Source organism: Podarcis muralis, chromosome 9 (assembly GCF_964188315.1).
Source record: "Podarcis muralis chromosome 9, rPodMur119.hap1.1, whole genome shotgun sequence".
In the NCBI taxonomy this organism is placed as follows: domain Eukaryota; kingdom Metazoa; phylum Chordata; class Lepidosauria; order Squamata; family Lacertidae; genus Podarcis; species Podarcis muralis.
The window spans coordinates 11,169,546-11,240,629 of record NC_135663.1 but is presented as its reverse complement, the minus strand read 5'-3'; the positions used below and the strand labels follow the sequence as shown (position 1 = coordinate 11,240,629).

Here is a 71,084-nt window from a genome sequence, read left to right as displayed (position 1 = left end):
GGGGAGAGAAGAGATGAACCTGTGGTCCTCCAGGGGATTTCAACTTCCACCAGCCCCAGCCAACATGGGCAATAGTCAGGGATGATGGGAGCTGTGGTCTAGCAACGTGGGATGGGCCACAAGCTTCCCATCCTTGCAAACGTAACAAGGACAAAAATGTGGGAGCTGCATCCTCTTTAAAACAGGATAATGATAGCACCAGGCCATGCACAACAGCCCTTTCCCATGCTAGTTCTGTTTAGCTGCTGTTTCTCAGATGGACCTACGTTTCTTTCCTTGTTTTTCGCTGCTCCTATATCAATGTCCTTCATGAGACGGTCTCCCAGTGGGGATTCACTTACCCTTCCCATGAAAGCAATGATGCAAATATATCGCTTAAAGTTCAAAGCTTAGCATCAAGGCCAGAAGTCATAACATTCAGAAGCTGACGATAACTTTTTCAATGGCTACAAACAGCAGCAAGAACGTGTTTCTTACACATAAAGTAGTAAGGGTTTGGTCTACTTAATCAGACACGCAACAAACCCGTGTTGGAGACAAATATTTAATGATTTGCCAAGATGGCAATGTAACATATAAGCTTCAATAATACTTAGACAATGCTAGTACAAAAAGAAGGGCATTTATTTTCATTGAAAGCAGGAGGGCTGCTTTTTCTTTGCTTCTGCATAAATGACCACGTTGTTCATGATCGTTTTGCAGCTGAGGCAAATATTTACTTTGTGCACTCTCAGTTCTAGGACAAAAAAAAAAGTGAAGTGGAACGGCCTCTATTTTCTGTCTCATAATGTGTAGCTTGTAGGGAATATTACAGTACATTCCCACTACAACCAGGGACAGCGTTTGCTGAAATCCAAACACAGCAAGTTTCTCCATGTGCAAAGTGCAGCACAATTGGCTAAACAATTTTCAAGACATAACAATATCGTAGCATGTCAAGGTCCTACTCTGGCATGAGCCAAAGAGGCTAAAGCAATTTGTATATATAAATATTTTAAATTCTATTTTTTTGGTTCGCAGGAGGCATCCTCATTATGGAAAAACATCCAACCAAGAAATCAAAAAGCTGAATTGTTTGTTCTAATCTAAACTCTGAAACAGAAAGATGCAACTATTCAGCTGAGAACACAGTTTAATAATTATTTTATTATTATTATTTTATGATTAATACTCTGCCCATTGGCCTGGGGTTTCCCTAGCCACTCTGGGTGGTTTCCAGAACATATAAAAACATGGTAAACAAACGTCAAGCATTAACAACTTCCTAATACAGGGCTTCTAAAAGATATCTTCTAAAGGTTGTATAGTTACAGTGGTACCCCGCAAGACGAACGCCTCGCGAGACGAAAAACTCGCAAAACGAAAGGTTTTTTCGTTTTCGAGTTGCCTCGCAAGACGAATTTCCCTATGGGCTTGCTTCGCAAAACGAAGCTTGCCCAGGGGACAGCGGGTCTTCTCTTTTGAAGCAAGGGGCGGCGGGGAGAAGCAATCTTCTCCCCGCTGCCCCAGGTCCGGGGACAGCGGGAAGCGCTTCCCGCTGCCCCCGGACCTCTTTTGAAGCAAGGGGCTGCGGGGAGATCGCTTCTCCCGGTGCTCCGAAGCCGGGCGGGGGGGAGGGAACACCTGCCCCCACCGCCCGGCTTCGGAACGCTGCTCCGAAGCGGGGCGGGGGGGGCGGGAACACCTGCCCCAGCCGCCCGGCTTCGGAACGCTGCCCCGAAGCGGGGCGGGGGGGCGGGAACACCTGCCCCAGCCGCCCCGCTTCGGAACGCTGCCCCGAAGCGGGGCGGGGGGGGCGGGAACACCTGAAGGCGGTTTCCCTAGGAACGCATTAATTGATTTTCAATGCATTCCTATGGGAAACCGTGCATCGCAAGACGAAAAAACCGCAAGACGAAGAGACTTGCGGAACGAATTAATTTCGTCTTGCGGTTTTTTCGTCTTGCGATGCACGACGAACTGTATTTATCTCTTTGATATCTGCTGGGAGGGCGTTCCACAGGGTGGGTGCCATTGCTGCGTATGTCCTCTGCCTGGTTGCCTTTAACTTCACTCCTCAGAATGCGGGAACCACCAAAAGGCCCTTGGAGGTGGACCTCGGTGTCTGGGCAAATCTTGGGTAACCCGTCCTGACATACATGCATCAATTTGAGCCAATAATTAGAAAATTACAAATATATCTTCTGCTCTGCAACAACTTCAGGAGACCCCTGATGCCACTATATCTCTGCACTTATAAGGAATCTGGAAATATACTTTAGATTCTAACCTTCTGAAGTTGTGGGATCCTGTTTGCCTTCCTAGTAGCTCCAGAATTCAAGCAGCCTTGAGTGGCACCACAAACAATGATAAGAGTTGCTATACTGGGGGGAAATGTGATCCCCCAAAAAGGAGCAGGAAGTAACATAATACATGTATCTCAGTAGGTTCTGGCAGTGGACTCTTTTGGAGGGCTGCAACCAGGCTGCTTGTAATAATAATAATAATAATAATAATAATAATAATAATAATAATAATAATAATTTTACTTATCCTCTGCCCATCTGAATGGGTTTCCCCAGTGCTAGTACTCTCCCGCAAGACAAGACACAAATGATCAAAAGTGAGAAAGATTAAAAGAACTTCTTCTTTAGGTCTTCTCACAGTACTTAATTAACGTCATCTGTTAATTACCGGCTTGATTAATTCAGTCCCTCCTGCAAATGTAGCTCCATTTTCTCTTGCTAGGGCAGCTTGCTCTGCATCCTGTAAGGAAACGAAAGTTCAGAATGTAGACAATAGGAGCACTAGATATTTTCCAATACAGCTGGTGTTTCTTCAAGGCTTTCTTAGGCTGGCGAAGGTGCTGCTAGGTAGGAAATGCAGACCCCCTCCCCTCTGGCCAAGTTATAGGTGTGTTTTGACTGGGCGACCCCAATGAGTGCACCAGAAGTTGGATGGGCACAATGGGGACAGCCATGATCTCTTGAGGTATCAGCTAACCAGTTAGAAATCTTGAGAATGCATTAATGCTTTAAAAAGTGCCTTGGATGTCAAGACAAAGGCCAAGTTAATCGATCATATTTTGCAGGAATCACAGCACCCAACAGAACCAGAATGATCTGCAGGCTATTTGACAGGTCCACCAGCAGGCTGTGGTTTTCCTTCTGCCCAGCCCCACTTAATAGGACCGTTGTAAGGGGTATGGATGGGACGCGGGTGGCGCTGTGGGTTAAACCACAGAGCCTAGGACTTGCTGATCAGAAGGTCAGCGGTTTGAATCCCCACAACAGGGTGAGCTCCTGTTGCTCGGTCCCTGCTCCTGCCAACCTAGCAGTTCAAAAGCATGTCAAAGTGCAAGTAGATAAATAGGTACCGCTTCGGCGGGAAGGTTAACGGCGTTTCCATGCGCTGCTCTGGTTCGCCAGAAGCGGCTTAGTCATGCTGGCCACATGACCCGGAAGCTGTACGCAGGCTCCCTCAGCCAATAAAGCGAGATGAGCGTTGCAACCCCAGAGTCGGTCACGACTGGACCTAATGGTCAGGGGTCCCTTTACCTTTAAGGGGTTATGGATGTGAAGTACTTTGAACATTCTCTGATATCACTTCACCCATTCCAAGATCAAACTCCGGCTCAAGTGCTCTCAGGAACATCATAATCTAGAACACACTGTACCAAACGCACACCACGGAGAATAAAATATACATTTAGAAAACCTTCCGTATATATCCAAAAAGGGTGAGATATCTGCTAGATTCTTCAAGAGTGGCATCGAGGCCACTGCCTCAAAACACTTGCCTGACTAACCTATACATACAGGCTCAAGGAGGCATTGCAGCAACATGCTGTAACTCACCGCTGTGAATACTACGACCTTATGGATGTCATCTGTGAAAAGGTGAGGCAGACGAACCGTACCAACGAATGGTTCCAAAGGTTTCTGAAAGGTGCCAAAGCAAACAAGCAAAATTGAAAAGCCTCACATTATTGAATTCAGCAAAAGAAATTTACTTAATTGACAAAGGCAAGTTGGTCAAAATTTAGCTATGTGCTCTGTATTTCTTTTCACGTGCACAGAAACCACATTAAGATTTTTTTAAACTATTTAAAATATACACAAAATGCATGATAGTCAAGGTCCAAATAACTGTTCAACTAGCTTCTATGAGCCGAAGGAAGCCCCTGAAAATATCCCTATAATCTTCTTCAAAGATCATCACCACAAGCCAAACATTCTGCGGTGTGTTGCAGAAAATATCCTGGATGACTAGAGGCTTCCACCTCGTCTTTGCTTCTCCTTCCGTTAGCATTTTTGCATCGATAATTGCATTGACACAAATTTAGAGAAAGGTCTCCCCAGTGGAATGAAGGCCCAGGGCAGAGAGAGGGCAGAGAACTCGCAATTCAGTGCAAGCTTCTAAAATACAAGTGAAGATATTTCAGCTAAACGTTTTGGGAGCCCTTCTTCAGGCATCATATCTGAATGAGCAACCTCTGAAAAATTGTGCTGAATGTTTTAAAGAACAAACTAACTTTCAAAGTCCCAGAAATAATTTCAGTTATAAAGGAAAGTGGCCACCAATACTTGCAAACTATGGGCCTTTTCCAGCATACCTTCTTCTCCATTGCCATGTCCAGGGTCATATCGATGTAAACGTGCTGCTTGGGGGAAGTGAAGTCCAGTTGCTGAAACGTCTTCAGCATCTCTAAAGCCACTTCTGCCTCATAAACTGGCCTTTGATAGCACCACGTCAAATAAACATCGTCCTTTGGCTCACTTGGCAAGGGAAAGGTGTAAGGGTTCTTTTTTTTCTTGGGCTCTGATTCTGCGGCCTTCTTTTTGGCGTCCCTTCTGGGTTTTTTCTCTTTTCTTTAAGGAAATGGAAGTGATAAATAAAACAGCCCAGCTCAATACTCTTACTATAAAAACACATGTTTCTGATGGCTGGAAGTTGGAACTAAAACAGGAGAGCTGCCTCAATCTGTGGCAAAACATTTCAAGGTGCCCATGGAGGCTGCTTTGTTTTAGAAAACTGCCTACCAGGTTTTGAACTAACTTCTTTCTCTCCCCCTTGGATATTTTTTTTAAAAAAACTTTCCCCAAGATAATAGGTACAGGTTCATTTTACACCTGGAAATAAAACCAATTGTCTAGCACAGGGGTAGGCAACCTAAGGCCCGGGGGCCGGATGCGGCCCAATCGCTTTCTCAATCTGGGCCGCAGATGGTCCGGGAATCAGTGTGTTTTTACATGAGTAGAATGTGTCCTTTTATTTAAAATGCATCTCTGGGTTATTTGTGGGGCATAGGAATTTGTTCCTTTTATTTTTTCAAAATATAGTCTGGCCCACCACATGGTCTGAGGGACGGTGGACCAGCCCACGGCTGAAAAAGGATGCTGACCCCTGGTCTAGCACTAATCTTCAGCTAGCGGATTGGGACCCGCAAATGTGTCACATCATTCTCTTATTTCATTGAGAAGAAAATCTATATCCTACCGTGCTCTGCAATGTAATAAGGACCCTAACTACAATACAAACAAAACAACAATTAAAAAAAACAGATATGAAAACAATTTTAAAAAAAGTATGGGGAGATCTTGGGGACCGAGTCCTGCCCCAGAAACAAGTTGCCTTTCTGAACTCAGCTACCAGCGACATGCTTGCCTGAACCCATTCAATGTTGCTATTTATACTTTGATTTCAAGTGTCTTTTATTAGTAAGTTTAAAAGAAATAAAAGTTATTTACTTACTTTGCAGCATAGCGTCTATTGGAAATCAGCAAACTGGCAAAACTGGGAAGCACTGCAGAATGCTGACCAATTCTGGGGGAAATACGGCCAGGGCATTGAGCTGAAACTGTTTAAAGACCGGGGGGGGGGGGGGGGTAGAGAAAAACCATGCTAATGAGAGCCAGGAATCAGAAAAGCTACAAATGAAGTTATGTGACAGAACTGGCATTAATAGGCCTTTGCATTTAGTGATTCCAAGGATATATGATTTCTTACTCTCCTTCCACCATAAGGTCCCACTGCAGGTTATAACAATATAATTACACAATTATAACAACAAATAAAACAGTTCCAAACAAAAGTACAGTATAGATTAAATGTGACACCAAAAGGCCTATGTAAGGTTCAAGACCGAGCACACTTGAGCTGCCTACGTACTTCTCTCCACCACTAGTTTGGGAAGGAGTGCATACACATTAGTCAGAATTTATATTTATACTGCATCTATCCAGTCATTTCTTACTATATGCTGCATTTTGATGAGCTTTGAAGTAAACTAAGAAAAAGAACAACTTAACTGCATTTTGGGACGCGGGTGGCGCTGTGGGTTAAACCACAGAGCCTAGGACTTGCCGATCAGAAGGTCGGCGGTTCGAATCCCTGCGACGGGGTGAGCTCCCGTTGCTCAGTCCCTGCTCCTGCCAACCTAGCAGTTCGAAAGCATGTCGAAATGGAAGTAGCTAAATAGGTACCAGTCCAGGAGGAAGGTAAACGGCGTCTCCGTGCGCTGCTCTGGTTCGCCAGAAGCAGCTTAGTCATGCTGAACACATGACCCAGAAGCTGTACACCGGCTCCCACAGCCAATAAAGCAAGACGAGCACCGCAACCCCAGAGTCGGCCACGACTGGACCTAACGGTCAGGGGTCCCTTTACCTTTAACTGCATTTTAAGCTGGTAATATGTACACAGCCTTACTTGGAAGTAAAATTTGTTGAAATCAATGGTCTATGTGCTTCGAACTAGAGAGATTTCTGGTACAGTTCTCACTTATTTCTCTGGTCTTCACTGCTCCTGACTGCAGATGGGTGCTCACATATCTGAACGTTCATCCATTAAAACATGCCTCCACACAGAAAACGAAATGTCATGTTTGAGGCTAAGTTAGAACACATTCTTCCCTAGTCTTCTTTCTGAAAGGAACTTTTGTGTAGAGGAGCATTCAGTCTGCTGCCAGACAGAGAGTTAGAATCTTTGGAGAGAATAACTGTTTTTACTCCAGTCATCAAAATCCATTTGGCTGCTTAGATAGAATGAATTGGTCCATCAGTAAGCAAAAATGTGCTATGATATGGGATGTTTTCCAGGTTAAAGAAGTAACTCTAGTGCTAGGGAGCTCAACACAACTACCTGAGGGGTGGTTACACTGAGTACACCTATTAGGAATATGGCATGTAAAATGTGGTATTTAACTCATGCACCCTTCTAACTCATGTTTGTATTTTAATGAAACTTATCAGTCCAAGTTCCTGTGTGGGACCCTTTCAAGTTCAATGGGAGTTATGGGCCACCACACCTAAAAATCATGATTGGTTCACCAACTTTAGTCCTTTTAGATAAGTGACTAAACACAGTGTGCAGCACTTAACACTACCACCCATATGGTATAATGCCGCCACAGGGTTCTCAAGAACAAACTACAGAACATTAATAGTACATTCCGTTAATTTAAGGAAAAGAAACCAAAATCTGGCTCTGGAAGAAGAAGAAAAATCCCAGCAAAACAAAGAGCATCTCATTACGTATTTTTATGTTGTGAACCACCTTGTGATCTCCGGTTGAGCGGCAGTATGCAAATTTAATGAATGAAATTAAATGAAAATTCCATTACTATATTGATCCTCACACACGTCTTTCCCTACAAGCCTTTCATAAACTTTTGCATGTTTTAAAGCAGGGTGGCAAACCTTTCTTTCGTTTCACTGTTTTCTCTTATTGTAAACTACTTCGAGGTTTGTTTGTTTGTCAATCAAGCGGTGTATAAATCTGATCAAGTAAAATAAATGTATTTAATTTTTAATGATTTTCAATTTTATACATTTCAATAATTCTACAATCATTTCAACATTTCAAAACTCGACTTCCTTCCCCCTCTTTCTGAAGTTCCTTAAATTTTTTTTTTTTAATATTTTCTGCGTATCCCGATTAACTTAATTTGCTCATTTGTTCATCTGCTTTAAATATACTGTATACTCTTATAAAACTGCAGGTTGTTTCAATAATCCTGCCAATGCTCTTATCTGTTTACAGCTTATTTGTAAATAAATGCAATCCAAGCCCTTATTGCTGGAAATATTTGCTTCTCTGCCGCCTTTTCTAGCAGCCCTGGCAGTGCAATCCTATTATATACGTCTACTTAGAAATAAGTCCCATTTGAGTTCTCTGGGGTTTTGCTTACAAGTGGAGGAGCAGAAGACCCTGCTAACTACGGCGCCTTCTGTCTTAAAACCTCGCAAAAGGGAGACCGAGCACACACAAAAAAACCCCCAAACAAACCCAAAAACAAAGCACGTTTTCCAGGACCGGGGAAGCGGGGACGCCCCTCTCACCTAAAACCCGCATGCACCGACCTCAATGGGAGCCGGCTCTCGGGAAAAGAGACCCTCAGCCCAAAAATATTTCGAGGAGGGGCTGGGGGGGCACAGAAAGCAGCCGCCCCACTTCTCAGCTCTCACCTGTCCTCCAGCAGCATCTCAACACGGGCGCCGCCATCTTGCCGGCGGGAGGGAGGAATCCGAAATGTGCAACGGAAAACCGTCCCCGGTTGCCTCGCGAAGCCAGGCAAAGAAGGTTCCGCCCCTAAGACGAAGGGATTAAAGTTCCTAGTCTTATTCAATACATTTATATCCCCACCTTTCTCCTCAAGTGGGGATTCAAGGTGGCTTACAAACATGTAAAGACACCAATTACAAAAGACAGAGAGATATAAAGGAGCTTAAAAGGTAAAGGGGCCCCTGACCATTAGGTCCAGTTGTGGCCGACTCTGGGGTTGCGGCGCTCATCTCGCTTTATTGGCCGAGGGAGCAAGCGTACAGCTTCCGGGTCATGTGGCCAGCATGACTAAGCCGCTTCTGGCGAACCAGAGCAGCGCACGGAAACGCCATTTTACCTTCCCGCCGGAGTGGTACCTATTTATCTACTTGCACTTTGACGTGCTTTCGAACTGCTAGGTTGGCAGGAGCAGGGACCGAGCAACGGGAGTTCACCCCGTCGCAGGGATTCAAACCGCCGACCATATGATCAGCAAGTCCTAGGCTCTGTGGTTTAACCCACAGCGCCACCCAGCTTAGTTCAAAGCAATAACCAAAATGCGCCAGGGCACAGAGCAATAATAATGCACCAAATAGTTGGTGGCGATGCCCTGTGTTCATTTATCTGCATCACTTGGGAAGAGAGGCGAACTAATGCCAGTGTACTGGAAGAAGCAAAGATCACCAGTGTTGAAGCAATGATTCTTCAACATCAACTTGGTTGGACTGGTCATGTTGTGTGGATGCCTATTTATCGTCTTCCAATACAACTACTCTATTCCAAACTTAAAAATGGAAAGCGTAATGCTGGTGGTCAATAACAGAGGTTTAAAGACTCTCTCAAGGCAAATCTAAAAAAAATGTAGTATAAACACCGACAACTGGGATACACTGGCCTGCAAGCCAGTGTCATGGACTTTGAAGACGCTCAAACTCAGGACGAAAGGGAGCAACGTGCCCTATTCCTGTCCGGAAACCAATGTCCCCACTGTGGAAGGACGTGTGGATCCAGAACTGGCCTCCACAGTCACTTATGGACTCATTGTTAAAACCATGTTTATGGAAGGCAGTCTTACTCAGCTACAGGTGATCGCCAAAGAAGAAGAAGAAGAAGAAGAAGCACCATTAAAGCTGGTCTTGACTTTTCTGGAGAAGGAAATTGACAAGGTGAGGAGGTGGGGAGAGCAGCAATGCAACATCGTCTAGTCTCCTCAGTCGGTAAAGCGTGCAGCTCTTAAATGTAGGTTCGAGCACCACATAGGGCAAAAGATTCCTGCATCGCAGGTGGCTGAACTAGATGACCCTCATGGCCCCTTCCAACTGTACAGTTCAATGATTACTCGGAAATACCATCAGAATGGATGGTCTGGCCCACCTATGGGGCAAGGTGAAGAGGTTGCCTCAGGTGGCAGGATTCCCTGGCACAGCAGATCACAATGTCCATCTTTCTTTCCCCTTCACCTTGTTCCTGATGTAGACATTCACATCTTTTCTGTGGTGGAAACTATTTTACAATCCCATCAATTTTTTCAATTACATTTTTTCAATTAGTGCTAAAATGCTTTCCTGGCTATAATAATTAATTTTAACCGATATTTAAATATTAGTGAAATATTGCTGAAATGAAAGAATGTTATAGCACTATAACTCTTTAATGCTAATTAAGAAAAAAACAGCAACACTGCAACATGTTCTTTTCCCTAATTAAACACTTCCAATCTACGCTTATGGTCCATTAAAAAATAATTAGCAAACTATTGCTTAAACCAAAGTGATATGTGTAATGCTGCAATACTAAAAGCAGTCTTACTGGTGGCCATCATTCTAGATTCAGGTAGGTAGCCCTGTTGGTCTGACACAGGTGAATTTTTTTTTTTTTTAATTGTCTAGTACAGTGTTTCCCAACCTTTTTTGGGCAAAGTCACACTTGTTTCATGAAAAAAATCTCGAGGCACACCACCATGCCAGATGGGGAAAGGTCACTTTTTACTTATGTAAAAAAAAATAAAAAAATAGTAACAGCATAGAAGGTAATGGTAGATGACTGTTAGGGTCTCCCCCCAAATGCAGAATTCTATTAATATCTTCCTTAGCGAGCCGCGTTAACCCCTGTAATGCTTTCTATAGAGTAAGCATAGGGGGCACTGGGGGATGTGGAACCAAGGGGGCAGTGGGCCAAAAGAGTTCGGGATCTACTGCTTTAAACAGAAATAAGAGCCAGTGGGTTCTTCCTTTTTTAAAGTATCGTTTCAGCGGGGACAGCAGTCCGGATTTCCAAAAAGCGGCGCTTTTTTGCGTCTGAGCAAAGAAGAGAGAGGGGGGAAAAAAGAGAGAGAGATTGATTTGTGGCTGCGCAAAGGGGGGAGGAGCCCAGGAGTAAAAGTAGGAAGGACGAAGGGAGGGGAAAGGAAAGTTAATAGAAGGAAAGGCGGGTGGGAGAGAAAGAGAAAGAAAGAGGGAAGGAAGGGGGGAAGAGAAGTGGAAAGGAGGGAGACCGAGGCGGGGGAGAAGCGTCTGGAGAGTTGCTCCGAAGTTTGGGGGGCCGCGGGGGTGGGCGCGCGTCCCAGGAGGCGGAGGCCAGCCCGGGCTGGGAGCCGTGCCGCGGCCCGGGGGCGGTAGGCGGACCGCGGCTCCTAGGATGTGGAAAGGGGACGGCGGCGCAGGGGGAGGAGACCCGCACGGCTAGGGCAGCGCGCAGGGGGAGGGGAGCGGGCCGGAGGCGGGCGAGGGGGGCCGCGATCCTGCGCGCCGCGAACATGGCCTCCTTCCCCGCGGGCCCCGCCGAGCCCCCCGGCCGGGGAGGGCGGCGCACCCCCGCCGCCGGAGGAGAGCAGAGGCAGGAGGAGGAGGACGAAGGCGCTGCCGAGGAGGCGCGCCAACTTCTGCCAACTTCGGCGCCCGCCCCGTCGCCGCAGGCTCCTCCCGGCCAAGAGCCAGAGGACGGCGGCGGAGCAGGAGGAGGAGGATTGGGTTTGGCGACGGCTGCTGCGTCCTCTCCAAGCGCGGGGCTGGCCTCCGCCACGCCCGATCCTCCGCGCTCGCCACGCTTCTCGGCGGAGCAGGTCTCGTGCGGGTGCGAGGCGCTGCTGCAGGCGGGCGACCCCGGCCGGCTGGGCCGCTTCCTGGGCTCGCTGCCGCCCGACGCCGAGGCGCCGTGCCTGGAGGCGCAGGCGGGCGAGAGCCTGGTCAAGGCGCGCGCGCTGCTGGCCTTCCAGCGCGGCGACTTCGCCGAGCTCTACCGCCTGGTGCAGAGCCGGTGATGGGATGTGGGAGGGAGCTCGCTTGCCGCCCCGCGTGTGCCTATGTGGGGCACGTTACAGCCCCGTGACGTCGGCGCCACGCAGGCAGCCAGGCAGGCAGACGGCGAGAGCCCCGCGCTGGGCGGCCTCTCCTCGCTGTCGCCGCCCCGCCTCTCACCGCCCGACTCGCCCGCCTCCCTCCCACGGCACACCAGGCAACGTCTCGCGGCACACTAGTGTGCCGCGGAACACCGGTTGGGAAACACTGGTCTAGTAGCACCTTAGAGACCAACTAAGTCTGTTCTTGGTATAAGCTTTCGTGTGCATGCACATTTCTTCAGATAACATGCACACGAAAGCTTATACCAAGAACAAACTTAGTAGTTGGTCTCTTAGGTGCCACTGGACAATTTTTTAATTTTTTTTATATATTTGGTGGCCATCATGTTAGAGATGCGGTTTCACCCAATTAAACACTTTTGATCTACGCTTCCGGTCCACAACAAGTGTTTTGGTTTTTGACATTTCATGAGTAATAATGGGCAATCACACTTAAATGAGTAAGTACTTAGAGAGGTGTGCAGCTGGGTAGATCCAACCGTCATCTATTTATCATGGCTTGGGAGTTATTGGGATAGCTCAGTTGGTAGAGCACAAGACTCTTAATCTCAGGGTTGTGGATTCAAGCCCCACACTGGGGGCACTGCAAGGGGTTGGACTAGATGACCCTCATGGTCCCTTCCAACTCTACGATTCTGTGATTCTGGTGAATCAGACCACCACTTCCCCACCCACAACAAATATGCTGCAACTGCTGTTACAGAAAGAATATGGTGGTGGTGGTGGTGGTGTTTATTTATATCCCACCTTTTTCCATCACAGGCAGCTTACAACTCAAGGCAGCTTACAACTAAAATAAAAACAGCTACAAACATAAGGGGGAAAGCAATCCTTAAAAAAAATAAGAATTAAACATCAATTTGTTGTTTAGTCATGTCCGACTCTTCGTGACCCCATGGACCAGAGCACGCCAGGCACTCCTGTCTTCCACTGCCTCCCGCAGTTTGGTCAAACTCATGCTGGTAGCTTCGAGAACACTGTCCAACCATCTCGTCCTCTGTCGTCACCTTCTCCTTGGGCCCTCCATCTTTCCCAACATCAGGGTCTTTTCCAGGGAGTCTTCTCTTCTCATGAGGTGGCCAAAGTATTAGAGCCTCAGCTTCACGATCTGTCCTTCCAGTGAGCACTCAGGGCTGATTTCCTTAAGAATGGAGAGGTTTGATCTTCTTGCAGTCCATGGGACTCTCAAGTCACCTCCAGCACCATAATTCAAAAGCATTAATTCTTCGGCAATCAGCCTTCTTTATGGTCCAGCTCTCACTTCCATACATCACTACTGGGAAAACCATAGCTTTTACTATACTGGCCTTTGTTGGCAAGGTGATGTCTCTACTTTTTAAGATGCTGTCTAGGTTTGTCATTGCTTTCCTCCCAAGAAGCAGGCGTCTCTTAATTTCGTGGCTGCTGTCACCATCTGCAGTGATCGAACATCAATAGATTAACCTTTTAAAAATTCATCCTAATTTTAATCCAAATTAAAACATTTTTCTGCCTGTTGCACAAAAGGTCCTTCAAGGCAGTTAACAATGTTAAAAATAAAAACTATTAAGAACAGCAAACTTGAAGCGGTCAAACATTTAAGGATCCTGAGAGACTCCAGAAGTTTTGATAACAGGTACACTATCTCTGAAACTACAATAGCATGGAGTCCGTGATGCTATTGGGATTCTGAAAAGGAATCTTTTCAGTTCATCCCCCATGTTGTCAGAAATGTTCAAATGAACAGTCCAAACTTTGTTGGTCCCACAGCGACACTTGAGGGCCAACATTTAGGAAAAGCCCCGATAATGTGGGAGGTCAATTGCAATTCCACTTGTATCTTACAGTGGAAGACAGTTTCAGCTCCAGGTTTGGGAGAACTCTTAGGCAAGACACCCTCCAGGGTCCCTCACCTCGATGAGCCTACCTCCGCATTGCGGCAGATACAACCAGCTCATGCCAATGCTCCCCTCCGCTGGAAAGTAGACCCACAGCAGAGGCCCAGCTACGCTGTTCCTTGGTGCTGGCCCTGGCAGAAGAGAAATGTTTGTTATTTATCAGGAGCCGCCTGTCTGGAAGCAGCCCTGCGTACACACTTTGGCTTTAAAGCACATTCAGAGCATGTCCCCCCCCCCCCCCTCAAATAATTCTGGGCACTATAGCTTGTTTAGGGTTGCTGAGTTTTGTAACTCTGCAAGAGGGAAACAACAGCGCCAGGTCACTCCTCCTGAAATGAAAAGGAGGTGAATCATCAAGCTTGCGATTTCACAAGGGATTCTTGACCTTTTGAGTTTAGTTCAACCTCCGCATTACTCCTTCGGAGTCTCAGAGGTTGGCAAGGATTCAGGGCGTTCCATCCCAAGACTGCGGTTTTTATAATCCGCCTGTGCTCTTATTACAGGAACAGAGCCTGCACGGTTGGGCTAAATCAAAGCTTTTAGTTCACCTGCTGAGTAAAACACTAGGGACTTGCTTTAAGCATTCATTATTCTGTTTCCTTTTTTAATTAGCTCAGCTTTGGTCTCGGGTCAAGTAAGTTTAAATGGGATCATGTACTCCAGATTTAACTACTTGTGTTTTCTTAATACTACAGTAATTGCATGTGGGAACAAAACGGGACAACCATGGAGAGGAGATGGTTATCTGATCTGGAGCAGGCCATTTGTGTGTGAAGGCATATCTAGTCCAGGGTTGTGAACCTGGCACCCATGGGAGATGTGTCACCCATGAAGTCTTGCACTGATACCCTTGGGCAGGTACCCCCAGACTCTGAGCTTTCAGATAAAAATATAAAGTAAGTCTCTAGCCCTTCCATGAAGAAAGTTATAGGGCAAAATGTGCAGGTATCTTCTGAGTGAATTCTGTAAAATGAGCTTGAGTGTTGTGTGGCCACTTTGTATATTTTCCCAGGACTGAGGAATGTTCCCGGTGGCTGTCTCTAATTTTGTGCTACACCACACACCCCATGGAAGCCACTTTGTTATGCCATGCCCTCCATAGCATACCCTCCAAGGTACGCAGGTGGCGCTGTGGTCTAAACTACTGTGCCTCTTGGGCTTGCCGATCAGAAGGTCAGCGGTTCGAATCCCCACAACGGGATGAGCTCCCATTGCTTTGTCCCAGCTCCTGCCAACCTAGCAGTTCGAAAGCACACCAGTGCAAGCAGATAAAGAGGTACCGTTGTGGGGGGAAGGTAAACAACATTTCTGTGCGTTCTGGTTTCCGTCATGGTGTCCCGTTGCGCCAAAAGTGGTTTAGTCATGCTGGCCACATGACCCAGAAACCTGTCTGCAGGCAAACGCCAGCTCCCTCACCCTGAAAGCGAGACGAGTGCCGCAACCCCATAGTTACCTTTGACTGGACTTAACTATCCAGGGGTTCTTTACCTTTTTTTTTTTTAAAGCATACCCTCCAACACACCGAGGTGAAAAATAGGGACGCTGCCTTCCGGGGCACCACTCCTGTGTGAGTTACGTGATCTGGGGGAGATCGCGGCCCCCGAAATAAACACTTTTTTCATGGCAGCTGCCCAAAAGCACATGTTCTGGGGCACTGCATGAGATTGCGGCCCCGAAAAAGGGGCCTGATATACTGCATCTTTATTTCCTTGCCCTCTTTTGCACTCTTCAGGTACGTACTTTAATGCTTGGGGGGGTGATGAAGGCAGACAAAGAGCTATAACCTGAGATATAAAAGTGTGATACGGAAATTAGAGGCCACGAGCAAGAAAGGTCAGGGTAAAACCACACACAAAATCAGAGTAATGGCTGTAAGAGCAGATCCAAAGTCGCTTACTTGGAAGAAGGCGGATCTGTATCAAGTGTTGGTGGGGGCGAGGAGAGTTGGTTGTATAGATCCACTCGAGTTTCATCTGGATTCCACCGTTAATTATCTGTCTGCATGATGACACCGAGGGAAAAAGCAAAGCATAACCACAGCCCTGCGTGAGTCACTTCCTCCTTCCATCATTCCCAAAACATCATCTTATTAACAGCTGCTCATACCTCGTAGGTTATAATTATTTGAAGCGTTCCAACTGATACCAAAAGGCAACTCGTCAGATTGTAGTTTGGCCTGAATAACTTCATCTGTTGCTGCTCCAGATAAGATCTAAGAGGACTTGTGGAGAAGCTAGTAAAATGCTGGTTAGACGATGTTACTGTTCAATGGATTTGCAGCTCGTTGACCTCCAAAAGTGCTCACTGAAATCCCCACATTTTATTTAAATTATACAAATGTTTTTCACCCTTCGTTAGAGTTAACCAGCATTTCTTTCTCCTGTACACTCACAGCATTTTCAACAATCAAGGACACTTTCGCCTCAGTCAGAAAAGAATATGTTTTAAATAGGTTTTCGTTGTTTTATCACTTGCTGTTTTGCTGGCCCAGGGCTTGTTTGGGAGTAAAGTTGGGATGTAGATTTAATACGTAAAGGGTTAGTTTCTCACACACACACCCTACACACGCCAAGAAAATTGTCAATGGGTATGCATCAACAAAAGCATAGTGTCCAGATCAAGAGAAGTAATAGTGCCACTCTGTTCTGTTTTGGTCAGACCACACATGGAGTACTGTGTCCAGTTCTAGGCACCACAATTTAAGGATATTGACAACCTAGAACGTACGCAGAGGAGGGCAACCAAGATGATCAAGGGTCTGGGAACCAAACCTTATGAGGAACGGTTGAAGGGAGCTGGGCATGTTTAGCCTGGAAAAGAGGAGACTGAGAGGAGATAGGATAGCTATCTTCAAATATCTCCAGGGCTACCATATAGAAGATGGAGCAAGCTTGCTTTCTCCTGCTCTGGAGGGTAGGACTCAAACCAATGGCTTCAAGTTACGAAAAAGGAGATTCCGACCAAACATCAGGAAGAACCTATGAAAGATTCTTAAACCACATACTAAAATAACAAATAGGGTTTTTGTAAATAAATAGGGGTTCTTATTTGCTCATCCTAGAAGCCTCTGAATCGTGACAGAGGAGGTGTGCCTGGTTATATGCAGAAATAATAAATCTTGGAAGATGAAAACAGAAATCTGATGGAATGGAGATAATCAGTGATAATTATCTGAGGATGTAGACTCTGTAAAGGAGACAGAGGATGTAACTCTGTATGTGAGAGGGGATAGTAAAGGTAAAGGTACCCCTGCCCATACGGGCCAGTCTTGACAGACTCTAGGGTTGTGTGCCCATCTCACTCTATAGGCCGGGGGCCAGCGCTGTCCGCAGACACTTCCGGGTCACGTGGCCAGCGTGACAAGCTGCATCTGGCGAGCCAGCGCAGCACCCGGAATGCCGTTTACCTTCCCACTAGTAAGCGGTCCCTATTTATCTACTTGCACCCGGGGGTGCTTTCGAACTGCTAGGTTGGCAGGCGCTGGGACCAAGCGACAGGAGCGCACCCCGCCGCGGGGATTCGAACCGCCGACCTTTCGATCGGCAAGTCCTAGGCGCTGAGGCTTTAACCCACAGCGCCACCCGCGTCCCGTGAGAGGGGATACAAACAGAATATATATATATAAACAGTAGAGATGCAGTCTACACCACAGACTCATCAGAAGGATTTAGTAATTCTGCACCCCATTAGTAGTTTAATACTGGAAACATTATTCTAAATTCTGAAGATGTTTACTTATGACAGCAATGTAATGAAAGCCAAAATGCTGAAGATCTAGGGGCTATAGATTGGTACATGTTGTTCACTGTGGCCAAAACAAAACATAACTTAACTGTGCTTTAGTATTATGACAGGAATGTTTGCAAAAATAAAAAGCCTTCGTTCGCATGCATGCATGCATAATTTCCCGTTAAGTCTGTAACAGAAGGGTCATGGCAACAGAATGTTTTTCCAGAGAAAAACATTACTGGGAAGTGGAGGCCCATAGGAACAAAAAGTAGAATTAGAGGCTGACCTTGAATCTTCTGCCGTTAAAAAAATGAAAATTTGCACTTTCTCTTCAGAATGGCTACTGTGCCATTAGACTCAATGGTAGGAACAATTATGGGGTTTGGACAGAGTAAGTGAATGGGAAACCTACAAAAGGAGGGATATTCCTAAACAGATCATCTTGGATTCCACTGTTAATTATCTGTCTGCATGATGACACCAAAGGAAAAATCCTTGAAGCCTTTCTTTATATGATATTCACAGAAAAAGTAAATCACACACTTTTATAATCCATTGTCCCGAAAAACTTTATTTCGCCTTCTCCACAAGATCCGTAACCAGAGAGATTCTGAGCCCCCAATAATTCCACCATGGTTTGAAGATGAAATTAAGAAAGGTTGGAGAAACTGAGCATTTCAGAGATGGTCAGGGATTAGTGCAGATTAATTTCATCAAGTAATTGTGCTTTTAGTGGGCGCACAGTATGAGAGACAGAGGAGGGATGTAAAAAACACCCCCCTAGATTTCAAGAACCTTCTGGTCTGCGTTTCAAAGGTTTGTATTATCACAACTACTGCTTTCAATAAAGGCTTACAGAGACCTTGGCATTCTCATCAGTGACGGGAAAGGAGCCTTGTCGCCTAAACAACAGGGAGAGAGCTTCACATGTTTTGGTAAACTAACCCCGGAAATGCGTTAAAGGTCCTTGATACAGCAGAGTTCCCAGTTGCTCATTTATCCACCTCCCAGATGGACGGTGATAATTCACAGTCCATGCTTTATGAACAGTAAAATTGACGGAAAGTTTTGATAGAAAGGTCCAGCCTCCTTTTTTTCTGTGTTTTTTTTCCCCCTGGAGGTGCTAGGCACTGAGGGGAAGGCTCCAGAGTGAAAGGGAGAGCTCTCTGACACACAGCTTTAGAGCAGACCTGTACCTGGAAACCACAGGCCAAAAGGTAAGTGTGGATGAGCCCACTGCTTGGAGATGTCCTTTGGTAGAATATGACTCTCAATCTCAGGGTTTGGGCAAAAAAATTCCTGCATTGCATTGACTTCATGACCCTCGTGGTTCCTTCCAACTCTGCAATTCTGTGATTTCCTTCCCTCCTCTTACCTGCCTTGCTTTGCCTTCACTCAGGATTTCATGTCATTCCCACTTTTCATTTCCATTAAGCTTTGTATATCCATAAATGGAGTAATGAATTTATGTTACATTCAGGAGCCAGGGTGGGTGGGTGTTATTTGCAAACTTGTGAGTGTAAGCTTTGCTCCTTGTTCTTCTGGGTTGCTACTAAGCAAAAGTGAATTTGACTGGAAGCCAGTGAACATTGGTGCATCGGCCAAGATTTGGACCAGTGTTGATTGGATCTCCAGATTAACACCACTGAATTATGCTAATGTCAGAATGGTCCTTCCAAAGCACTAATGTGTTTGTGTGGTCCACTATGCTGTGAACACATCCATTTCTAATGCAAGTATAGAAAATAAAATACTGTAGTTCTTCTTCTGTTGCAAAATGGTGAACAATTGAATGTGCATGCAGAACTGTAACATACCACAGGTATTAGTCAAATCAGTGATTTAAGGGTTGCCAGGCCGTGAGAATTGGGGGTGGCCGGGGGATGTTTTAAAAAAGATATCTTACCTTTGACTGAATTGTTCGCAACCAGTCTCTGAACATAATTTGGGCTTCCAGTTCACAAAGGCAATACCTTTTAGGAAACCTGATACTTATGCTTAAGGCCAGATCACATAACATATACATTGCTTACCTCGCCTGCTGACCTGCAGCTAAATGTGTGAGCTGCCACCATTGGAAAAACTATATGTGTGGCAGAGATATTTTTATGAGCTAAAGGAGCAGATGCTCAGGACGGCAGATTGAATGGGGTAGCAACAACTGTTGCTAGTAATTGTGGAGATTAGAAACTCGTCCAGTGTGAGTGAAACTGGGGGGGGGGGGGGAACCTTGCTTCCCCCATAGCCGCGGCCTTGGATTCAAGCAGAAATCAAACATCACTCTTGGCTTTCTCAGTTCCCAGCTTGCTGCTTTGCTTCTGCTCACATCACTCCAAACTCAGAGCCCTTTCCTTTGATTCCTTAGCAGTCCCATCACCTCAGGAGGAAGCTAGCTTGGCTATTACAAAGAATTAGAAGCCAAGGCATACAGCCAACACCCTGCCCCCCCACCCCCCCAAAAACCCCACATAGCAGTATTTTTGTGTTCTTATATTGCAATCCACTCTGTGCTCCTCGGAGTGGGCAGTTTAGAAATCCAACAAATGAAATGCAGTAAATGGAACTTCTGGCAAGGATAAATCCGAATTGAATTAGAAGTAGAAGGGAGCCAAGGCATTCAGCCTAAGCCCCGCCGCCACCACCACCAAAGGTGGTTCTTATATTCTTGTGTTCTTATATTGTAAACCACCTTGTGCTCCTTCGAGGGAGGACAGTACAGTATAGAAATCCAACAAGTGAAAACAAACGAAACTCCTGGAAAAGGCGGGGATGGAAATAAAGAGCTGCGTTCCAGCATCGTCTTCCGCACTGGGCAGCGACGCGCCCGCAAACAAACCCCGCGCGTGTGGAAGCGCCCTTGCGCGGGGGTAACGCGCGTGTCGCGGGCGAAAGGCCTCGAATCTGGGTCGCGGGCGCGCGCGCGGGGCTCGTCGGGACGCCTTAGCCGAAGAAGAAAGAGGCGGGAAGAAGAAGCGGCGGCGGCGGCGGCGGCTGAGTCCGTCCCTCCTCGCCGTGTCATCCAGGCCCCTCCTCCGTTATTAATCCCTCTTATTGAAGGGGGGAGGGTGGAAAGAAGAGGCGGCCCGGGACTGCCCGCTTCCCCACACACGCAGTCCATACCGTCCTGTCAGCGGCGGCGGCGCCGCCTGCCCGCGCTTTCCCTCTTTCCCCCCCACAGACACGCGCGCACGTCTGTATTCCTCTAGGAGAGACACCCGGGCGCGCCTCTCTCTGCCCCCCTCCTCGTCCGCCTCAGCGCCAGGCCCGCGACTCCTTTGCGCTCGGCTCGGCCCGGCCCGGCCGCCGCCTCCTGCATGTCTTTGCTGCCCTCAGCCCCGCCGCCTGAGCAGCCGCCTCAGCCCCCTCGACAGACGCCCAGGCTGCTGGATGCAGGTGAGCCGCCCGAGGGGGGGGGGAGACAAGGCCGCGCGCGTCCCGCCCACAGGCAGACCCACCGCCCGGCTCGGGGGGCTGACGGGTGGGGGGGAACTGAGGCGGCGGCGGCGACCGAGAGCGAGGCCTTGTTTGTTTCCGAGGCGGCCTGTGGTGGAAATGGCCGCTTCTTCCCCGCGGCCTCGGCCCGGTGGAGGTGAGGAGCCGCGCGAGAGGCCCCGGCGCCCCCTCAGGCGACCACCCCCCGGGGACGGAGAGCCTGCCCTTCCTGACACGCGGGGATTGGGGTGGTGGTGGTGGTGTCTGGCCGTGTGGCGGAGACGGTCGGGACGCGGTACGTGTGGAAGCGGGGAGACGGAGGAGCGTGTGAACGGGCGGCGCACCCGCGCGCGGGTCGGACCCTGGCCGGAGTCGGTGGCGCAGGAATCCACGGGACTTCGCTCCCAAGTGGGTTGTGGTCACGGCATGGTGGCGAAAGGCTGCCGGGTTGTGTCCGTGGCGGTTGCACGGAAAGTGACGGGAGCGTCGTGCTTCGAGGAGGAGGGGTGGCGAGCGTGGCCGACCCAGGCAGTTGTGCTTTTAAGTGCGTGTTTGGGTGTGTGTGTGTGTGTGTGTGTGTGTGTGTGTGTACACATATGCTTCCTTGGATAGCTCAGTTTGGTTAGAAAGCGGTGTTGTGAACACCAAGGTCGCAGGTTCCTACTAGAGGGCTGCAATAATAATAATAATAATAATAATAATAATAATAATTAATAGTAGTAGTAATTTATTTATACCCAGCTCATCTGGCTGAGTTTTCCCCGCCATTCTGGGCAGCTCCGAATCGAGTGTTAAAACAATATATTCCTGCATTGCAGGGGTTGGACTAGATGATCCTCAGGGTCCCTTCCACAACTCCTACGATTCCATGTGTTGTAACCGCTTGCTGCATTTTAACGTGGCAGTTTTGGCTCCTAATCTCTTCTCGCTCACAGGCACTCCTGAAACGATTAACTGCGCCTGAAATTGCAGGGCACTGAGCACACACACACACAAACCAAACCCCGACTTGGAAGCTGCCTGCTTCCAATACTATAAACTTATGAATGTAAGGGTTTAGCTCATGTTTGTCCTTGGGTGACTTCACTGTTGTAAGCCTTCTCTGGCTGGAGAGGAGGGATAGAAAGGCTTCGAAATAAATATGTGGCTCAGTCTGTAGAGCATGAGACTCTTAAACTCAGGTTGTGGGTTATTGCCCCACGTAGGGCAAAAGATTCCTGCATTGCAGGGGGCTGGACTAAATAGTCATTGGTCCCTTCCAGCTCTTCAGTTCTAAATATGTTGGTGATATTCTGAGGATAACTATTAGATTGTGAGTAGGGATTGTGATGTGATTTTATATTGGAGTGGGCCTGCTAGGACAGTTTTCCATGTAACATGGCCATAAATTATGCTCAACAGGATTATAGGCTGAATGCAGCTTTCTGACATGTGTATTTTCAATTCTTGTCTGTCACATAATTTCCATCTTTGGGTGACCACTTAAAAAACCCTTAATATGTGAAGGGGCCCAAATAAATATGTTGTATGTGTTCTAGATTGAAACACAACCTGATTCAGTGTAGGGTTAATTGTTAGGGTGTTGGAGCTGGACCAAGCAAGGAGAGCTGGATTTGAGTCACTTCATATCCATAAAGCTTTCTGCCAGTTGCACTTCACTTAATGTTGTTGTAAAATGGGATCATAACATCTCCCTCTGCCTGCATACCAACCTGAGATCCTTGGAGGAATGGTGGAAATGTGATATATAGGTAGCTGGTGTCCATTATGTTTTCTATTAGCATGTAATATTGTGTTGTAAGATGCTCTGGAATAAGGAAATCAGGGGGATTTGACAACTGTGCTCTTTAAGAAGTGCATGTGTTCAGAGGAAATCTGGGCAGTTTATATGGACTTCCCTAACAACAAGAACACTGTGAATTTACACATCAAGTCTGGGCTCAATCCTACATCCATTTACCTGGTGTAATCCCACTGAACCCCAGTGGGACTTACTTCTGATTAGACTTGGATAGGATTGCACTGTAAAATGGTGTGAGTAAGGAGGGGCTGTATGCACATGGATATATCTTGGGGCACGTCCTGATGTATGTACTTGGTATGTTGAAACTTCTGTGTTTTGTTCCCCGCCTTTGCAAGGTTAGTGTTTCTGCTGTCTTGAAAATAATGTTTTAAAAACTCCCCACGTTAATTAAATTGAATAAGCATACACACAGAGCTTAAAAAATGTAGACATGTAGAAGGCATGGCCCCTGAATGAACATTTGGTTTGCTGATGCATATGTCTGTCTAAAGCAGTGCAAAGGAGAGGGGAAGCCAGGCTCATTCTACAGGACAGAAAACCCTGGCTACTCCTTTTCAGTCTGCATACACTCTTAATGTGAGAACTTTCAAAACGTAGTAGTCCCTCTAAATGTTAATATTTGATTTGCAGCTTCCTTACTGCTTCAGAACTGTTGCTCTCTTCCACCTTTCTTTGGATCATGTACAAGTAGCAATGCTGTCCAATCAAGGTGTCATATTTCACGATATTTTCAAGATCAGGGTGAGGTGGAAAACTGCACTAATCCCCCTCTTCCCCAATATACTATTTGGACTAGTAGGGCTCAGGCAAAGGACCTGAAGTTGCAGTCCCCATGTGGACTAGTGCTGTCAGGCATGCTGAATCTGGGTATGTAACACATGAGAAAGCCACCACTGATAGGCCTTATCTAGGATATTTGGCAATGTAGTTGTGTTTTAATTCTAGGTTAAGCCTTCAGTTTTTATAAATGGATCTTGGTAGTCTCAGGAGTTTTTATTTTAGTGTCTGTACTTTAAGACAGGTTTATTTTCACATTTTATTAATTTATGTCCTGTTAGACTAACCTATTGTCATGCACAGTTTTGTACCGATAGCTTATTATGTAAAATTACCTAGCATATTTGACAGGTACAGACAAATACGTAGCATGTGAAAAGCATGACAAAACCAATATATGCTTTTAAAGTGTTAACTAGTGTATTCTGACTGTCCATAAAATACTGGAAACAGCTTTAAGGCACACAGTGATTTCAGAAGAAGTTGGAAATGAAATTTAGAATGAAGCTCCAATGGGAAGAGATCTGTCTTTTGTTTATGGTGTTCTACAAGGTGTAATGAACACTAAAGTTACGAAAGTTAATAAGTTTCCAATGTTGACTGGAAAGATTTGTTTCAACATGGCAAAATTGTGAGTTTGAGCGCCTTCCTTTAATTACATAGCTATCTTTATGCTTCTGAATAGACCCTTGGATTTCAGTAAATAGTATGGTTGCTAAACATACCTTTGTAAAAAGTTTGTCAGAATGGGATCAGGTTTAGTATATGGTAGACAAACTTTCATGTAAGTGGACTGAATTCCCTTTGTTTATCTGATTTTCTCTAGAGCTAATTATTGGAAGAAACATTGGATTGGCCTTGTCTTTAAAGTGAGGAAAAACACCAAGAGAAAAAAACTCAAAACTAGCCGTGAGCTTAGAATTTAATGTTGTTGCTCTGACTCTTGTTCCACTACAAATTTGGTTGGTTTGCTGTTTTCCATAACCATGGTGAAATAATCTGTACAAACAAGAATTAATGCAACGGACACTGCTAAATGTACAGAATGACCTGGAAAAATAACTTTAACTGAAGAACCTGTATCCTATTTAAACATATTACCAAGCCTAGTCACTTCAGTCAGCATTGTGCCTAGTTACTGACTAATAGGAAGTGAAGCTGATTAAAGAATGGATACTGCTTGATCTGATTTCACCATTTGCTCCACTTCTACCCTGCCCATCAGATGTAAATAAGATACAGCATGTCAACCTTTTTACTGTAATAAGACTTGACAAGTGGAACTATTTTAAAAAATAATAATAATGCAGGCAGCTTGGCCTAAAATTCCTGTGTTAGCATTTAAACTTTGGGCAATCCTCTACATTGATTAGGCACATTAACTTCAGGCAAGCTAAAATCAACTCTGACAATGATAATGGTGTCCTTTGTGTATTCAGTGTTTGCTGATCTCAAGTGAGCGGGTCTCCGGCATAGTGAGCATATTCATATGCAACAGGTGCTTCTGAGGAACCTATCCTTTTTCACAGAACAGGCATTACTCACATTCAGGCTGTACACCAGCTGCAGACTGGCATCTAGCACATTCAGCTAACTTTGTTTGAAATGCACTATGGATATATAAAAACACACAAAATAGCTCCTTATTTGAACGTGTTGGATTTCTTAAGAAACCTCTGGCGCTCAACCTTCCAACTCCTATTTTCAAGCAATTTCACCATCATCTTTTGTTCATTGATATTAGCTTGTCCTAGCTCTGGGGTGGCCAACGCTCTGACATCCAGATGTTGTTGCACTCCCAACTGCCATCAGCCTCAGCTGGCATAGCCAAAGGTCAGGGATTATGGGAATTGTAGTCCAACAGTATTTAGAGGGTGCTACATTGGCTACCCTTGCTCTAGCTAGGCAAGGATGCATGAACAGGGTGTTCAGCGGTTGCACCTTCTTAGTCTAGTTTTGTATAGCATTTTTGCTTCTCTTAAGGAAGAAAATAGAGTTTGAATGTATTATGTAGACATCACAGCATCAGGAAAAATAAGGGTTCACAGTATTTTTCTGATGAGTGACAAAGTTGTCTGGATTAATCCATCCACATCTTACTCATAGGCCAGAAACAGAAACTTCTGTACCTTACATATATACTGATGTATAGATTTTCCCTTCACTGTTGCCACGATGGGGGAAAAATAATATAATCTTCCTAGCAAATAGCTTATTGGCACAGAAACTTTCTTAGATATCGTGTTAACTGCCTTGTATTCTTATGGCTTTTATGGATCCCTGGGTGTCTGAATTCATAAACTTGGTACAAACTTTAAGGTTACACTTACCAGGATAGTCACAATCCTGTGGTTTCACTATTATTTCATGGTGATTAAACAAATGGCATCTTTTAATGACATACTTGTTGGATATTGAAACAAAATGGGAGACCAGGATACAGTCTTGGAAGTACTATGCTGGATTTTATTTACCTGCAGCTGGTTATGCAGTGATAATTGTGGGTATGGTCTACAGATAAAATTAAGCAAAGGCAAGGTTTATAATGGTCGCATTTAATATATTGCAATGGCTTGAATTTTTAATCTCTCACTGCATGGCTTGATTTCCCAATACACCCTTTCCTCAGCGTTTCCCCCCGAGAGAGCTATATTCCAAGAATTGTTTTGTTTGCCTTTTCTGTGTTGTACAAGGTTAAGACCTTTAAGCAAAGCTAGTACACGTTTAATAGTAACCTCATTTGGAAGCAAAGCTTCAGTTCCTTCTTAAGTCTGATCAAGTTCAGTGGCATGCAAAGTACTTCACCAGAGGACGTGATTGATCGGGTGTAATTCAGATAAACATAAAGCCCCACAAGCTAAGCCTGGTTGTGAATAGGATTTGGCAGTTAGTGTCCTTCCTTGACAAATAATGTAATGCAAAATAAGAAGGCCAAACGTTCACCAGTCCAACAAATGGTATGAGCTATGCTTTACTAGTGGAATAACATGTGCGCGCCCCAATTGATACTCATGCAAAAGTGTGTTTAATGGCACAGTCTTACTATAAAAATGGAAATCTCACCACTGCCCATTTAACATAGCATAATTATGCAGCAATATTAAGCTACTGAAAAGGAAAACATCTGCTTTTGGCACTTTAGTAGAGGCATAAGTTTGAGGGCTAATTAGAAATGATGCTTATAAGATGTGAGAGAGCTTTGAAGGCTGTCATGGGTGTTACATTTTGTTAACTTCTTCCAGTGTAAATGTATTAGTCGATTTTCTTAGGGATTGGGAGCTCATAAGCTGTGTTGTATATCTATCCATCATAGAATACACAAGGTTTCCAGCTCTTTATTCCAACCACCAGTTTGCAAATGCTTCCCAAAAAGAACTGAACAGAGGGTTTGCTTTGTAGAAAACGTAACATCTGTGCTGTTTAGAATTAATACTTCTGGGGAAAGTAGTTGTTGCATTTTTTAGGTTTTGTAATTTTCCAGGCAAAACTATTCCATTTCAGGCCATTTGTAAGTACCAAGTGTTTGGTAAAGAAAGTGAGAACAATTGAATAAAAAATGTCAAAACTTACAAACACCCTCCATAGAGTTAGTGGGTCATTGCAGTGTACTACTGAGGAGTAAGAAATACCATCTCTAGTACATTCAAATGGGATTTCTGTTAGACTGGTTTTTGACCGCTGACACTTTGGACTGGTAGTCTGTGTCTCTTCATGCTTAATGCTTCAAAGCTAGGACTTGGTTATGGTAGTGGTGGTTGGTTGAACTAATTTCAGTGTTTTTAATAAAAAAGTGTGTAAGCATATAAAATATATTCTCAGCCTTTTAGCTAAGAAATCATTTTCTGTTAAGATAAAGTCAAACAGATATTATTTTGTATTAATCAGCATAGCAATTTATTAGTGTTAGTTTTCTTTGTTTACCACTATAAATATTTCTCAGCATTTATAGATAATTGCTGTAATGTAAGATAGCTGATGAAGTTATTAATCCCTTAGACTAGAACCACTGTGTTTGTTTGTTTGTTTGTTTGTTTGTTTGTTTGTTTGTTTGTTAAATTTGTATGCTGCCCCTCATTGAGAAATCTCAGGGCGGTTCACAGCATAAAAATGTAAAATAAAAACACTAAATACATGATAAAAACAAAGCAAACCTATAATTCTCCCGCCAAAAAACACACACCACACTTAAAAGAACATAGAATATTAATCAGCCTGGTTGAAGAAGAATATTTTTGCCTGGTGCCTAAAGGTGAAGGTGTCAGGTGAGCTTCCCTGGGGGGAGAGCATTCCACAAGCAGGGAGCCACTGCAGAAAAGGCCCATTCTTGTATGACCATTCTCAGGGCCGTCTTTAGCATATGCGGCGCCATGGTGCAAAGATCCGCCCAATGCCCCCCAAATTTAGGGGGTTTTTTTAGGGGGGCTCCCCAAAGTTGTTAAGCTTTTTTTAGTAGGGGGCCTCCCAATACAGGTGAAACTTGAAAAATTAGAATATCGTGGAAAAGTTCATTTGTTTCAGTAATTCAAATTAAAAGGTGAAACTAATATATGAGATAGACTCATGACATGCAAAGCGAGATATGTCAAGCCTTTCTTTGTTATAATTGTTATATTATGGCATACAGCTGATGAAAACCCCAAATTAACAATCTCAGAAAATTAGAGTACTGTGAAAAGGTGCAGTAGCTATTCAATCCATAACACCTGCAATGGATTCCTGTGCCTTTAAATGGTCTCTCAGTCTGGTTCAGTAGGAAGCACAATCATGGGGAAGGCTGCTGACCTGACAGTTGTGCAGAAAGCCGTCATTGAGACCCTCCATAAGGAGGGAAAGCCTCAAAAGGTAATTGCAGAAGAAGTTGGATATTCCCAAAGTGCTGTATCGAAGCACATTAATGGAAAGTTATGCACAAGGGGAAAGTGTGGAAGAAAAAGGTGCACAAGCAGCAGGGATGACCGCAGCCTGGAGAGGATTGTCAGGAAAAGACCATTCAAATGTGTTGGGGACTTTCACAAGGAGGGGACCGAGGCTGGAGTTAGTGCATCAAGAGCCACCACACACAGACGGATCCTGGAGATGGGCTTCAAATGTTGTATTCCTCTTGTCAAGCCGCTCCTGAACAAGAAACAACATCAGAAGTGTCTTACCTGGGCAAAAGAAAAAAAGAACTGGTCTGTTGCTCAGTGGTCCCAAGTCCTCTTTTCTGATGAGAGCAACTTTTGCATCTCATTTGGAAACCAAGGACCCAGAGTCTGGAGGAAAAATGGGGAGGCACACAATGTCAGATGCTTGAAGTCCAGTGTGAAGTTTCCACAGTCTGTGTTGATTTGGGGAGCCATGTCATCAGCTGGTGTTGGTCCACTGTGCTTCATTAAGTCCAGGGTCAACGCAGCCGTCTACCAGGAGATTTTGGAGCACTTCATGCTTCCTTCCACAAACGAGCTTTATGGGGATGCTGACTTCATTTTCCAACAGGAGTTGGCACCTGCCCACACTGCCAAAAGTACCAAAACCTGGTTCAATGCCCATGGGATTACTGTGCTTGATTGGCCAGCAAACTCGCCTGACCTGAACCCCATAGAGAAGCTATGGGGCATTGCCAAGAGACAGATGAGAGACATGAGACCAAGCAATGCAGAAGAGCTGAAGGCTGCTATTGAAGCATCCTGGTCTTCCATAACACCTCAGCAGTTGCCACAGGCTGATAGCATCCATGCCACGCTGCACTGAGGCAGTAATTGATACAGAAGGGGCCCAAACCAAGTACTGAGTACATATGCATGCATCTACTTCTCAGAGGTCCAATATTGCTCTATTTGCAATCCTTGTTTTGCTGATTTCATTTAATATTCTAATTTTCTGATATTGTTAATTTGGGGTTTTCATCAGCTGTACGCCATAATCATCACAATTATAACAAAGGCTTGACATATCTTGCTTTGCATGTCGTGAGTATCTCATATATTAGTTTCACCCTTTAAGTTGAATTACTGAAATAAATGAACTTTTCCATGATATTCTAATTTTTCAAGTTTCACCTATATACATGTGCAGTGCTCCTCTCAATGTAGCTTAATGTTCAGCAGCTTGTAGATAGAGACAGCAGTTCCATGTAAATAGTTTGTAAAGCAAGTTAAAACCTGTTAATAGGCAGGCTTGCTGGATCTGATCCAAGTTCTCTAGTGGATTTATGACTGTGTGGTATGAATTATTACACACTTGTGTGAGAATTTCTATCACATGATGATACTGCCTCAAGTGCCTTCGCAACTGCTTTACAGTTGAATAAAATTTAACTTGTTTCTCTGCCTATTCATAGTTTTATTTAAAAAAAGGGAAGCCAAACCTATTGCTTTGCAGACTTTCATTAGAGCAAATTAGTGAATGAAGACTTGCTTGCATATACAAGGCTTTATTTCTTGGAGCAAGTACTTGGGTTTCAAGGCTGCCTTCATTCTATAGAAATCTGAGTAAACAAAAAACAAATGGAAGAGCTGCCTAGTCTCTTCAGCTGTGTGGATTCAGTGTCTCACATTTGCTTTTAAGTTAGATGAGAAAATAGAACTGTAAATTGAAGCTGTAAAATAAAGGGATCTGATAAACAAACAAGCAAATTGTTTGGCAATTTAATGTGACGGGTTGTAACCCTGCACATGTTTTATTAAAGCAAAAATGGTAGATATATTTGAAGGTCTAATTTCATAACATATTAAAATGGTTGTCCAAGCTGCATTTTCACAATCTTTGCTACAATTGAAGTGTGCAGCTTGTTTGTATCTCAATGTTGCACAACTATGTGTCCTGGAATTGAATTTACAGAAGTATTTGTGTCTTTGAAACTGAAGACATCAGGTGATGCAACCTGTTGTTGACTAAGGTCTTGATTTATAGACCAGCTGGTTGCCATCTATGTGACCTCTTTCCTTACAGCTCTTGATCAGACTTCTCAGCTAATAGTGGGTTTGCAGTCATTCCAAATAGATTTGGAGGCCCCTCTGAATTTCAGTTTGATAAACCAACCCCTGACAGCTCTTTCAGAGCCTAGAAATAGGGATGACCTCGGGGGGGGAAAGTTGGTGTTCCCAGAGAAAAATGCATGTTTGAGTGTCTCTTTGTCCTCCTCCCTCCTCCCTCCAACCAAAAGACACTGGAGACATCTAAATGGCTACAATACAGGACTCTGCATGTTTGATTAATCGATGCCTGATTAATGTTGTTATCAAGAATAGGCAAATTATGGTAAAGCATTATTGGTAATTCTTTTATTTGAAGTTGCTGCAGCTAACCCTCAGTTCAGGGGTCTGAGTTGGCCTGCTAAGTAATATTTTCTCTTCCCCCTGCAACCACTCCAAGATTCTACCTACTTAAAATGACACAGTGCTGGAGTGGGCAGAGCCCAGTAGCCTCATATTGCCCCCTCCCCAATCATCAGATTGACCATTCAGTAGGAGGCTGTATGCCTGTGTGTGTCCACACATGCAGTGTGAGATGCCCACAACAATTTTTAGCTGTACCCACTGCTGGCATGCAGTTCCCAGAGATTTAACCAAGGGCAAAAGTGGCCCTCTGGACAAAAAAGTTAGCCACCCCTGCTTTAGATGATGATGGAGGTACAGAATTATCAGTTCCCACTATTGGAAATGTGACTTGACACGTTCTTGTCCTCCTCCTCCTCCTCCTCCTCCTCCTTCTTTTGTCTTTTTTTTTTTTTTTTTTTTTGGAACGCTGGGATTTTACTTTTCTTGTTGTTTGGTCTGTTTGTAAATGCAAAATGTGGCTAATTCTGGAGATTCAATAATCGGCACAAGAGGCATTCCCCACCCAGTAGAATGTTCCACTTTGTGTGGGACTTCTTTTGCATCCTTTTGTTGTGGAAACGTAACAAATTTGCCCCTTTTAAGGGTAAATTAAGACTAAAAAATTAAGTGGTAGAATGGAGTGCTGGTAAGACCCGGGGCCAGATCTCAGCTGATACACCTTATCCTTGCCTCAGGTTTTGGCTAGCACACATTTTAAATAGACAAGCTGCGCCAATTAAGGCTCTGATATCACAGGTTATTTTCCCCAAGTATTAAGCGCACCCCTGTACTCTGCCAGCTTGAGTCTATTTGAGGAAAACAGTATATCAAGAGTTGCTAAATATATTCCAGTATTGATTGTGGTTCTCCTCTGGGCAAGTATATAGCCATTTTCAAAGTTCGTCTTCGAGTGAAAATTGCCTCCAGGTGATCATTCAGGGAAATTTTGTAAATTGCTCCTTTCTTTCTTTTTTTACACATAACTTGCATAGCATGTGAGACACACCGGGTTAATAACTTATTTGCAAGATTTATGTTAATAGTTGTGCTGACTGCAGGCGGGGGGGGGGGTGTGGTGTGAAGGAAGAGAGCCATTACTAGCAAACTTGAGCCCTGTGCTGAAGTTTCTATTTACTTGTGTTATGCTGGCTTTTTTACTTGTGTTAGAAAAACTCTCAGAAACATAACCTTGGTATTTTTTATAATAAAAACAACTAACCTTTTTGTAGTAAGGGTCATATTTACCCTTGGCCAAGCCTTTGTGGCCACCTTACCACCTCACAAGGTACATGCAGACACACACCCATTCCCCTTGGCTGATCCATGCAGATTAGTTGAGGTGGCGGAGGAGCTATTACCCCCTCCCAGCTTATCAAATGATCAATTGGATCATTGGGAAAGGGTTGATTTGCTTCTCTGTTCAGGTGCTGGGAGAAGCTTAAATGTCTGCTCCAGTGTCACATCTACTCTTTAATTTTATTTTTGCTGCCACCAGAATCAGTGGGGTCTTAGGGAGGCGGGGGGGGGGGAATATTGGGGATAGGGCCAGATGTGCAACTTTGGCTTAACATGTTAAAAGAACAGCTGATGTGTAACTTCACAGAATGCGATAGAATGAAAGTTGCTTTCAGTAAACCACAAGGCAATTTTTTTTAAAAAAAATTACATATTCTAAAAGGGACTGGACAGATCTTCAGGTCAATGTATTTATTTAACCTGTAAAACAAAGCTTTTTAAAATGAACAGTTAGAGCCCATAAATTAAACTAGGTACCCCAGATTAGATGACAGAAACAATATTCTTAATTGTGACCATGTTCCAACTTTTCAGCTGCTCCATCTTAAGGTTTATTTTGTCGGTATTGAGTCAGGTCTGGTGGTTAAGGGGCTTTTGCACAATAATCATTAATGTCTACAGTAGTTTCTAGCCCTTATTTACTGGAAAATAGAATGTAACCCTGACCAAATTCTCTACAGGGTCATGTGCTTTCCCAAGGATTATTTTTGCGTTATTTATAATACTTGCTGTAAATTGTTCAAGGCACATTTTGTAGAAAACATACAGGGGAACCTGCATCAAAGGATTGCGTGTGTGGAAAGGGGGAATTGCAGTGTCCACCACAGTATATGTAACCATATGGCTGGCATAAAATCACACTGTGTTTACCTGGCATGTTCATGTTGTTGTTGTTGTTGTTTAGTCGTTTAGTCGTGTCCGACTCTTCGTGACCCCATGGACCAGAGCACGCCAGGCACCTCTGTCCTCCACTACTTCCCGCAGTTTGGTCAGACTCATGCTGGTAACCTCGAAAACACTATCCAACCATCTCGTCCTCTGTCGCCCCCTTCTCCTTGTGCCCTCCATCTTTCCCAGCATCAGTGTCTTCTCCAGGGAGTCTTCTCTTCTCATGAGGTGGCCAAAGTACTGGAGCCTCAGCTTCACGATCTGTCCTTCCAGTGAGCACTCAGGGCTGATTTCCTTAAGAATGGATACGTTTGATCTTCTTGCAGTCCATGGGACTCTCAAGAGTCTTCTCCAGCACCATAATTCAAAAGCATCAATTCTTCGGCGATCAGCCTTCTTTATGGTCCAGCTCTCACTTCCATACATCACTACTGGGAAAACCATGGCTTTAACTATACGGACCTTTGTTGGCAAGGTGACGTCTCTACTTCTCAAGATGCTGTCTAGGCCTGTCATTGCCCTTCTCCCAAGAAGGAGGCGTCTTTTAATTTCGTGGCTGCTGTCACCATCTGCAGTGATCATGGAGCCCAAGAAAGTAAAATCTCTCACTGCCTCCATTTCTTCCCCTTCTATTTGCCAGGAGGTGATGGGACCAATGGCCATGATCTTCGTTTTTTTGATGTTGAGCTTCAGACCATATTTTGCGCTCTCCTCTTTCACCCTCATTAAAAGGTTCTTTAATTCCTCCTCACTTTCTGCCATCAAGGTTGTGTCATCTGCATATCTGAGGTTGTTGATATTTCTTCCGGCAATCTTAATTCCAGCTTGGGATTCATCCAGCCCAGCCTTTCGCATGATGTATTCTGCATATAAATTAAATAAGCAGGGAGACAAAATACAGCCTTGTCGTACTCCTTTCCCAATTTTGAACCAATCAGTTGTTCCATATCCAGTTCTAACTGTAGCTTCTTGTCCCACATAGAGATTTCTCAGGAGACAGATGAGGTGATCAGGCACTCCCATTTCTTTAAGAACTTGCCATAGTTTGCTGTGGTCGACACAGTCAAAGGCTTTTGCATAGTCAATGAAGCAGAAGTAGATGTCTTTCTGGAACTCTCTAGCTTTCTCCATAATCCAGCGCATGTTTGCAATTTGGTCTCTGGTTCCTCTGCCTCTTCGAAATCCAGCTTGCACTTCTGGGAGTTCTCGATCCACATACTGCTTGAGCCTTCCTTGTAGAATTTTAAGCATAACCTTGCTAGCGTGTGAGATGAGTGCAATTGTGCGGTAGTTGGAGCATTCTTTGGCACTGCCCTTCTTTGGGATTGGGATGTAGACTGATCTTCTCCAATCTTCTGGCCACTGCTGAGTTTTCCAAATTTGCTGGCATATTGAGTGTAGCACCTTAACAGCATCATCTTTTAAAATTTTAAATAGTTCAGCTGGAATACCATCACTTCCACTGGCCTTGTTATTTGCAGTGCTTTCTAAGGCCCATTTGACTTCACTCTCCAGGATGTCTGGCTCAAGGTCAGCAACCACACTACCTGGGGTGTACGAGACATCCATATCTTTCTGGTATAATTCCTCTGTGTATTCTTGCCACCTCTTCTTGATGTCTTCTGCTTCTGTTAGGTCCTTACCACTTTTGTCCTTTATTATGGTAATCTTTGTACGAAATGTTCCTTTCATATCTCCAATTTTCTTGAACAGATCTCTGGTTCTTCCCATTCTGTTGTTTTCCTCTATTTGTTTGCATTGCTCGTTTAAGAAGGCCTTCTTGTCTCTCCTTGCTATTCTTTGGAAATCTGCATTCAATTTCCTGTATCTTTCACTATCTCCCTCGCATTTTGCTTGCCTTCACTCCTCCGCTATTTGTAAGGCCTCGTTGGACAGCTGTCCAACGAGGCATGTTCATACGTTTGACTAATGTTTTAACATGGACTAGCCATGGTAGCCGGGGGTGGGATGGTGGATTCTCTGTCATATTCACTTCCCTGCTGACTTCTGCCAACCAGGGGGAAAGGGAGCAAACTTTTTACCTATTTCATTGTGCCAACTCCAGGTTGGCACAGCACAGGGGTCTATTTTGTGTCCCTCACCAAAGCTGGCTTAGGATCCAGTAGATTCATAATCGTTTTTTGCTTTGTTTATCTATATTCCACCTTTTTATGACAAGGTCTTTGCAAAGTGGCCTTCAAAAGTTAGCTTTAAAAGAGCACAAGACAGGCAATGACGTTTTGCGCAGGGGTTATGTTCCTGACTCCCGTGCACATCGGCAGAGCGCTCATAAGTCCATTACGCCCCTTTTCCAGCCACTTCTGGGTTGCAGCCATGCACGGTCACACACATCTTGGACAAGCGTAAACACACAACAGCAATGAACCAATTCAGCCAACAAAAAATAATTCAAGGACACCCTTAAAGCGTTTTTTTTTTAAAAAGTCTTTAAGTTATTAAAACAATGTCTGGCTCCTAACCAGAAGGTTGGTGGTTTGTGCCCGCCCAGGGACGGCTGGGGGATGGATTCCTGCATTTCAGAGATTGGACTAGATGACCCTCAGGGTCTATTCAAACACTACAGTTCTGATTCTATATGGAAATAGGTTATGTAATTCTAAAGAGAGAGAGCAGGGCCTCAGCAGGTCCATCCCTCAGGCACCAGGAAACCATATAGATCCAGAAGTATTTGTGCGCAAACCATTGTAATAGCTGCCACTGCCACCTCACTAAAACATCAAGAGCAGCATGTGGTGTAAACCTAACCAGTTACTGATCTGATCACGACAGCAGAGTAATTGAAGGCTCCTCCAACCACCATTGTCCTGGTTTAACCCAGTGGTGGCCAAACTTGGCCCTCCAGCTGTTTTGGGACCACAATTCCCGTCATCCCTGACCACTGGTCCTGTTAGCTAGGGATGGTGGGAGTTGTAGTCCCAAAACAACTTTCCCTGAGATTTGTAGTTCTGTATCAGACGATCCAGGACAGAAGAGTTAAGCACTTGTGTCTCTTTTCTGATGCAAAGAAAAAGGGTTTTTTCTGCTTCATGTTGCAAGGCAAGTTGAAAAGTGGGCTGCTTTGGTGGTACCATTCCACAGTGTCAATAACCTTTGAAATGGAGGGGCAGGCAGGATATGGCTGTTGCCCGTGCACTAGAGGTACGGCCAGCTGAAATTTCTCAGAATAATCATGCCCAAATGGGGCAGCTTCACATAAGATTTTTCCTACATGCTTTTTTTTTTACTTCTCTTTAGGAAAATGTATACTGTATAAAACTGCAACTGGTTACATGCAGATAGGGATTAATCTATACAGTAGCTCTTCTATTCAGTGTGAGGAATGGAAAGAAAGAAGATGGGAACTGTTCTCAAAATGTGTGTCCGTCATGAAGTGGGTGGGGAAAGCTTAGCAAACTTGTGACAGGTGGAAGAATGATGTGTAGATTGCAACAGAGTATAATCCCAATTAGCATTGCTTGCTGGGGCTAATGAGATTTGGAGTCCAGTAACATTTGAAGGGTCACAGGTTTTCCATCCCTCCATCCATAAAATATTGTGTATTTAATGCTTGAGTTGTGTGTGACTCATAGGTTCTCCTGACTTGCTAACTAAGCCCTAGTGGTTTCCTACTTGCTGGCTTTGTATTCTGCATCTCTAAGCACACATACATAGTAGTGTGTTCCTAGAAACCGAAGCATTTTAATTACCTGTGGAATTTTTTAGGAGTCAGGTGTAAAAGCATAAATAATTAAATGTATAGTATATATTAAAGCCTGTCATCTGCACCAGTTTGCAAAACATGTGGTGTATGCTAGCAAGGACAATCTGTATCACCAGAACCTGTAGGCATCAACATAATCTACTTCATGTGATCTGTGTACTATATTAGGACTTGAACAAACAGAAACTTAATGCATTACTTTTTATGCCACGAGTATTAATATCTATACCAAGAAAAGCATGCATAATATAGAAGTTCTGCCTAGTGCCAGCTTCGTAAGCATATTGCAATGGAAAAAAACCATTCACCCAGCCATTCCCTTGTGAGATGCCTGCAACACACATATGAACCGTGCCAATTGTCATGCTGAAAGCTGTTGCTCCACCTCTTGCAAGATGAGTGTGGGGCAACTGTAGCACAAAACCAATCTCCAGAATGCCCAAAACCCAGAACCTGTTAGTATTTCTTTCATAGGGAAGTAGTCTCCTGAAAGCAGAATACTGCATCATAAATGGAAGTTTAGTCTAAACCAGTGGGTCCCAAACTTTCCCCTCATGGGCCACTTGAAAATCGCTGAGGGTCTTGGTGGACTACTTAAGGGTCATTCCACACCAATTTTGGACCAAAAAATCTTTAAAAATTAATTAGGGATTATCTCATATGTATGTACACACACAAAAATTTTGAACAAAATCTGAGACATGAGAGCACAATCGAGTATTAAAATCAGGTGATTTGGTGTGGAATGACCCTTAACTATTTTTCTGTTTGTTGTAGCAATTGCGATTCCATAGTGTTCAAGTTGTAATACAGCTGGCAACTACTTCACATGTGACTGATGGATACATGACTGCTGACACATGCTTTTGACCCGAGAAGGTGGCAGGGTGAGGGTAGAATGGGCTTATGCACGACTGCTGGTGTGTGCTAGTGTACCCACAACACAGCCCCCATGCAAACTGGGGGTTGCCTGTAGAATAAAATTCAATATAAGAAATAAAGGAAACAATAAAAAGGCAATGTGAATATGTAATGTGATGGATATGCCATCTCCTGTCTTCAGCCACATCCACAGAAACATCATATCCCACCTGATTGAGGTTTGGGTATAAACTTTAGTTACTTGGAGACATTACTCAGCACCAAACCACATTTTTCATTCAGTATTGAGATGACAGGAGACAATGCCAGTTTTCCGATGTATCATGCACAAATTCCTGAAACCCTTGTTTGTCATGTTCACATCCTGCCTTTCTAGGTGTAAGCATTAAAATTTTAATTTGTGAAGAAGACCCTTTTGTATAATTTCTGCAGTTGGCACTGAGAAAAACACCTTGTAAATTTCTCTTAGGCTTCAGACAATTCTCATTGAGATGTTTGCCTATATTTTGGTGTATAACCTTTAATTTAGTAGCAAACACTGTGCCTTTTTTTATAAGGCAAAGAAGGAAACGGAAATTATTGCTGTGTCTCAATTAAGGTGGAAGTTTTTAGATGGCAAATTTCTGAGTTGCATTTACAACCATGACAGCATATCTCTACAAAGTCTCAAACACCCTGAGATCTTTTGTGAACAGTTGGGCAAAATATTTTTTATGTTTATTATCTAAGTGACTTAACAAGATGCTGACCTTTATTAAATAAACCTAGAGTTCAAATAACAACAGTCAACCAGCTAAACATAAAATCCAATATTCAGTCAGATGAAAGAGGAAAATAACATCCTAAATCTACCCTCTAGTGCAGTTTGGCAGTCTGCAATAGCCAGTGTTTTTGACTCAGCTATATTTTGTTATAATTTATATGGCTCCTTAACACAGATTTTAGAGCCAACACCTGCCCTGAGGTCTTGCTTAGCCTTAGATCAAAGCAACTGGCCTTCATCTACTGCTGTTTTCTCAGCTGCTAGACATTTCTGTAGCTGCCCCAGGAAAAGGGGCATGGGTGTCAATATGGTGGTGTATAAATTATGCATTTCTTTATTCTGCAAGTATCCCACAGTTGCAGAAATCAGTTTGTAAAGAGGAAACAGTTATGTGAATTGGCCTTTGATCACTCTTCTTTATAAGTGTTTGTCTGGTAGATTCATAAAGGATGTTTGGGGATACCATCGTGTAAATCATTTGGCATACAGAGAAAAAAGTTGGCTTCCTCTTTAGAGGCAGGAAACTCCCCTCTCCAGATAATCAAAGCTGCTGACCAGTGTCCAGATAGGAACAGCACAGCTGCTTATAGCGTTCCTCTGGCAAGCCATCAGTCATCTGCCACGAATATCTTTGCACAGCAATCTAGCTGGCTCTCCAGGATAAATAAGCCTTGAAAGCAAAAATATCAGTCCACCTTTTTTGGTCAGTTTTCTGAAACTGTATTTAGAGAATCTGACAGTGTTTACACTGCTTAAAATAAACCTTTTAAACATTAAAAGCCTAGAGTTAAGATTTAGAGGCTAAACTTTAATGGCTAGCTGAACTTCACCTGGGATCTTTCTTTGTCCTACTTCATTGATGTTTTTGAGAACAGCCTGCAGCTGCTGATTGTGTGAGGAGCTGGAGGCATATCTTCTCTTTGGAATGTTCACAGGACATTGCCTCTTTTTTGTTTTGCATACTTATATCTGAGCAGAGCTTGTGTTAGGACTAGAGGCTGCTGCGTGGCCTTTTTGCAATGAGTCCGGCAGCTTTTCTGCTTTGTAGCTTTTCTGTTTTCCTTTCCTCTGCACAGCTCTGAAAATTAACACTTAGTTTCAGTGGGAATGCACTTAAAATCTGATTGTGACTCTGTGAATTCAGAATATTACAAACATCCTTTGAGTTGTTCCTAAGAAAAAGAAATGTCTAATCCAGGGGTCAGCAAACCTTTTCAGCAGAGGGCCGGTCCACTGTTGCTCAGACCTTGTGGGGGGCCAGACTATATTAGGGAGGGTGAACAATTTTTGCCTGGCCACAAAGAGGCCTGAAGATGCTTTGCTTTACCTGTCCCAGTTGTCATCCCAATAGCTGTAATTGGGCTTCTCCAGCCAGCCAGGCGCCGTGGTGGGGTAGCAGGCTGTGTTGGCCGGCGAAGACAGAAGCAGCAGCTCTGGCAGAGGAGCCACAGATGGAGGTAGGGGAACCGGAGCATCGCTGGAGCTTTTACCCACCACCTGCTTCTTCCAGAGAGGCACCGCGGAGAAGACAGAGCCTGCCACCAACCCGCGGCCACCGCAACTACCCACCTGAACGCCATGGGAGGAATGAAGGAGGGAGAGAGGCAGGTGGCGGTGAAGAAAGTGCGCAAGGAAGCGGTGCGGAAAAGGGGCGCGAGAAGGAAGGACAGACGGACTGAGGAAGAGGGAGGAGGAGGAAAACGCAGCAGCAACTGGCAGCCAGCGTCACATGCTCCCTTCACAGCACCACCCTGCTGGGGCAGGCAGGCTAGCATACTCGACGGCACCCAGTGTGGGACAAGATTGCTCCATCCCTGAGGAGAAAAGCGCCACCGTGTGAGGGAGAGGGAGGGAGAGGAAATGAACATGCGTGCTGGCGATCCCCAGACCGTCCGTGGGCCAGATCTAGAAGGCAGTTGGGCCTGATCCGGCCCGCGGACCTTAGTTTGCCGACCCATGGTCTAATTCAGGCATGTCCAAAATCCGTTTAGGGTTGGCCCTTTGGTTGGCCCTTACGGCCCTTCACTTCATCAAATCTGGCCCTCTTTGAAAAAAGTTTGGACACCACTGGTTTAATCGGAACTTGAAGAAACAACATTTTCTGTGTGTTTTTGGATCCTTGCTAACAGAAATTGGATTGCTAATGGGGCTAGAGCCTGTCATTCTTGTATTACTGTAGTTTATTTGTTTAAGGCTGCAATCCTTACCACTTTTCTGGGAGCAAACTACTTGAGACTATTGGAACAATCATAGGCTTGCACTGTAAAACATTTGTATCCCTACTGTCCCATTCTCTCATGGTGAGTTAACATAAAACCAAACCATTAGGCTTTAGAAGAAAACACACAGCAGTGGAACTCTGTAATAATGGAATAAAGCAGTTATTCATCAACAGCCACATCAGCAACTCCAAATGGCAACAGCTCTCTAGGATGGGGAACAGAAATGCTTCTAGTCTTTCTACCCAATATCTTTTTAATTTGAGAACCCAAGGATTGAATCCCATTGGAGGGCGCTGGGGAGGGATGCAGCAAAATTCGCGCATGAAAAATGGGAGGCGGGGAGAGACATATAAATAGAAAGAAAGCTGCCTCCCCCTCTTTGGGGTGTGTGTGGAATGCATACAAAATAATGAATGAAAAAGCCCAAGAAAAGCAATGAAGCAAAACAGCGACTTTTTATGTAGAAGGAGGAAGGAAGGAAGGAAGGAAGGAAAAAGGGGAATAAAAGAAGAGAGAGGGTTGGAAAAGGCGCTGGCTCCTCACCTTCCTCATCCAGGGTCTCTCCAGCTCCATTGGGTGAAAGGAAGCCAGCGTGCCATGGGGAGGCAGTGAGCGCGGCCGGGCCAGGGGCAACCAGGCAGAGTAAAAGCCCGTCTCAGGGTGGGGAAGGGCCGGACAGAGGCCAGGCAAGGTGAGGGCTGGGGGGGGGCAGCGGTAGGGCTCTGCCTTGCCTCTACTCTCAAGTCTTTTATTTGGATGCGAGATCTGCAGCTACTAACTTCAGGGGCCACAGGGCGGCCTGCCCCTGTCACACCATCGTTCTCCCGCTCTGTATGAATGAGTAGTAGTATGGTGGAGATTGTCTGTTTGTTTTTAAAAACCTTGTCACTTTTTCTGAGAGTATTGTGCAGAGACTTACAGCTCAAAGCAGCCACGTTAATAAGTGTAAAACATTGTGATAATCAGTCCCAGATGGGGCTCCTGTGTCTTTGAATAATTCCGTGAAAGGAGTATTTCACCATTTGTAGCTTTTCCTCTCTTTGCGTGGCAACACTCTATGCTGCCCTTTCAAAATCCTTTTCTCAAACACTGTTAAGGGTACAGGAGTCCTTTCCACAATGGGTGTGTTTAGAACGATAACAGCTATTTTAAGAAAATGGTTGCTTGTTCTAAGTACAGTTGTGTTTCAGGCTGGAATGCAATTCTTTTGGCGACTTGTATTTCCAAGGATGCCTTTGGAAATTTATAGCCTGGAGGTTTGTTTTGTCTCCATTAAACACAAATGCCAACTCTTGAGATACATACGTGGGATGCAAGGTCTTTTCAACATGTTTCTGCCAAACTGGATCGCTGTACATTCAGTTCTTCAAACCTTTTTGTGGACATACAGTAACTGACATGTACTCTGAACTAGGACTAACAGCATTATTCACTGGAAGAAAGCAGCGTACGTCGAGTTACAATGAAAGAACCACTAATAATCCATGAATCTTTTGCTAATTGGATTTTTTAAAATTGTTTTTAAAGATACACCATTTTTTGCAGCAGTCCATCAGGGTGAAATGGAAACTTTCCATTAAAATTTCTACCAGCAGGTCTGGTTCTAAATTTCTCTCTCTCTCTCTCTCTCTCTCTCTCTCTCTCTCTCTCTCTCTCTCTGATTTACAGCTATTAGATCTAAGGCAGTAATCATGATATTTGCATGGGAATTAGTCCCATTGAAATTAGACGTACTTCAAAAGAAACATACTTGGTTACATGTAGCTTGCAGAACACAGATTTATTATAATCAGGGTGGAAGGTGGAGGTATTCAAAGGGCTGTTGTTGACTCCCATCTATCCTTAAAGAGCCAGCAGTTTTTAAGGGCAGAAAGGGTGACTAGGGGCTTGCCTGGAGATTTAGATTTGTACACTGCAGGGACTAGCTAGCTACAAGTTCATTTCAAGTCAGTTAGTTACAATAGAGCTTTGGAGCTATCAAGTTCTCTTCGTCTTTCCCATCAGATTATGGGTGGGCAACCTGTGGCTCTGCACCTAAATACATGTGGGTGGATAGAGCCAGGTGGGGAATGGTGGAGGGAGTCAGAACAGGTGGAACGAGGGAGGAGGGGGTGAAAGCCTTCTGCAGGAGATCGGTGCACCTCTGACGAGAGTGAACTTTCCCTGCCCTAGCAGCCTGTTGGGTGGTGGTGAAGAGGAAGACTGGGAAAGTGAGAGAAGGTGGCAGAGAGGGAAAAGCCACTTTGGGGTCTGGCCTGCCCACTGCCAGCATCTGGTCTTGCACAGATTCTCCCCCAAGGGAATGTGGTCCTCAACCCTTTCTCCTGACAAGTTAGAGTTCAAAGCCAGGACTGATAAAGTGGGAGATCTGGATGACCAGGGACAGCTTTCTTTGAAGGTGGAATAGAAGGGAGACTTACGACCACTGAATACCTTGATCTGGGGTGGGAGAGGATCCCTCTTCTGCTCCATAGTGTAGCCTGCTGGCTATTATGAAATGAAGTTGAAGACCCTGCATCTCAAAATTTCCTAAACACAAGTTACTCACTCTTGTATCTCATAGTCTACAGTGTCAATCATCATCATCATCATCATCATCATCCCCCAAATTGTGCTTTTCTTCACTAACTTGAATTCAGGAAGAAAGAACTTCTCTGTCCACAAAATTTTGGGTCAGTACTCTAAAGGAAAGCATAGTTCACTAGCTTTTTATAATCGTTAGGCTAAGAAACAATTAATTGTGTGATATATTCCAAGGTTTGAATGTTTTAAGTTAATCAAGATCACTTTTGTTAACAGCACACTTTGACTAGGAAAAAAATACCTAGTTACAAGTTTTCCAGAAAATTTTTGTTTTTAGTTCATGAAGAGAAACTGGGAATCATCATTAAATTGCTGCAAAAATAGTATCTCTCTTGGGATATTATGCTGAGGCCAGAAAAATAATTTTATCAACCATAAAAGATTGAATTGTGAGCTTTTGGGGAGAGACATTCATCACTTTAATTCATGTTGCTCATCTTGGGTTTTCTTGTTTGTGTGCTTAGTTCAATTCTTCTCCAGCGTTTGCTTAAAGGCCAAACTAGACATGACAGTTGCAGGCGCTGTGGTCTAAACCACTGAGCCTCTTGGGCTTGCTGATCAGAAGGTTGGCAGTTCGGGGTGAGCTCTCATTGTTCTTTCCCAGCCAACCTAGCAGTTTGAAAGCACACCAGTGTAAGTAGATAAATAGGTACCACTGTGGTGGGAAGGTAAACAGTGTTTCCATGCGTTCTGACACAAGTCACGGTGTCCCACTGCACCAGAAGCGGTTTGGTCATGCTTGCCACATGACCCAGAAAGTTGTGTGTGGGGAAACGCCGGCTCCCTCGGCCTGAAAAGCAAGATAAGTGGCGCACCCCATAGTCGCCTTTGACTGGACTTAACCATCCAGGGGTCCTTTACCTTCACTGCCTCATGTGGCTAAAACATTTAACTGCTGAAATGATGGCAGAATCCCAGTGTGGGGTGTTGAACATTCCCTGTACTTGCCGTTTAAGTCTTTGTCCAGCTGTTGTGATTTCTAGTATCCGAGCTAAGATCAGCTGAAAGTGCTTAAAGAGAGAGAGAAATTTGAAGCAGCAAACGTGACTGGATGGAGGATTCTGTGCTTCTCATGTATGTGCCCCGTATTCTTCTCCCAGTTCTGCCCTGCATACATAACAGGAATAGTTCTGTTTAAACATGCAGAGTGTCTGCCATCATATCTAGTTCATTACTCACTGGGAGGGATGCTTGTAACAGACAAGGCTTCTGTCTTACATGTTATACACTAGGGTTCTCTCTCAGTCTGGTGGGCCATTTAATGATAAGAAAAATATTGGTAGCACAATGTGGTAATCATGTGGTTTCTCTTTCAGACTAATAGGGATGCCAAAGGAAAAATATGATCCTCCAGATCCTCGCAGAATTTACACCATCATGTCAGCAGAGGAGGTAGCCAATGGGAAGAAGTCCCATTGGGCAGAATTGGAAATCTCGGGTGAGTTATGAAATGATTTGCCTATCAGGTGGGAGGTGGAGGTGGTTCTCTCTGGCTTTAGGCCAGGTATCTATCCACCTGCCTGATAAAACTTGTGAATGGATCAGCAGGTCCTCAGAGGCAAGTTCATCAGTGTGTGAAAATCTTGCCTTCAAGATATCTGATTTCAGTTTGCCTGCAGTCTGAGCACTTGAAACCATTCACATTATTAAGATGCAAGTGGGCATCCCTTATGAAATGCCTTAGAAAAGGCACTGTAAGAGTTAGAGATATGAATCTGGGGTGATTGGACAGAGAAGTATGGGTGTTTCTATTGTTCTGCCCCCTCTCAGATCTGAAATTGGGGGGGGGGACCATCTAATGTTCATTTCTGAATAAAACATGTTTTCCATTTATCACTTACTTCCAAAAGTGGCTTCAAAGTGGTTTCATGTACAATTTTCTACAATAAGCTCAAGTAACTTTAAAGTTGCATGGCTCCATTAAATAATAATAATCATTAATTAATATAAATTCAGAAGGGATTGGGTTAGACCCTTGTTGGTTATCGTTTATAGTTGGGGATGAAGGTGAGGGGTGTTAATGGGGAATAATAGAACTCAACCAATCTGATATCATCAAATTAATGTAATATTTGTGCATTATTTCAATTTTAGATAGCCTGCATCTGATTTTCTCTTCCTTCGTTTTTATGCTGTTGCTGTTATGAGAATCTGTATCATATTATGTATTTTTATTATAATTGCATTTATGTAACTTTTGATTTCTATAATGTATAGAATAGATATTAAGTTTTGTATTCTGTTATGTTGTAAAGTACCCAATGGTTTTTTTGATGAACAGCAGCATATAAATATAATTAATTAATTAATTAATTAATTAATAATTAAAATACATGACTACAGAGTTGTTTCCTTCCCACTTCCAAATTGGAGGGAAGCCCTCTTTCTTCCCCCTCCCCTTGGCAAAAAAACCCCCTTTTAGCTGCCAAAAAGTCATAGCAGATATCCTGCGTTTTATTATGTTTTGTGGTGGGCATGAGATGATAAATCAGCACATTTTTCTTGCAAAACTATCAGTATACTTGTAGAAACAGCTGCCTGAATGCTTAACATTCTCCACATGCTCTTCATTTTAGGCAGAGTGCGGAGCCTAAGTACGTCTCTTTGGTCACTAACACACTTGACTGCTCTCCACCTCAATGACAACTATCTGACTCGCATTCCACCTGATATTGCCAAGCTTCATAATCTGGTTTACTTGGACCTCTCATCCAACAAACTCAGAAGTTTACCAGCAGAACTAGGAAACATGGTATCTCTCAGGTGAGGAGTTTCACTGCCTCTTAGAAAATAATTACAGAAAGGTTTTAGGCTGCAACTTTAGCTTTGGTCCAGCTGTTAAATTGATGTTGCAGTTTAACTTGGCTGTTGATGTACACAGCTTCTGTACTTGAGGTTTCAGAACTTATTTTGACTGCCTTCTTTTTGAACCATTTTGGGTGGCGCTACATGGTATGATACTCAAGTTCTGGTGGCTCATATTGTGCCTTGCCCACATGATGCCAATGATGATGGATGGGGGTGAGGAAATGGGCAATGCCAGGATGACGGTGTTACATTTTTACTACACATTACAGGGGGAGAGAAGAGAACGAAGCAGCAGCACCCTCACATTTCTCCTAACATGTAGTTATGTCATTAGGCTACCTTTCATAATGACGCCAATCTTCACCTCCATATTTGCTCACAAACTTGATAATGTTAATGGTTCATTGTATAGAGAAGGTCTTCCTTTGGGATTTTGTGCCAAAATGATTAACTTGCTGTTACTGTGCAAAAAGGGAGATGGAGTTTTCCCCTGAAAAGCAATGGACAGTAATTACCAATCCTTGTACGTCATCTTCTGCTTTTTTGGTCCTTATCCAAGGATGAATGATAGGCTTGGGTAGGGATTTAGCATTTTTTCAGGGGTTGTTGACTTCCTTCCAACTTCTGATTCATCCTTCCAGTGTGAAAACAAGTCAGAGTTGGAAGTTGGGTCCCCCCCCCCAGCCTTCTCCAACTCAGTGCCCCCAGAAGTTGTGAACATCAACTTCCCTCAGAGGTGATGGTTGGGGGCTATAGTTCAAAGCCTGTGGAGGGCACCTGGCTGGGCGGGCTGTTGCAGAACACCAAACTGCAGACACTTAACCACTGTAGAGCTATTTTATTTGTGGCCATTAATGTGTGTATTAATGCACACATATTTCCCCTTCAGCAACGGAGCCACTCAAAGGAATATCAAAACAAAAGTTGGCATTTTGCAAGATAAACAGAACATACAATATGTGAATTCTTTTAAAATTGACCCTGCTAATGTGTTTCTTCTGTCTTTAGGGAATTGCTTTTAAACAACAATTTGTTACGAGTTTTGCCTTATGAACTTGGACGGCTATTCCAGCTGCAAACACTAGGTTTGAAAGGTAACTGAAATATTAAACCATACATGTCCATGATTCCTTGTTCTCTATCCTTTCTTTCCTTTATCAATTCCTTGATCTGTCTTCTCACCAAAGAAACCTGTAGGGTTGGAGGACAAAACCTTGTGCAAAGTGTAGGTAAAGGGGGTCTTAGCCTACTATTTTGTTTGTTATCTATTTATTCATGAAAAAGCTTTAGGAGAAGTCCTGAATTGTCCTTTTGGGTTTTTGCTGTGCCTTTTGTCTTTCTGTCTTCCTGCTGTATCCAGACCAGACGAAGCCCTTAGAATCATAGACTAGAGTTGGAAGGGACCCCACTTTTAATCCTGCAATACCGAAATCTCAACTAAAACATCCATAGCAGAAGGCCATCCAATCTCTGTTTAAAAATCTCCACTCAAGGAGAGTCAACACCTCCGGAGGGAGCCTGTTCCACTTTCAAACAGCTTTTACTGTCAGAAGGCTCTTCCTAATGTTTAATCAGAATCTCCTTTCTTGTAACTTGAAGCCTGACACTCTGACCACTCTTTCACTCCTCTGGAATTCAGATTCTGCTTTTGGACACCCCTTTCAAAACTACCGTCCTCCCCTCTGACAGAATGAGAAGTTGGGCTCTAACTGATGTTCAATGTCTCACTTTTATTCCAGGCAATCCTTTATCACAAGATATTCTCAGCCTGTACCAGGACTCAGATGGAACACGGAAGTTACTGAACTACATGCTTGACAATCTAGCAGGTAAGAAGTGTTTGCCTTCACTTTGATAGCAGCAAAAGGCTCGTCTTATATGACAGATGGCATTTGTGTAGAGGGGGAGTTTTCATATTGCAGGCACTCCTAGATGGGTGCAGTGGGTGTGCTATGCATTCCCAACACAGTGTGCCCCTTTCAGTACACTACGCAATGCTAATTGGGAGGATTGCCTTTGCCTATTATGACAAAACTGCCACAAATGCAGTATACTTTACTGTAACAAAACATGGTGGGCATTTGGTTATGTGGGCTAAAGTAAAGGCATGCACTTGATACCATTAGGATAGAAGCTAAACCCCTGTTCCCTTTCCCCAGTGATCCCAACCATTCAAAATCAAGCCTGATCCTACTCCCGCCTGTATATCTCTGTCTTGGGTCTTGTTTCTCGGTTACACTGCAGGGGGATGTAATATTGGGAGCTGGCTCTATCTGTCTAACTTTATACCTAACCACCTGCCCAATGATGTTGAGTGCCAGCTCATCAAGAATCTTGAGTTCAAAGGTCCACGTAGTAGCTATTCCCAGATCAGGGATTCATCTCTTACTTAGTGAGGGGTCCCATTCATTCAGTGGAGGAACTGGCCTGTATATATCGATAATTCCTTTTTAAAAGAGACCATTTGTAGCTGGGAAACTTATGTGTGTACACCAGGTCTTCCATACTCAAAACAGCTTTCTGGATCTGGCTTCAGCTAATCTCAGTTGTTCTGGATTGAAGAGCCTAGTGGAAACCATGCTCTATCTTTTAATCAAGCCTGCATGGGATGATTGTCACTGGAAAAACCCTTCAATATGGAAGGGCTCAGCAGGCTGCTGGTATGAATTGTTTGCCCTGTAACTAATTCCCATCACATGGAATGTTGCATGCCTGTTGAACCTCTTTTGCAGTTGCTGATAATGGTTTGTGATCGTTCAGCCTTATGGGCAAAATAATAAACTATTCATACATTTCCCCCCAGCACTTTTGAAGCAGTTTGGGGTGGCAACTATGCCACTAGGGTATATGTTACACAGGCTTTAGTTGATCCAACAAAGTGATCACACCAAAATGTGGCTGTTCCTTTAGGTTCCTGTGTGCATGTTTGAGTGAGTGAGAGAGAAGGTGAATGAAATCAGGCATAATTGTTCCCAAATAAAATTGGTACTACCATTGGAAATCTCAGTGACGATAAAAGTGAAATGGAAACTGAAGGCTACTTAGAAGACAAAGCAGTGCTGTTCAGGGCCCACCTATATCTAAAAGTACGAGAAACCTGCACCATCTAAACATTTTCTCTACCCATATCTCACTTTCAGCTTGCAGTTAAATGCTTTCTTTTCTGAACTTCTGTCCTACAATATGGAGTGTGACTACTGCAAGTTCTTGAGGGATACTGGGCTTTCTAGCGCTCATTAATGTTTACTTTCTCAATATTTCAGTTCATCCGGAGCAGCTGCCTCCAAGGCCATGGATTACTTTGAAAGAGCGAGACCAAATTCTGCCCTCCGGTAATTATGTGACTTTCTCTTCTTCCTGTAAATTAAAGATAAGCAAGGAGATATCTTTTTGTACAGCTGCACTCCTCATTTGTCAAGTTTTATTCATCCTTGATGATGATTGAAGAAACCTCACAGCCCACAAAAGAGAGTTCTCCGCCTGCTTTATTTGTGTAACCAAGCAGCTGCCTGGGACAGAAACAGGAAGTTCCTTGAAGGTCTGAAGGCAGCAGAAGGCAAGGAGAACTCAGTTACTGGAACCCCAGAAAGACCCCAGTTTTGTGCTGCTGCAGTAGGTGAAGCCAAGGGGCAGGGGTTGAACTGTCTGCAGTAGTATCATATGGCTTGTAACATGATACAAATCCACATATTTATTAGTCCTTTTTTTAACTACTCAAAATCTGCTCCCAGAAAGGGTCATTGGAACATTTTTCTCCATGGCCATCATAAGACCATGTGCAGAAGTGAGGCTTGCAATCTCGTTATCCAGTTAAGAGAATGAGGAAAATGTCTCCTTCCCCCTTGTTATCCAGTTAAGAGAATGAGGAAAATGTGCTCCTTCCCCCAGCTGGTTACCAGATCCTGCTTCAAGAGGCTTCATTAGAGTTTGCTGTGGATAGGGCCAGTACCAACATAAGTCTTAATCTCAGTGGAGAAGCTATGGGGCAGGAGCATGTGATCACCATTAAGAGATTGGCAAATGGGCTGGTGCTGAAGTTACTGTCAGTATAACTGAGCAATAACTGTAGAGAGAGGACCAGTTTGTGTGCTACGAATCTGTTCAAACTTGCTCTGCACATGTGATCAGTGAAATATCAGAGCAGGGTTCACTTGGAAGAATGTGTGGCTACTTTGTGAGGAGTGCTAAGAAAGTGAAAAGTCCTTTTAACAGAAATATCAGTATGGTCATCCTCTGGTATACTGCTCATATGAGCTGTTAAAGGTGAAAGGGCCAATTCATAATGTATGAATCTGTCTGTTGAATCTAAGTTTTCACCTGAGGTTCTTAGCTACTTGAATAATTTAATTTGCAACGAGCTGCAGCTTTATCTCATTTAAGAAAAACCTAATAGCCTTTTATGTTATCTGTTCTGGCTGAGGTAATGTGCAAAAATATGTAAACCTGAAAAGTATGCTAGATCATCTCTGCAATGTACTGTATAAGTTTATTTATGCAGATAGTTCCACCTATGCAAAGCAGTTAGCCATGTAGTTAAAATAGAGGTTAATGAACTCTAGCTTCTTAAACTAGTACTTGGCATCTGAAAGAAGTTTCTTTTTCTTAATCTTATGATTTAATTACAGTCTTTATGTTGGCCACACAACAACTTAGTTCTCTGGGTGGCTCACAAAAATAAAATACAACATTTAAAATACAAATAAAAGAATTGCAATGTAAAAATTAGAGGAATTCTGGAAGCTTTTGCAAAACTGACCTTTAAGTCAGAGATACCTACTTAATTCCACTGAAACTCCTTGTTCTAAGGGGTGATAACTTATGTCAAAAGTGTGTGGTACCTCAACGTTCTCTTCACCAAATATTTACTTTCTCTCCTTCCAGCTTCTTTTACAGTGATGTGTTATAATGTGTTGTGTGATAAATACGCCACCCGACAGCTCTATGGCTACTGCCCATCATGGGCATTAAATTGGGAATACAGAAAAAAGGGAATCATGGAAGAAATTGTGAACTGGGATGCAGATATCATTAGTCTTCAGGTAATGATAACAGAATATAGCCCTTTGATTTTCATCAGGAAATTGTAGGAATAGGGTTCCCGTATTCTCTTCTTAAAATGTTGATAGAAAGTCAAGGGCATTTCTTCAAAGTACTTCTTCATGTTTTCTTCTGTAGTCTTACAGCTTAAATTTTTTAAAAAGTATCTTAAAAACATGTTAAGATGTGAAAATAACCAAAGATTGCCATTGGCCAAATACTTTTTGCAGGGCCCTTTGTCCATTGTTCATTCTAAATAAAGCATAATAACTTGGCAACCGTGGCTTATGATGACTTGTGAATGTGACTGCTCAGTCCTTCCCATGCCAATGTAACCCTCCCTGAAACAGGCAAAAATGAGACAGCCTACATTTCTCAGCACAGTTTTCTTCAATGTTAACAATCATAGAATCCCAGAGTTGGAAGGGACCCAATGGTCATTTAGTCCAATTCCCTACAATGCAAGAATCCTGCCCATAGCCATCCCTGGATGGATTCAAACCACCAGCCTTCTGGTTAACAGCCAGACACACTTACCCACTGTGTGATGTTCCTTTTCAGGAAGTAGAAACTGAGCAATACTTCACCCTCTTTCTGCCAGCATTAAAAGAGCGTGGATATGATGGATTTTTTTCTCCAAAGTCACGTGCCAAAATCATGTCTGAGCAGGAGCGAAAGCATGTGGATGGTTGTGCAGTATTCTTCAAAACGGAAAAGTAAGAGACTTTCGCTGATTTGACTTCGTTGTTTCATTTCCGTATCTCAGTTGTGTTTGATAGTTTGCAAAGCAGCGTCTGTTGTTGCTTTAATGTGGACATGAAATTGACCTTTGTATTTAAAAATTGAGAGGGAGAAGTTTTATATCCTGGCTTTCTAGTAGTCTTTTTTCCCCCCCTTTACCTTTGTGCGTTTTTATATCTGTTGACTGAGTTCTTGGGTATGTTTTACATGTTTCAGGTTCACATTGGTGCAGAAGCACACGGTAGAATTCAACCAAGTGGCAATGGCGAACTCCGAAGGATCAGAAGCTATGTTGAATCGAGTGATGACAAAGGACAACATTGGCGTTGCTGTCGTGTTAGAGGTGCATAAGGAACTGTTTGGGACAGGTGGGTGTCAGGCATTTTCAACACGAAGGGGGAGAGACTTCATAAGGCGTACTAATGTTTAAATAAGTGAAACTTTCCTGTATAGAAATAATGCCACTTTATAGTACAAATTAAGTGGAGACAAAACAGTACCAGCTCAGTGGACTGCTTTGCTGAAGCAACTTCTGAAACAGATCCGTTCATCCCTATGAACAAAAATGCTGTCTTAAATTGAGTATGACCATTGGTCTACCCAGTGTTGTTCTGGCTGCTATGACTTGTGGTAGTGCTCAGTCAGGGGTCTTTCCCATCAGTGATCCTTTCTACAGGATACGTTAGAGCTTGAACCTGGTATAGGCGGCCCCCCCACTTGCGCAAGGGCTACATTCCGGCCCTTCATAAGTGAAATTGCGTAAAGTGGGGAGCACCTTCTCAGCACCCCTTAAACACTCTCTTGGCCAACTCTCTCTTCAATCCATACTGCTACTGCTGCGCTACTCCACTCCACACATCAGCTGTTAGGCAGGGAGGCGGAGCAGCGTAAACAAAGCCCTGCTGTGCCTCTGGTCTCTTCAGGGCTCCTTCCCGGATTTCCTCTTCAAACTCCGGGGAGGGTCTCCTTGCAAACCGCAAGGACTCTCCAGCTGTCTCTCGTGCCATTTCCGGATTTGATTTGAATTATTTAATTATTTGCTGACATCATGCGTAAGTGTTTTGTGGGGTGTGTCTGTATTTCCTGCATGCAGTGTGTGAGTTTGTCCGTGCAGCTGTGGCCTTTGCCACTCCAAAGCACATAGCTCATGCTAGAGCGGCCACTCAGGAAGAATGTGTTCCTTCTTTCTTCAATCTGACCTCATTTTTCATAGCATTTTGTTTCTCCTAACACGATTCTCTCTGGAACTCTGCATGGATGCCACTAGGTGTGCCGCATGACTAGTACACAGTACTATTTGGTCTGAATTGGCACAACCATGTGCATAGTGTACCCTCAACTGCCTTAATTTCTTTCATAATTTCTACCAGGCCACCACTGTCACAGAAATTGAGACAAATACAGATACTCTGGCCAAGGGGAGGTGCTCTATTGTTCACATAAATCCTCCCAGGCCACAAGTCCAGCAGTATCTGCACAGTGAAGAACATTTCCTTTGCATGTAATTAAATGCTTTTCAGTTTGTTTCTGTATCATGGAAGGAGTTGAATTAACTTAGAATTCATTGCCTTTAGGTATGAAGCCTCTCCATACCGTGGACAACCAGCTGCTTATTATAGCAAACGCCCACATGCATTGGGACCCTGAATATTCAGATGTAAAACTTGTCCAGACAATGATGTTTGTCTCGGAACTGAAAAGTATCCTTGAGAAAGCCTCTAGCCGGCCTGGAAGCCCAATAACAGATAAGAATTCCATCCCTCTGGTGCTGTGTGCAGATCTCAACTCACTGCCGGATTCAGGTATTTAGAAATAGCAGTTTTGCTTTTACTTCAAAGTTAAGACTTACCTTTTTTATTAAAAATGTATTTATTAAAAGGTTTTATTTGGTAACAGTAGTACATGCAGAGTCTCCGTTTTCAAGTCATAGAATCCTTCAAGTCGGTCACATTCAGAGTGAGACATTACTGTTACAGGCAATATGGAATTGAGGGGGGAAAGAGGGCAGGAAAAGGGGAGACAGTAAAATTCCATTCTTTTATATAGTATATGAGTAAAGCTTTTGTGTGGGACGCAGGTGGTGCTGTGGGTTAAACCACAGAGCCTAGGACTTGCCGATCAGAATGTCGGTGGTTCGAATCCCTGCAATGGGGTGAGCTCCCGTTGCTCTGTCCCAGCTCCTGCCAAGCTAGCAGTTCGAAAGCACGTCAAAGTGCAAGTAGATAAATATGTACCGCTCCGGTGGGAAGGTAAATGGCGTTTCCGTGCGCTGCTCTGGTTCGCCAGAAGCGGTTTAGTCATGCTGGCCACATGACCTGGAAGCTGTACTCCGACTCCCTCGGCCATTAAAGCAAGATGAGTGCCACAACCCCAGAGTCGTCCGCGACTGGACCTAATGGTCAGGGGTCCCTTTACCTTTAAAGCTTTTGTGTTAGCATCACTTAAAACATGTATTTTATTTTTGTTGGTGGAACAAGAGACCAGAGGGCCCAAGGCATGGCTAGTTGCAGTCGGTGGGCTGCAAGTGTGTCTTGTTTGTGTGTGGTGAGGGGGATGTTACTGGATCAGATTAACCATATCGATTTGTATGCTGTCGAGGGTGGGGGGAGGGACATGGTATTGAAAGTCAATACTATCTTGTATCAACTTTCCACCAACGTTACACCTAGTGGAAAATGATCTTTTTCAATGTCTTGTGTCTCAAGGGGAAATTTTAATGTGAATTGCTGAATTGTTGTCTTGCATTCTAAAATGAGGAGAGGAGGTAATAGGGTAGATTTGGGGGTTGGTAAGGTGAACAAGTGCAAACCCTCTGTTAAACCAGTGTTGTTTGCCCAGGGAAACTGCTATTTATAACCAGATGATTGATAAATTACAAGAACCACCATCACATTTATTAGATAAATAATCAGTTCCCTTCTAATTACAAATGCTGTCAGCCTTAACCAACTACTGGTGGTATTTCTCTAACTGCTAAGTAGCTTATTTCTTATTTCAAGCAGGTGGTTATATAGCTACTTGGGTGATAATTCTTCCCTCCTGGTCATGAAAACATTTGCAGCGTTAATAATTCCCTGGCTGCTGTTGGTGTGCATAGAGCTCCAGAACTGAGTTCATGTTAAGCTACAGGAAAACAGGTGGCACAATTCAGCATTAGCATCCGGCAGCAACAGATTGACTGTTTTGTTTTGCAAACAGGTGTCGTGGAATACTTAAGCAATGGAATAGTAGCTGACAACCATAAAGATTTCAAGGAGCTGCGTTACAATGAGTGTCTCATGAACTTCAGTGGCAATGGGAAGAACGGGGCTCCTGAAGGAAGAATCACTCACGGCTTCCAGCTGAAGAGCGCTTACGAAAACAACTTGATGCCTTATACCAATTACACCTTTGATTTCAAAGTAAGTAGAGCTGTGGCAGAAGCAACTAGGAATATATCAGCTGGGTACTGGAACGACAGATGATTATATTTACTGTGATTCAAACCAAACACATTTAAACCTATGGGTAGTTGCAGCTTAGACCGTGATTCAGTTGCAGATGCGTTGAAGTGCACAGATGAATGGCCACTGTTGCAATCTGCCTGCCACAATCCCTGTGGTTGTTGCAGGATCACCCTGCTTCATGCCATTTCTGTATGAAGAAGTAGATGCAAGATTTAGGTTCTGATCCTTGGCTCCGATTCTCCTGTACATGAAAGGCAGGCTGGTGCTTCTTAGCATAGACTTCTTAGCATAGACTGGTGGCAGCAGCAGCAGCAGCAATTATTATTATTATTATTATTATTATTATTATTATTATTATTTATTATTTATTATTATTTATACCCTGTCTGGGTTTCCCCAGCCACTCTGGGCAGCTTCCAGCAAAACACTAAAATACAATAACCTATTAAACATTAAAAGCTTCCCTAAACAGGGCTGCCTTCAGATGTCTTCTTAAAGTTTGGTAGTTATTTTTCTCTTTGACATCTGGTGGGAGGGCGTTCCACAGGGAGGGCGCCACTACCGAGAAGGCCCTCTGCCTGGTTCCCTGTAACTTGGCTTCTCGCAGCGAGGGAACCACCAAAAGGCCCTCGGCGCTGGACCTCAGTGTCCGGGCAGAACGATGGAGGTGGAGACGTTCCTTCAGGTATACAGGACCGAGGCCGTTTAGGGCTTTAAAGGTCAGCACCAACACTTTGAATTGGGGAGCCCAGTCCTGGCTGCAGCTTCCAAGGCTGTGCCCACTGCATGTTTTCCTGTAAGCATCTCCTCCTGCTTTTATTAACATGTTGCAACCACCTTTGCTGTTTATAGGATTGGTGGAGCTGCAGCAAGTTCCAGGTCCCCCCCTAGCCAGCTTCTAAGCAACATTGCATTTCTCCCTGGGCTTCAGTTGAGACGCTCCCAACATCTCTTACTACCTAGGAGTGCAACAGGTGGTGCAGGGATTGCATTGGAACAAAACAGGCAGCATAGAAGGTTCTTGGTGGCTTGATTTGTTCATAGGATCCCGTTCTGAATTGACTTTTCCTCCCTCCCTTCTGCAGGGTGTGATTGACTACATTTTTTATTCCAACACTCACATGAACGTGCTTGGTGTCCTGGGGCCTTTGGACCCTCAGTGGCTGGTTGAGAACAACATCACCGGGTGCCCCCACCCTCACATCCCTTCAGACCACTTCTCACTGTTGACGCAGCTGGAGCTCCATCCTCTGTTCCTGCCTCCTGTCAATGGCATCCACTTGGCCAGCAGGCGGTAGTGGGGCCCCTGCCCCTTTTGAGGGCTGGGACCCGTTTGTTTGTTTATGGACCTGTACAGTTGTAAATCAAAGTATGTAGGAGTGAAGTATGGCTGACCTTTTAAAAGCTGCTGCTTCAAGCTCCTCTCATTATATGTGTTGATGATACAATTTTGCACTTTTCCCCCCCCGGTGCATATTGGTACCATTTGGCACTAGGGCTGGAACCAAAGTTTTTGTTTGTTCCCTTTTTCCAGGTTTTTGCTTTTAAGGTATGCATATATATATATAAAACCCACACATTTTAAGCTGGCGGGCTCTTGTTTGTTTCATTGGGAAGCTGCCTTTGTAAAACGACGTCAGACAGCGGGGTTTGCGTATGCTTTCTTTCACATCTTAGCAAAATGAGCCATACCTCTCTTCCCCCAGCCCACTCTCATATTTTATTTTATTTTAAAACAGCATCCTGAAATAGAGTAGGTCTATTTGATGTTTCGGTCCTGTTGGGAAAGGTTTGGTAACTGGAGATAGCACTTGCCGTTGTAAATTATTTGCAGCACAGACTGCTCTCTTATCTCTACTGAAATGTTAAGTTAATTTAGAAAGCCAAAGGTGGTACAAGATGCAAGACTTCCTGCCACAGGAAAAAAATACATTGTGCTGTTCCAGTGGAGAATTTGCCTGGGAGCATCTAATTGCATATACCAGGGTCCACTTGTTTGTTGTAATCTTCATTTCTGATCAGTAGGAGTTCGCATCCTGTCCAAGCCCATGAAAACAAATTGGGCTTGTGTGCAACCTATAGATCTCTGACTCCAGTGAGCTCTGTGTATTGCTATACAAGGAACAAGCCTAGCTGACAATGGGGAAGCTCCAGGTGCCATCATAAGGCCCAACTACTGGCTTATAACTGCGGATTCTTACCAAAAGAGAATCATCTCCCTTGCAAAAAATTATGAAGGATGCCAGCATAATGGATGGGATCGGTTTGACAGTAACCAGCAGAGCAACACTGGCAATTCAACAGACCGCTTTGGGGAACAGACACTGCATTAACTGGAGGAGAATTTGGGATTGTCAGCAGTTTCCAGGAGGCAGGTGCGGGGTCCTCCATTAAAAATCTGCGGCTAGGATTCCTGGGTTTGATTTTCACAAAGTGAAAATGAGTTTCAACCCAATCCACTGGTCCCTTTTTTGTTGTACCTTTTCCATCGTCCTCCCCTTCCCCCAGAAAACTTTTAGGATTACTCAGCTGAGAAGAGCAGATGAGGAAATGCCTCCGAAAGCCATCTTGCACCTGCCTCCTCTGGGCGTGAGAGCTGGCTTTCCTGGGTGCCCGTTTCCCACGTGAAGGTGAGAAAGTGTTGGCCATCATCAGTCCTCAGATTCATCTTCCTGACCTAGTCGCCAAATAGTCATCCCATGCTTTTAACTGCTTTTGTTTTCTATCAAGGTTTTTTTTTAAGCTGCTGGTTCATTCCCAACAGTTAATTGCTCCCTTTAAGATGTACTTGGAAACTTTTCTTCTGCTTTCCTTCCCCCACATTCTTCCTGGTGGCCATTAATAATAATAATAAAAAGCTTTTTGCCTTGAAAGAGCAGAACAACCATACATGCCATCTCTTCAGAAAGCCGTGGCTGCAGTTTGCTCAGAGGAGCTGTCAAGCAGCCTCCGTTCATTTCGGTGGAGCTTGTGCAAGGTTTTATGCATACAGCCTGTTAGAATGAACAGACGTTGCTTCAGCAAAGCCCCTTGAACAGATGGAGCCTGACTCTGCCTTTCAAACAGCAAAAAGTCCAGTCGACAAGGAAAGGTTGTGTCTGTGTTCCTTTAAGTTTTTCTGTATTCTGCTTCTTTGCTGCTATATACGATTCCTTGAGCTTCTATTTTAAACTTTTCATGCACTTTACTGTTTCTAGTCTCAAAATGTGATATTTTTAATAAATGAGAATTTTTTTCCATTATGTGAATGAAAATTTTTAAAGAGCTTATATCTGTCTCATTCATACACTTAAAAAGGAAGAATTAAAAAACAAAAGCAAAACAGTTGAATCGGTTTGCTGCACAAAACATATACCTTAAGTTAATTTCTTCCCACCTGCCCACACTCACTTTGCTAGAATGGCAAAGGAAATTTGGAATCAGGCTAAAGAAGGAAATGCTGCCTCATTTTTGTGCATGACTATGGGGTGTAGAGGAAGGAGTTGCTTTGGCGACAACCACAATTTGCTCTTGGAAGTGCCTACAGCCGACAGTTCCTCAGCGATTGGAATTGGTTGTATTTATGTGAAACTTTCAGGATGGAACTACATTAGGCAACAAATGCAGGGCGGCGGCCGCTCAAAAGGGCAGCCTTGGGTCGAATTTTCCCTCTGTGTACTTGCCAACCTTTCACATCACATCATTGGTTCCCTCCCCCCAGTGGCAATGGGGAGACACCAGACATCTTGGCAGCAGCAAAGAAGGTAGATTGTATTGGATATGGAAGGGATTTGACACTGAGCTGCTCCTTTTTTTTCCTTTTTGACAGCCGTCCTGTGTTTCTTACAACATGTAGCTCCATCCAATGTGTAGAACAGCTTACAAAGCACGACAAAGTTATCTCCTTTTCAGAGAGAACGTTTCCCCCTCCCCAATATTGGTGCAGGTATCTCTTCTTATATACCTCAAAAGTGTTACTTACACGGCCGTGTATATATGAATTGATAACTCAAATAAAATATAGTACTGGAAAGTAGAATAGCATGAAAAACTTAATTTGGTGGACAATAGCCTTTTCAGTTCTTTTTATTTTTATTTTTGTAAGGACCCAATCCGCTGGGAAGTCCTCCTGCTCCAGCCCCACTGAAATGTGCAAGAGCTGCCCAACTCCCTGTTCATTTCAGTGGGGCTTGCGCAAAAGACTTCCCTCCTGGAATGTGTTCCAAGTCATCTGCTGTATCTTCACTTGGGAGGTATGCACTAACCATTTCCCTCCTTTTCATATGTGCATGTTAACTAGCAATGTGAGCAATATTTCCTACCATACTTCACTCCCAACTATTTTTTTTGAGATGTTTGTATAAAATGGAGTTTTAAAAAAAAATATCGCCTGTGATTGTATATGAACTGCAGAGGAGCCGGTTTATTAAATAATTATTATTATTATTAATAAAAACCCACCAATCTTTTGTAATGCTGTTGGGAGGTTGGGGGTGGGGAATAAAATAAAAATATTGGGAAACATTGCAAACAGTTTAAGTTCCTCTTTTTGTTTAGTTGTAATTAGCCGATGCAGTCGGGGGTTGAGATGGCTTTCCTCTGCTTCAAAGCTGACTTGTATCTTAACCTGTGTAACTATCTTGGTTTTTCTCTGCGTCTTTAAAAAAAAACAACCACCTGTTTGAAATGTTGCACAATTCTTTTCTTTAAGCAGTTGTTGTTTCGTTGGCCATAGAAGCGCCAGGAGGAGGTTTCCGTTGCTGGAAGGACTTTGTGCCTTAAAGTTTTCCACATACCAAAGTGTTGGTTTAAAAGCAGGGACTGGAAATATTTGTTCAGAACAAGGGCTGAATTTTCTTCTGGGGCCACATACCAATGCTGGGTGGATCCAGAGGCAAAAAGTAGGTGGAACAGTGAATGTAATCTTACGTTTGTACAGTCGACTAGTTGCGACACACACACACACACACACACACACACACACACACACCATTCAGGGAAGCAAGAGAAATTAACAGCGTTCGATTGCAAGAGGCGTTCCAATCAGGCAGGAACACTCAAAGACGGTGCAAAGTAGGGCTGGGTATGTTGTGGCTGAGGATACTAGCAAGACAGAACCTCCTCTTTCCAGGAACTCCCCCCATTTGAAGAGACAAGTTCATTAAATCAGGGCTGTTTCTATGGGGACAGCTGGATGCACTGGGCATGTGCACCTAGTCTTAATGAGAATAAGCATATTTTTTTTCTGTTTTCAAAAGGAAATATTGCATTGCACGTGCTCAGGTAATCGTAAACACTGCTGTCAGTATGCTGAGATGTAGAAGCTGGTTCATGTTATAGTGTTTCCTCCACAGAAGCCCCTAAAAGGGCTACTGTGACCCTACGTTGGGGTGGAACCTGGAAAGGACGTTGCAGTTGAACAAATCGCAATGGTTATGTGTGTAAAAACCCCAAGTGTCGGAAGTCCCACTCGTCACGCACAGCAGCACCTCCATGTGTCCTAAGGCATTGCTGGGAACTAATAAAATGTATACAAGCATCTCCCCATTGACACACATCTGCGTGGTGCCAGGAAATAAATAAATCAGTTTAAACCGCAGAAAGGCACAAAAAGAACGGAAAACTGCAAAAAGAGAGGGGAAAATGACTAGCAACACAAATGCCATTGTACCGTCCTTAAGAGTCCTGTGGATGGTTGGCGTTTGAGAAAGGCGGTTTGGAGGGAGCGATTGTGGTGGACTTTTGGCTTTTCAGATGGTGTTCCCCACTATACACAATTTCACGGTACCCAGGAATGTAGCCCCTGTGTAAGTGGAGAGACGCTTGTATACCGTTAAGTGTTGGCACACAGTATGTTTTCAGAAGGAAAGTTGATCATTGAATTTATTGTGAGCCCCCCATAAACTTTATTAACAGGCAGAACTGTGAAAAAACTAACCCACCCACCTACCTGAAGTTCTACTAGTGCGGATTGTAGGCAGATAGGCAGCCTCTGGGATGATCCATTAATGGCTCTGGGAAAAGGTATTGCTCATTGCCTATTGCTGACTTTTTGAGGTAAAAATGGCTTGCTTCTCTGTTTTCCATTCTGATTAAACAAGGCATAGGGAGAAGGCTGGTATTGTAATCCACTTTCCCGTCAACAGACTTGAAAGGTTTTTTTTCCTTATCTACAAACAGGATCGTCAACAAAGAATTTAATTCCTCTTTATCAATAAGCATATTGTGTGAGAAGAAGAAATTCATTTTGTCAGAAATCCCCAGTACTACTTAGATACACACCCTGTTCAACATTACATTTTTAGGCAGAACTATCCATACACCTCGCTGAACCTGAGAGATCTGTGTTCATGATGCAAACTACGGATTACCACTGGTCAGACGAAGCAGGGAGGGTTCGCATTTTGCTTAGGCTGCCTTGGTGTGCATCTTTAATGCATCAGTATTATGTATTTGTATTATGTATTTGTGGTTGGATAGTGTTTTCGAGGTTACCAGCATGAGTTTGACCAAACTGCGGGAGGTAGTGGAGGACAGAGGTGCCTGGCGTGCTCTGGTCCATGGGGTCACGAAGAGTCGGACACGACTAAACGACTAAACAACAACAACAACATTATGTATTTGACTCTGAATACATCTTAACACTTAAGAGGGGAAAAACCAAACTTGGAACGCATCTGCATGCATGTGTGCAGGCTTCTGAGCTCTTGCTTTGGTAAAATGGGACTGGACAAATTAATGGAAAATAAGCCTGAATGGCTGTCAGGCGTCATATATGCAAGGAGGACCCATAAAGAACATATTTCAGCCACGCCATGCTAGAGTTTCATTGCATTTGGTTCAGAGTTTTCCAGGTATAGCTGGATGGCACCTCTTTGAAACCGAATGTAGAACTTCTGCGCCAAAACATTGTGTTCTTACAGTACCATTGACACTTGTATTAGCAGATAGGAATTCATTCCCAACACACGTAGCAAGGACCACTGGCACAGATACGGCTTCAGAAGAGGATAACGTGAATGCAGGACTATCAGTGGAATAAGAATAATGCTATCAATGACTACTAGCCATAATTGCTATGTTCTGCCTCCACTATTGGGGCTAGGTTGTGTCTGAATGTCAGGGAGGGAGAGGGTGCTGTTGCATTTATGTCCTGCTTTGGGACTTCTCATGGTCTTCAGTGGTCAGCCACTGCAAGAATTGGATGCTGGATTAGATGGGCCTTTGCCTGATCCAGCAGGATCTTACGTTCCTGTTAGGGCAAGAGTTTGGATACTTTTTAGAAAGACAGCCCTGCAAAGAAGACAACAGTGCCTGGGTGTGAGCAGGACTTGGGGCTCAGATTTGGAATTTGTGCTAGACCAGTGTTTCCCAAACTTGGGTCTCCAGTTGCTTTAGGACTACAACTCCCATCATCCCTAGATAGCAACACCAGTGGTCTGGGATGATGGGAATTGTAGTCCAAAAGCAGCTGGAGACCCAAGTTCAGGAAACCCCGGTCTAGACTCATGAGTAATGGAAGCTTCCTTAACTAGAAGAGGAGCTCTCTTTCCTTTTGCAATGTAACATCGCCCAATTATCCGAGCTGATAATGTAGAAATTGCACAGTAGCCATTCAGTATAATTGTTTAATGGCTGCTAGAAGCATTCGTCTTTCTTAATGCTTAACTTGCATTCTTTGTGCTTTATTCCAAATGAGCCAAAGCAGTCACTGATGTCCACCGTTCAACCATCTCAGAAGGGCACAGTGGTTTTAAAGTGTGGTTTTGAATATATATATATATATATATAATTACAAGATAGAAAGCATGACAACAGGGCAGCACTGCATCACTGTTTCTTCGGGCTCCTTGTGCATTTTTCCACCTTCAGGAAGACTCCCATTTGCGGTCACTGGCTGCTATATGTTGAAATTAGTAAAAGAGAAACTGGTTAAATTCCATTACTTAAGCCACGACAGTCACACATGTTCTTTGGGGTATGGATAGCACATTCATAAGTGGCCCCATCAGAAGTGATAAGGAACAAGTGTAGTGCCCTGGCTTGTTGTGGAGGGATTTGGGCACCCTTCACCCCCCCAAAAAAGTAAAAATAATACCTCTGAGTGTTCAAATTAAGCTGCTTTATAATCCTTACACAACCCAGCAAGGTCAGCTAGTATTGTCCCCATATTGCAAACGGAGAGCAGAGATTCCTTGCCCTAAGGTCAGCAAGTGACGGCTGCATACTTAAACCATACATTTAAAGGACATGACTTCCACCTTGGGAACCGCAGTTTGTTGAAATTGTAGCTCTGTCGGGGGTAAGCTGCAATTTCCAGGAATCTTTGGGAGAAGTCATGTGACTTCCTTAAGGTGTGTAAGGCTTTAAAAGTGAGATCATGGTAGACGGAACTGCAGGCTTCCTCATTCATGGCACAGTCCCTTTGCTGTTCGTGTTCAGGCTAAACTGGACATATAGGAAAATCAATTGGAACCTTTTTTTAAAAAAACCACCACCCTACAACCTGCTTCTAGAATGAAAAATAGCACCTGGAGAGGAACCATTTTCAGAAGAGAAGCAGGAGGAGGGACTTGACCCTTTCCCGTAACCACTTTCCTGCTGCAACCCTCCTCGACTGCTTTCCCCCAGCAGAATTCCAGGTATATGCTGAGCTTGAACCCCATGGGAATGGTGCGTAGAAGCTGAAAAAGCAGGGTGTTGGGTTAAGCATCCCTCGCTGCAGCTCCTTTGAAAGGCACCTCCTCCTACTGCTTTTCAGCAGAAAACCATGCATGAATTATCTCAGGGATTCATGCCATCTACACAGGGATTTTGTGTTCTCTGGGACAGGAGACATTAAAGAATGCTTGGTTTTTCAGATTTTTCCTATGATTCAGGTGACCTGGACTATTCAGCAATAACACGCAGTCATATTTTAAGGGACAGGTGTGAAAGGCCCCCATTTCTGGAATTTTTTGGTCATCGGGGTGCCTTGGACGATGTGTGTGCCAAGGGTTAGTTTTCCTGGTTATACACTGAGAGTTTGGGCTGCTTGGCTTGCATTTACCCATGTAGCAAATTTCAGACTTAACTTCTGCATGAAAGATGAAGGGAAGAGCTTCAGCTCAGTGGTAGAGCATTCAAATATCCCTGGATTAAGTCTCTGGCATTTATAGGTGGGGCTGAGAAAGACTTGGGTCTGAAACCCTGGAGAATCGCTGCAAGTTCTTCTAGATCAGTGTTTCCCAAGCTTGAGTTTCCAGCTCTTTTGGGGTTACAACTCCCACCATCCCTAGCTAGCAATTGTAGTCTGTTCTAGATTATGGTTACCAGATTTTTTTCAATGAATCTGGGGACAACTTTTTTTTTAAAGCTGGGTAGCAACAGGGAGTCGGTAGTGGGGATGGTGAGGCAAAAGACCCTGGGCCCAGACACACATGCATATTGTATAAAGGTGCAAAGCCCTTCTTTCGCACCCTGTGAAACATAAATGCGCAGAGTTTTTTTTTAAAAAAATTTGCAACAGCGCATCATGTGCCCGTGACTCCGGAGCCTTCCCCAATCTTCTTCCCCCTTCCCCCTTTGTTTTGACAGATCGGGGGAGGCCCGGGAATCACGGGCAGGCGGCCATTGCCCAGGAGGGGCCAGCCTGGTAGCACAGTTGGCTAGGAAAATGGCAGGCGCCACGGCAGCGGGCAGCTCCTGAAGCCAGCCAGGCTGACTCTGGGCTGCTGAGGCTGCCGCGTTTCCCAGGGACAGATTTGCAAATCTGGGGACAGAATTTGTCCAGGGATAGATTTGCAAATCCAGGGACTGTCCCCGGGAACCGGGGACGTCTGGTAACCCTATTCTAGATGATGCTAAGCTAGATGGGTGAATGCCCTGACTTGGTACAGGGCTGGCTCTTGCACCAGTGAGCAGCTTGATTAAGTATATAATATCTACATTGGCCGGATGCAGGTGAGAACAATATTAGGACCACTGCTATTTGCGTGTTGCTGGAGTTTTTTCTTATCAAAGAAAACTCCGCATTCTGCTCAATCAGGAGGCCCTCATATTTTGGGAGGCTTGGGAGCACTTCTGCAAATCTGTTGCGGGCAACATATAACACCTGTTTTGCAGAAGGAAAACTGGCACAGCTCAGAACCCTCCCCGTAAAAAGAGCAGAATACCTACAATCTCCCCCCAAACAAGCAAACTTCATGCAGAAAGTCAAGCAAGCCCTTCTGCCAAGCAGCTAAACAAACACCCTTAAAAAATAAAAAAATGGAGGGTCTGAGGGCCTTGGTCACCCAGGGAGCCCCAGCTGTAACTGAATAAGCAAAATCATACCTCTTTATTAGCCTCTTCAGCAATTTCTGCACCCACTGGGCAGTAGGTGCCACACAGACCTGCCATTTGCTTTTCAGGGTTAATCTGAAACGTAAGGATGAGGTCATTGTTAGCGTTCTTCCTCACCTCCTTCAAAATGGTAGGATGTGGGCGTGCTGGCTTCACTTACATTATTTCTGTCCTCCCGCACTGTATTCCCTTGGGAATGACTTGAATGGATTGGATCTGTTTCGGGCCAAAGGCCGTGGAGGTGTGCTTCTGGCATTTGCAACTTCCCATGTGGACTAGGTGACCCTCCATAGCAAGACCTTTGTAAAAAAACACCATGAGAAATGCTCAGAAATGTTAATTTCATTCCGTGTTTATGCTTCCTTTACTACAAAGAGTTTCGGGTGACATGGGAGGCCCCCCTGTATTGATCCTCCCAGTAGCCCTGCGAAGTAACTTAGGCTGAGATACACTTAACAGATAGAGCAGGTCTCTGTGAGCTTCATTGCTGAGCAAGGGTTGAGCCCAGATTCCCCCAGTCCTAGCAAGGGGTGGACTTGTAAGGCAGAAGGTAAGGGACCCAGTGTTAGGTGCAGCCAGAGTCAAACTAACTCTAGCTTTGTCCCCATCCTCCCTGCTGAGTTTGACAAGTCACAAGAGCAGCGGATAGTAAGGAAGAAGGAGGCTGATAGGCAGTAGAGTGGTATCTCGGGTTAAGTACTTAATTTGTTCCAGAGGACCGTACTTAACCTGAATCTGTTCTTAACCTGAAGCATCACTTTAGCTAATGGGGCCTCCTGCTGCCGCTGCGCCACCGGAGCACGATTTCTGTTCTCATCCTGAAGCAAAGTTCTTAACCCGAGGTACTATTTCTGGGTTGGCGGAGTCTGTAACCTGAAGCGTATGTAACCAGAGGTACCACTGTACTACCCCCCTGGACCATGATTATAAGAAAGAGGTCAGGCAAGTGGCAGGGGCATACGAAGGGGGGCGGAGGGGGTAGGTCACCCCAGGTACCACTCTTGGGGGGGGGGGGTGACAAGATGCCCTGCTGCCTCCCCCCAGCTGTAGAGTGGCCAAGGGTGCGTGTGTGCACAGTTAGTATGGGCGCTGCTTGCGCGGCATCCGTACGGGTTGCTGCTCGTGTGTGCTGTCCTCCATATGAGCATCCATATGGGCTGCTGTGTGTGCACAGTCCATATGGATGTCATGTGCGCACTGCCGGGCAGTTCACCCAGCCCAGCCCCGCCCCGCCCCTCGGCATCTCGCCCCAGGTGCCAGAGGGTTCCTCTGCCACTGACAAGTGGAATTGACAGGTTGGTGGGAGAGGGCCCTATTCACTAACGGAGCGGCCTCCACTGGTCATAGCCCAATGCTCTTAGCAAATTATGATTGTAGGGCGTATATGGTGGACAGAGGTCCTTAATTGGCAGAAAGAGATGCGCCGTTTTGCCTTACATCCCAGCCCAATCCCTAAAGCAATTTGCAGAGCTGCTGCCTGTTCCATGCTGGTTCTGCAAGCAAGGGCAGACATATTTGGCTAGCTGAATAAATGACTGGCAGTGCTCAGAACCCTAAAAAGAGCAATAGACCTACAGGTGTTTTGCGTGTGAGCTGGAGGGACGCTGCAGCTTGCACAGCTGATGCACGGGGAAGCGGAGGCTGCTGCGCTACCCTGCAAGTCAGCTGTTAGAGAGGCCTCAGCAAAGCCCCACTGTGCCTCCAGCTTGTAAGGACACCCTCCCCAGAGCCTGATGCGGATTTCCTTTTCAGGCTCCAGAGAGGGTCTCCTTGTGAGCCAGGAAGACTCTCCAGGATGCTCCCAATATACGCAGTTTCAGTTACATCTGTGAAGGCATGGAGCGTAACCCCCACATAAATTGGGAGTTGCCTGTACCATAAGCCTGTTGTGCAATGGGATAAATGCCTGTCCTTTTCATACAGGAGCGTGTACCCTAAACCCATCGAGTCCTTGTTGGGCTTTCCTCTTCATGCACTTAGGTAAAGGTAAAGGGACCCCTGGACCATAAAGAAGGCTGATCGCCGAAGAATTGATGCTTTTGAATTATGGTGCTGGAGGAGACTCTTGAGAGTCCCATGGACTGCAAGAAGATCAAACACATCCATTCTTAAGGAAATCAGACCTGAGTGCTCACTGGAAGGACAGATCGTGAAGTTGAGGCTCCAATACTTTGGCCACCTCATGAGAAGAGAAGACTCCCTGGAAAAGACCCTGATGTTGGGAAAGATGGAGGGCACAAGGAGAAGGGGACGACAGAGGATGAGATGGTTGGATAGTGTTCTCGAAACTACAAACATGAGCCTGACCAAACTGCGGGAGGCAGTGGAAGACAGGAGTGCCTGGCGTGCTCTGGTCCATGGGGTCACGAAGAGTCGGACACGACTAAACGACTAAACAACAAAATAAAGGGACCCCTGACCATTAGGTCCAGTCGTGGCCGACTCTGGGGTTGCGGCGCTCATTTCGCTTTATTGGCCGAGGGAGCTGGCATACAGCTCATGTGGCCAGCATGACTAAGCCACTTCTGGCGAACCAGAGCAGCACACGGAAACGCCGTTTACCTTCCCGCCGGAGTGGTACCTATTTATCTACTTTGACGTGCTTTCGAGCTGCTAGGTTGGCAGAAGCAGGGACCGAGCAACGGGAGCTCACCCCGTCACGGGGATTTGAACCGCCGACCTCCTCTGTGGTTTAACCCACAGCGCCACCCACGTCCCTCTTCATGCACTTACAAGATAATAAATGGGGGAGTGGGGTTGCGCTTCTTGGCCTCATCTTGACCCTTCTGGTGCCTCCAGCATGTGCCTCCAGCATGTTGCAAGGGTAATGTTTTGCAGCAGGAAGCCTGTTGTAAGCCTATGGACTTCAGAGCACGAGAGAGGCAGACACCTCAGGCTACAAGGGTGCATCTGATGCGGCGGGGGCAGGAAGCGCAGCCCTGCTCTTCCCCCTTGTGCAATTGAAATCGCATGAGGGAATCACCCAAAAGGGGCTGTGGAAAGAGGAAGGATTCCACCTGCCCCCCCACAACCTTTGAAACTTTCGCTTGACCCATATTTTGATTGTTTTGTGTACTGATTCATTTTCCCAAGTCCCAGAGCTTTTATGTTCTGCAGCTGTGCCTTGTGAAATCCGATCTTACCTGCCAAATCAGATCTTACCAGGAGCACAGAAAATCCAAAGAGAGGTTTTGCTTAAAAAACAAGCTTCAGTTGAGCGGGTAAGATCTGATTTTTGAGAGGTACGGCTGCAGAAAAATGAGAAAAGCCCTCAGACCCAGGGGAATTAAACAATACCCAATACGATCAAAATACGGGTCAAGCAAAAATGTGAATAAGCCCTAAGAAGATACCGCTAGGTGCATTGCAGTTCTCTTTTATTGCTGAATTACAAATTATGAAAGAAGAAAGAAAGAAAGAAAGAAAGAAAGAAAGAAAGAAAGAAAGAAAGAAAGAGAAAATGCACATAAGTTAATGTTACATGAGTTATTTATGCTTCTAATAAAACCAATATTAATAATACTACAATAGTAATGGGACAGTCAACTAAGTATTGACCGGTTAAATATAAATGTAATGACTTTACACAAACACACACAGAAGTTTCATATCTTGTTTTTCTATCTTATTTAAGATGAAAGAATAAAATGTGAAGTCTTCTGTATAATGACGTGAAATTCCATTGTATTTCTATATGTCTCCAAACAGCAAATTCAGATTTATTTGTTCTTCCTCAGCTACATTTGCGAACAGAATTCTCTTTTATTTTGCCTTCCTTCTCTTTCTCAATTTGGGGGTTTATTCATACGTGGCAGACTCTGGTGACCCAGGAATTTACTGCCAAGAGGAAGAGGTTTCTCCAGGTTCTGCAAATTTCATCCCCAACCTCTCTGCATTTAATCAAAGGTCAGCGCAAACAGTTGAGTGTATTTCAGCTCTGCATCATGTACAGTAGAAAACTCTGTTATTTGTGGAGTGTTTGGTCATGTGGGGAGAGCCTGTGCACTTGCCACTGACACATGTATAGATTCTGTTTCTACCTTCCGCTGAAGTTGGTGAGAGTTGTGAGCAAATGTAATGAGTGTGATCACAATTTTCATTCAGCCACCACCACCACCCAGCTTTGCAGTCACCGAATATGCAAAAGTGAATTTTGCAAACAATAACGCAACATGTTTGAGACCCGAGAGATGTGAAGCCTGTTTTGCAAGGACAGGGTATTTGTGGATTTATCTCAGTTAGGGATGGGTGAATTTGCCAGTTTCAGTCTTTCTCAGTTTCTCCTTTTTTTCTGCCTTAAATTCAGTTCTCCCCATTTCCACATCGGTTTGCAATTTGTAAAAAAGTCATCATGAAAATTCACCATCATTTTAGTACATACCGTATTTTTCGCTCTATAAGACGCACCAGACCACAAGACGCACCTTGTTTTTGGAGGAGGAAAACAAGAAAAAATAATATTCTGAATCTCAGAAGCCAGAACAGCAAGAGGGATCGCTGCGCAGCGAAAGCAGCAATCCCTCTTGCTGTTCTGGCTTCTGGGATAGCTGCGCAGCCTGCATTCGCTCCATAAAACGCACACACATTTCCCCTTACTTTTTAGAAGGGAAAAAGTGAGTCTTATAGAGCAAAAAATACGGTATTTCTCCTGGTGCATTTTAATGCAATTCTGCCAAATATACACATCTTTGCCTAATAATTTTTGCATCCCTAATATACATTTTTAGGCACACCTGCAGTACATGCATTTTGGTACACATTACTTGGCTGGAGAATTGCACTGCAAGATTCAGACAAGTTCAAATTATGAAGGAAAGCTGATTTTTGGTTCTCACATTAATCCAGCAAGTGCTAATTAGGTAGGTTTGCCTTTAAATGCAAACAGGATCAAATTTCTCCCCTATCTCTAATCTTAGTACTGTCTGTTCTGACTACACACAAGCCCAAGGTCTCTGGCTGAATCCTTTCCCCAGCTGCCTGATCCCTTTCAACGCCAGGGATGGAAGCGGAGACCTTCTACATAAAAACATGTGCTCTACCGCTGAGCTCTGCTACCTCCCCCTGGTGCACATCATTTCAAACAAAAAGCCATCAAATAAAGTTCACAACGCAAGCAATAAGTTTGCCAACATAGTTTGCTGCACAAAAGGAGGTACCCAAAAACTCTCTATCAAGCCGACCGTGACTGTTTATGTCTTTTACATTTCAATCCCACCTTTTCTCCCAGCTGCTCAAGGTGGCACAGATGGTTCTCTTGCTCCCCATTCCAGCCTCACAACAACCCTGTGAGGCAGGTTAGGCTGAGTGTGTGTGTGTGTGTGTGAGAGAGAGAGAGAGAGAGAGAGAGAGATGGGTTCAAGGTCACCCGACAAACTCTGTGGTCGAGTGCAGATCAGAACCCTGGTATCCCAGGTCCTACCAGGACACTGTGTCCACTACCACTGAACTGACTCTTTTACATTACAGTGGTACCTCGGGTTACAGATGCTTCAGGTTACAGACTCCGCTAACCCAGAAGTAGTACCTCGGGTTAAGAACTTTGCTTCAGGATGAGAACAGAAATCGTGCTCCGGCGGCACGGCGGCAGCAGGAGGCCCCAT

The 71,084-nt window shown here is 44.4% G+C and overlaps 2 protein-coding genes and 1 long non-coding RNA gene across 7 annotated transcripts in view; 1 reads left to right on the top strand and 2 right to left on the bottom strand.

The window, feature by feature from the left end:
* MRPL1 (mitochondrial ribosomal protein L1) overlaps nucleotides 1-8,568 on the bottom strand; it is an 18,412-nt gene extending 9,844 nt beyond the window's left edge. The window contains exons 1-5 of one of the 2 annotated variants that reach the window (XM_028744152.2): nucleotides 8,445-8,568; nucleotides 5,734-5,839; nucleotides 4,595-4,850; nucleotides 3,837-3,920; nucleotides 2,674-2,745 (exon numbers count right to left, since the gene is read on the bottom strand). In XM_028744152.2, the coding sequence (XP_028599985.2) occupies nucleotides 2,674-2,745; nucleotides 3,837-3,920; nucleotides 4,595-4,850; nucleotides 5,734-5,839; nucleotides 8,445-8,481 (555 nt within the window). In that variant the 5' untranslated portion in view covers nucleotides 8,482-8,568. Of the gene's footprint in view, nucleotides 1-2,673; nucleotides 2,746-3,836; nucleotides 3,921-4,594; nucleotides 4,851-5,733; nucleotides 5,840-8,318 lie in introns of both variants that reach the window. The other variant, XM_028744154.2, reaches the window with a different exon arrangement.
* Nucleotides 8,569-12,160: 3,592 nt separating this feature from the next.
* Nucleotides 12,161-19,914, bottom strand: LOC144328838 (uncharacterized). Its single transcript, XR_013394124.1, has 4 exons — nucleotides 15,862-19,914; nucleotides 15,653-15,753; nucleotides 13,785-13,886; nucleotides 12,161-13,292 (listed from the first exon to the last, which is right to left on the bottom strand). It is a non-coding gene; the product is annotated as an uncharacterized LOC144328838 (long non-coding RNA).
* Nucleotides 19,915-20,453: 539 nt separating this feature from the next.
* On the top strand, nucleotides 20,454-59,852 carry CNOT6L (CCR4-NOT transcription complex subunit 6 like). 4 transcript variants are annotated; one of them, XM_028743913.2, is made up of 12 exons: nucleotides 20,454-20,877; nucleotides 44,467-44,588; nucleotides 45,727-45,913; nucleotides 46,967-47,052; nucleotides 47,698-47,787; nucleotides 49,222-49,290; nucleotides 50,840-50,997; nucleotides 51,557-51,711; nucleotides 51,953-52,104; nucleotides 53,311-53,538; nucleotides 54,935-55,137; nucleotides 56,268-59,852. In XM_028743913.2, exons 2-12 carry the CDS (start codon nucleotides 44,477-44,479, stop codon nucleotides 56,478-56,480), a joined length of 1,653 nt encoding a protein of 550 aa, XP_028599746.1. In that variant the 5' UTR covers nucleotides 20,454-20,877; nucleotides 44,467-44,476; the 3' UTR covers nucleotides 56,481-59,852. The 4 variants fall into 4 exon arrangements, with proteins under 4 accessions (XP_028599746.1, XP_028599748.1, XP_028599742.1 ...); XM_028743915.2 differs by lacking the exon at nucleotides 20,454-20,877 and adding an exon at nucleotides 20,986-21,073; XM_028743909.2 differs by lacking the exon at nucleotides 20,454-20,877 and adding an exon at nucleotides 24,346-24,366.
* Nucleotides 59,853-71,084: the final 11,232 nt, after the last annotated feature.

Excerpts from the sequence above, each read along its gene's own strand:
- CNOT6L (XM_028743913.2), top strand. The coding sequence starts at position 44,477 with ATGCCAAAGGAAAAATATGATCCTCCAGATCCTCGCAGAATTTACACC. Across the intron at positions 47,053-47,697 it reads GCAAACACTAGGTTTGAAAG|GCAATCCTTTATCACAAGAT; the intron begins GTAACTGAAATA and ends CTTTTATTCCAG. Across the intron at positions 53,539-54,934 it reads CAACTCACTGCCGGATTCAG|GTGTCGTGGAATACTTAAGC; the intron begins GTATTTAGAAAT and ends TTTTGCAAACAG.